Source organism: Quercus lobata, chromosome 4 (genome assembly GCF_001633185.2).
Source record: "Quercus lobata isolate SW786 chromosome 4, ValleyOak3.0 Primary Assembly, whole genome shotgun sequence".
Taxonomy (NCBI): domain Eukaryota; kingdom Viridiplantae; phylum Streptophyta; class Magnoliopsida; order Fagales; family Fagaceae; genus Quercus; species Quercus lobata.
Genome location: NC_044907.1, coordinates 78,856,805 through 78,928,893, shown reverse-complemented (window position 1 = coordinate 78,928,893; position 72,089 = coordinate 78,856,805). Strand labels below are relative to the sequence as shown.

General features: G+C 35.6%; 3 protein-coding genes across 4 annotated transcripts; all 3 read right to left on the bottom strand.

The window, feature by feature from the left end:
- Positions 1-35,646: 35,646 nt before the first annotated feature.
- Positions 35,647-36,552, bottom strand: LOC115985874. Its single transcript, XM_031108770.1, has 2 exons — positions 36,239-36,552; positions 35,647-36,157 (listed from the first exon to the last, which is right to left on the bottom strand). The coding sequence occupies exons 1-2, from the start codon at positions 36,550-36,552 to the stop codon at positions 35,647-35,649; spliced, it is 825 nt and encodes a 274-aa protein (XP_030964630.1).
- Positions 36,553-63,537: 26,985 nt separating this feature from the next.
- Positions 63,538-64,017, bottom strand: LOC115985873. The gene has a single exon (XM_031108769.1). It carries the CDS (start codon positions 64,015-64,017, stop codon positions 63,538-63,540), a length of 480 nt encoding a protein of 159 aa, XP_030964629.1.
- Positions 64,018-64,925: 908 nt separating this feature from the next.
- LOC115983738 lies at positions 64,926-66,147 on the bottom strand. 2 transcript variants are annotated; one of them, XM_031106505.1, is made up of 3 exons: positions 66,068-66,147; positions 65,155-65,461; positions 64,926-65,056 (listed from the first exon to the last, which is right to left on the bottom strand). In XM_031106505.1, exons 1-3 carry the CDS (start codon positions 66,086-66,088, stop codon positions 65,040-65,042), a joined length of 345 nt encoding a protein of 114 aa, XP_030962365.1. In that variant the 5' UTR covers positions 66,089-66,147; the 3' UTR covers positions 64,926-65,039. The 2 variants fall into 2 exon arrangements, with proteins under 2 accessions (XP_030962365.1, XP_030962364.1); XM_031106504.1 differs by having other exon boundaries at positions 64,926-65,461.
- Positions 66,148-72,089: the final 5,942 nt, after the last annotated feature.

The window sequence follows — 72,089 nt, the reverse complement described above, 5'->3', positions numbered from 1 at the left end:
TCCTCGAATGTCAGTTAGAGATGACGCAAAGATTTGTCCGGTCCGTAACAAATTATTTCAGGCATGCCAAGAATCATCCCCATGTCTCCTTGCTCTCACTCTCAACAACGGCAAAAGTGAGTGGATAAACCTCGTTGTTAACATCCGTTGCCATTGCTATGAACAACTTCCCCTTGTACTTGCCATAGAGGTGCATTGCATCGATGCTTATCATTGGCCTACAATACTTGAACCCTTCTATACACGGACCAAAAGCCCAAAAGGAACAGTTAAATGTGCAAGTTCCCAGAACACTACGGTGGTCGCACTTCAACTGTGTCACTATGGTTGGATCTGCATCTTTTAACACTGCCGAGAACTGAGGCAATTCTACGTATGACCCATCGAAATCACCATAGATGGCTGCAACGGCTTTCTGTTTTGCATCCCAAACCTTATAGTGAGATGCCCAATGGCCGTGCTTCGCATGAAGAAGACTACACAAGGTTGCTACTGTTCTTGAAATGTCTTCCCGTACGTATGACTCAAGTGTGATGGCAATGAACTTCGAATCCATCATCCTTCCATCATGATCCACTTGGAGTGACGAGCAAGTGTGGGGACCCTTACATGTTGTGATCATCCACAGCTTGTGCCTTTTACAGTAGATAGCTCGAACTGACCACAGACATGCATTGTGTACACACGTTACAACCAGTCTCTTGGGGTCTGACTTCATGTACTTAAATTTTTTATTGAACCCAACAGAGAACATGGTTAGCACGTGCTGAACCACAGCTTTATTCTTGAATAGCATCCCCTTGCTCGGTTCGTCCCCCGGTCACCAACTTAGCAGACCTATTTCCAGGGAAGGTGATGGGTCATCAATGTCATCCCATGTGTTTGACGTGAACCATTCGGGGTTAGGGTTCAGATTATTTTCTGGTTGCAGTTCATCTAACAATTCTAGATTCACTACCAGTCTATCGTTATCAATGAACTCCTCATACACATCTCGAGTGTCATCCATTTCAGTTGCCTCATCCAAGTAGGTTTGGATATCTTCATTTCAATGAGTATACCCTTCATCCTCACGGGTATGGATAGACCCTAACACTTTGGTATCTTCAGTATTGTCCACAGCAACCCCATTCCATGGTTGACAGTTGTAGGGCAAAGATGTCTCGGGTGTAACTGAAGGGTACACAATGGTTACAGGAATTGATTCTTGCTCTCCAACTCTATTGGCATATTGTGAACCCCCATCGACATTGAACCCAATAGTGTGGACAGTTACATACAAGTCAGAACCTATGAATTGCCCTGCCCGCTTTATCACTCCCCACATTATATTTGCATCATTGTCGCATTGTAACAGAATTGAATTGTAGAACACTTGGGTACCTACTAGTTGCTGCGGAGCACGAAATACAATGGAGATGTTGTGGGTATCGTTGTCTAACCCCATAGTTGACATTATCTTCCGTTTAAGTTTTCTCGTGTGTATCCCACGTTTCACTTCAATAAGCGTCTGCTTTTGGTTCGGACCTCGGTATGATAGCCCGTGCAAATCATTAATATATGCCTCCCCGTCGTAGTAAACATAGAAGTAATGTGGACTCATAACGGACCTAAACCACAAATAGTAATAATTGTATCATGCTGCGTAATATTGTGAAACTATAGGCTAACTATACATGCCCTATGTTTGGGTGTTCACACAAGTAAACAAACCTAAGCAAATTGTGCTAAACATGCTAAAAAATACTATTGAATAATTATATCGTCTACTCCATTAGACTTCATTTCGATAACGAAAATGTTTGCATAATGTGGTCGGGTTTCTTGTTGGATATTGTTCAACAAATGAGAACTCAAAAGCATTGCAAATAAGCGAGATAATTCCTACCATGCAATATGTACCACATTATTATGTTCATATACCTCCCATTGAAGACCCACAACATTCAAATAATTTATGTTCTCAAAAATTGTACCTCATTATTATGTTCAAATACCCCCTATTGAAGACCCACAACATTCATATCATTTGTGTTCTCAAAAATTGTCCACAACATTATTATGTTCAGATGCCCCCATTCAAGACCCACAACAATGAAAAAATTCATGTTGCTCTAAATTGTTATAAAGTATTATTTACCTTCAGGTGAGATGTTAGCAAAATGGAGAAGAAAAATGTTTGCACAATGTCATTAAGGGGTTTCATGTAGGATATTGTTCAACAAATGAGATTCCAAAAGCATTGCAAATAAGGGAGATAATTACTAGCATGCAACATGTACCACATTATTATGTTTAGATACTTAGCATTGAAGACCCATAACATTGAACTAATTTGTGTTCTCAAAAATTGTACCACATAATTATGTTCAGATACCCCCATTCAACAACCACAACATTGAAAAAATTCGTGTTGCTCTAAAGTGTCATCAAGTATTATTTACCTATCAACTGAGATGTTGACAGAACAGAGAAGAAGTGCACTTGAGAGAATTAGTGTGCTTCATGTAGATGGTTAATTGAACTTGAAGCTGGTACTAGTTGTGACACAACGGTTGCAATCTCAGACTAGTCCACGTCCAGAATTCAGAATGACAGTCTCAAATAGCGTTCTGGTCAGTGGTCCCAGAAAGTTGGGCGGGTGGGGGGTATGTTATTTTTGAACAGTACTCGGCTCTGAATAAATCGAGTTATATATAACTCGATTATACAGAAGTCAAGTACTATTAAAACCTCATACGTCATACATAATACTCGGCCTTGCACAAATTGAGTTATATATAACTCGATTCTTTAGACACCGAGTACTATTAAAACCTCGTACAACTGCCAGTAGAATGCACGGTGATTCTGAAATGGAGTTTAATACAACTCGGCCCTGAGGAGACCAAGTATTATTTACTTCACCTAACTAGTTGTTAGGACAGTTGTTTATACTCGCCATTGATAAAGGCGAGTTATATTGTGTTACTTGATTTTTTGATAATCGAGTATTGTAGATATTACACTTTATATTAAATGACAGCTTCCTCTCTTACTGGTTGGGGGTATTGGCAGAGGAAAACATTCAGACAGGGAGAAGAGAAGCCTCCTTTGCTTCTAGAGGTAACATGCCCACCGTTTTTTGTAGTTGTCATTAAATAATTTATTACTGTACAGACCAAATGCTGATTATGCAACTGTTTGTCAGATCTTTGAATAAGAAACGTCAACGTTGTTGCAGTCCACTAGCACCTGTTGGTAAAGCAACATGGTACATGTTTATCTAATACCTCAGTTTAGAAACTTGGTAAGTTCTAACCCCAGCACAACTAATATGGTTTTAACATACAGTGTTGTTGTACGAACTCTTTTAGGGTGGCAGATACTATGTTGTTTTCGTTGGTCGTGCTCCTGGCATATACGACAATTGGGCAGAAGCAAGTAGACAAGTTCATAGATTCGCGTACGCTGAACACAAGTCATGCAAAGATCGACGGGAAGCAGAATCTGCATACATAGAGTTCATGCAACGTAATGGTAGGAACGTGCAGTATGGTGCTAAAGAAAAATAACAGTGGGCAGCCACGGTTTTGAGGAGAAGATAAATTAGAGGGGTCACCTACGGATTTGAGGGGAAGAGTGAGTTTGAGAGACATGTTCAGGCTAGGGTTTTGATTTTATACTGTAGAATGAATCTGTAGTGTAGTGTACATCAAAGAGGGGCAGTTGGAGTTTTGAGGAGAAGAAGAAGAAGAGACACAGAGAGAGTAAATGGTTGACGATGGAAACTAAGAGACAGTCTTGAGATTGAGAATTTTTCAGAGAGGCGTGAGGCCAGGTTTTGTTCTGAGGGGAAGATGTATCTAGACAGTACTCAGTTATCCTATAACCGAGTAACAATACTTGTTATCTATATAGCCGAGTTCAATCTAATACTCGCAATCTATAAAGCCGAGTTCCATTAATGCTGATCGCTCACATACCAATCGTACACCAATCATTTTGTACAGAGAAGTTTGGATGGACTGATGGTTTTAAATTAGTACTCGCTTACAATGAGATTGAGTACTAATTAGTCGTGGTTGGGACTTTAAACACACAGTACTCGGTTAACGTATAATCGAGTAATAATACTCACTACCTAGATAGGCGAGTTCAGTAAATACTCACAATCTCTAAAACCGAGTTATATAAAAGCTTACCGATCACACACCAATCGCACACCAATCGTTTTGTACAGAGAAGTTTGGGTGGACTGATGGTTTTAAATTAGTACTTGCTTACAATGAGATCGAGTACTAATTGGTTGTGGTTGGGAGATTTTCTTTATTTATACTCTCTTACACAAAGACCGAGTACTATTGAGAAATACTCGATTATTTTATAATCGAGTAAACATACTCGCTACTTGTATTGCCGAGTTCTATATAGGACTGGTCCAACACCAATTGAATACCAATCGTTGTTTACAGAGAAGTTTTCCTGTACTCTTTTCTGATTTTCCACCAATCAATACTCGACTACTGTGGTGTCGAGTTCTATAAGGAAACAACTGAAGCAGTTTTTGGTAACTTATTCACAGCCCTTTAGAGAACATTAATGCGAGTGTTGATAGACCAAATGCAATCCACCAACTTTCTGTCGTACTTCCACAATTTTTGTTTTTTCTTATTTTCTTAATTGAATATCTTTATTCAACTAAGTTCAAGTTATTTATTAGTTATTAAAATTATCTGTTAGTCAACCATTTAATTGGATGAAATCATCTTAAATGGGAATTTTTCTATATAACAAGAGCATCTTTTTGGTAGGAGATAGCACACCATAATACTATAAGTATTACAATCCTAATTATTATTCAGATTTTGATTACTAATACATAATAATATTGAATATTGGAATTAAATGAACAAAACAATATAAAGATAGTATTTCATTAGACGGGGATAAATAGACCGAACTAGAATTTTAGGAAAAATATCTTCTCAATCTCTTTCCTTTTTTTTACTTCCCCTTTTGTTTGTTGCAATTCCCGAAGACCGCTAATATCTTTTGTTTCAGTATTACTTCTATACTTTATATAGTTTATATTTATATGATTTATCTATTTATTTTTATATATTATGCTCATTCAGCAGATTATCTCGATACGCACATATATTGCGTAAGGCTTAAACTAAAAAAATAAATCACGCAAACTAGTCAATGATGACCCTCCATGGATTCGCCTATATAAGCCACAGCTAAAGTTGCCAAAATAAGAGCTTGAATATTGCTTCTAAATAATCCAAGTAACATGACGGGTATAGGAACTACTGAAGGTACTAAAGAAACAAGAACAAGAACTACTAATTCATCAGCTAAAGTTGCGTTCATCTTGAACAAATCTTTAGCTAAATTTACACTAAAGTATTTTGCTTATAAAAGAGACCCACATAAAAGGAAAATTTCAACAAATCTAATGTATAAATTAAACTTCTTCAGTTGTGGGATCTCCATCCATCATCACTATATTGCATTCGTTTAAAGCTGCCTTTGTTCAAATATGTAGATACATAGATACAAAAATCTAGAAACGAACTTTTCCATTGCACATGAAAATATCCACCCTTTTCAATTATAATTGGTATAATTGGTACCTAACTCGAAGCTGACTCAAATATTCATATAGGACCTAAGATGCTTAAGTAGCTTCATTAGTTACAAAATATGTTTAAAAAGATTCAACATATCCAAAAAATCAGCTGTTACAAATATGCCCTCCAAAAATCTGCTGTCATATATGCTCTCCAAATTGTCATGTATGCTCTCCAAAAATCTGTCAGTCTTTTATGTCCAAAAATTGTTGTCAAAGTTTTGTCTGCTAGTTGTTACATCAACAATAAGACGTCGTCCGACTACTGTGCAAAAAACAATGAAAACAACCAATATGGTGGTTTCCTAACTTTATCAATAGTAGGAACTACTGAAGCCTGCAAAATATGCCACCAAATATGAATCAATAAATGAAAAACAAAAACCAAAAACTAAATGAAAATATAAGTTTAAATTATAGAAAAATTCTTAAAGTTTACGCACACCTGACTCATGCCATATATCCTAACATGATCTTGTCCAAGCAAAAATCCACAATCACAAGATTCCTACACTATTTCCTTGGGTATGGAGGAAATCCTTGTCCATTATAGAATTCTTGGGTATGGGGACATAGCTGATGGCCAATCATGGTATTTTTATTAATAAGTTTTCTTTACTTTATGGGTGCTTATTCGTGTGGGTTTTGGTTCAATTCATTGAGGGTTTATTATTTAGGCAGATTGTGGAAGGATTCAGTTTATGTTTCCGCTTACTCGTACGCAATCCTACATCAAGTCTTTTCCTCTTCCCTAAAGCAAGGATGTTATTTATGGTCTGACTCAAGAACAATTTCTATACACAAAATGGTTCACCTACATGCATCTCATCCTCACTCAACATGCTCGTCCCCTAAAATCATTCAAATGACGTTCCCCTCATGAATCTAAAACCACAGACAATACCATTTCGAATTGACCCAATCAACAAAAAGAAACGCCTTCTCTTTGTACCAAGTATGCTGGTCCAGCGACCTATGCATGGTCTGAAATTTAACAAGTTACTGTCTCTAACAACTGTGTCTAACATGCTATGTCCAAGCTGAAACATAACAGTTGTGTTGTGTTTGTGTCCAAATATCATAGATCTAATTTGATGTGCAGGGCATATTTTAATAATAATAATGTGATATGCAGGGCACCTTTTTTCCATCACTTTCTTGCAAATCAAACAAAGCTTAAAGCAAGGAAGGAAATTTATAAACAGATACAGAACTAAGCAAATTCAATTTCCAAGCCATGCTGGACTTATGTATATCTAGACAAAGGAGAAGCATAATTCAGTTGCTTAAAAGTAACATCTTCCTTTTATAGCCAAGATAAATCCCAACTGTCTAATAATGAGGACATTTATTTTCTCTCTCTTTTTTTTTTTTTTTTTTTTTTTTGTGAGTTGTTATTATAAAAAATGAACCTCAAAAACTAAAATAAATTAAAAAGTCCATATATTGGGCAAGGTTTTACCCCCATATGCTCCACATCATTAACGGCTCAACGATCTTTTCGTTTCCTCACAACTGCCTTTGCCGGTCTCGTCTTACCTGAAATTCAAAGGGATCACACATTACTTGAATGCACACATTCCCTATGCTTAATTTAATTATCAGAAAATGTTTGATCTGAGTATGATCATCACTTAAAGCACACAACATCATATGCAAGTCCTGTGACATTCTATTAAGGTAAATGATAAATGGTTTACATAGTATGGAGGTGTACTGCCTAAATAATAAAATCTAATGCAAACTGAGCACAGGATTATTAATCTAAACATTCTAATGAACATGTAGCAGTTAAGAAAGATGCCTTACTAGCTGTGCAAATAATTGCTTTATCATTATGAAAATAGAAGACTAGGACATATAATGACATAGTAATAATTCCTTTACGAGTTTTATATGTCTTTTATAATTATGGGTAGTCTGTGGATTTCAAAAACGTTTCCATAAATCATGTTATTTAATGTCACCGGTCCTATAACCAAGGGGATGTATGTCAATGCGGAGTGATCTTCGCAACCCATGTACCAGCACTATATTCTCACTCTATATCTGTTCGATCTGTGTAGCCGGTTCGTTAGGGTTAGGAAGTGAAGGGTCCTGCATGGGCTTAGCTTGAACTACAGGTGGGGTCGATCGGCCAAGTGTGGGTACAAATATACAGCCAACGTCGTGGGCAGAGTCGGCAAACAATGGGGGAGACATCCGAGTGGGTGGTGGGGACCGAGGGCCAGCTTGGGCACAAGATGTGTGTTCTACACTATTGTCATGGCCAGGGGGGTGGGATGGCTGGGTAGCAACGTCAGACGTGCATCGCAATGACCCGACACCATCCATGTACATGCCCTAGTCGCCCTCCAACGCCTCATCATCTGTAGAAAAACAGTTGTATTTATTAAGATCACCACAAGGGATTGAGTTAGAAAATGTCTTACTATTTGCAGCCTAGATATGATTCAATGGCATTTGACCCTTTAAACTCGCTTAATTTAGGGAATGAAACCTCTCATTTACACACTCACATGCACACAATCAATCATACAAATTGAAGCCTCATGGTTGCTTTCTTTTCCGGTCCGGTGTTCTTACTCTTTATTCTAATTAAATGCTTTTTCATTTGCAATGGAAGTATCATATTTTGCCCCAAGCTGGAGAAAATGGGCAAATGCCCCTTTCAAAAAAACAATCTAGCATTTTGCCGTCTTTCCCAAATTAATTAGGAAAATGCCTCTCTTTTGAAACTCGATTTTCTCAAAATCAAGTTAAGCCCTATAGTGACGTTTTTAAGGATTCTATAGTGACGTTTTAAGGACCTATAGTGGCATTTTATAATCTGATCTCCATGAAGTCGAGTTACATGAAATTTTTTCTCTCTTTTTTACCTTTAACTCGACTTCATAGAAATCGGATTTCAAAATGCCACTATAGGTCCTTAAAACGTCACTATAGGATCCTTAAAAACGTCACTATATGGCTTAACTTGATTTTGAGAAAATCGAGTTTCAAAAGAGGGGAATTTCCCTAATTAATTTGGGAAAGACGGCAAAATGCTAGATTGTTTTTTTGAAAGGAGAAAAAGCCAATTTTTTCCCAAGAAAATAATGTCTACTATTTTCTATCTTTTTTTTTTTTCATACAATAATTATTTCAACTTTAACAATAACATTTAAGAAAATTCTTGATGTTTTAGGATGGAGAAAATTTTCTGACTAAGACTGGAGAAATATTACTTGCACTATCAATTATTAAAAAATTTTCATAAAAATCTCTCTCTCACTGTTTTTGTTTTTTTTGTTTTTTCTTTATTTCAACACTCTGTATTCATTCAATTGAAAATGGAAGACAACAAAGTCTAAAAACAAAGGTAGAGCAGACCTGAAAACACATAGCAGTTACAAAGCTGATATAATAACAATAAAACATTGTTTTTAACAGAAGATTCAAAATGTAAAGTGTAACCAAGGGCCAAGTGAATATAGTGTAAACCCTATTGTAAAGTGTAAACCCTACATGACAAGGGCCAAATGCGTAAGCAATCGCTTGACCCGCACCTAGTGCATGTTGTCCATAGAATCCAATAACTATTGTCAAGTGTAAACCCTTCCCAATAAAACTAATACTTAGGCCACCTAGACTACCCCATATAAACCTTGTTTTGTTGGTAAAATCTAATAAAACTTTGTTTTTAATTCATTATTGGCATATTAAATTAACTACAATAATAAAATTTATAAAACAAAACCTTTGAATTACAAAATCTAGCTTTGTTTACTTGTTTATACTCTATCATTGTTATTATTACTATTTTTTAAACTCTAATTTTATGAACCTCATAGTGTGATCACAACTTTGAATTTCCTCATATAATGCTAATTTTATGTTCATGGTCGCGTAGCAATATTTTTAAAAGGAATTACATTGGCATCCATAGTGGTCTGTGCTTTATACAATGAAAAAATGAATAGACTTACTTTTGTTTTCATACATAAGCAAAATATATTAGCATTGATGTGTATATGTTAAAAGTGGATAATAGTAGTGTGATTGTAGTTTATAAGGAATGAATGAAACAAGTTTGCATGTCTTACATTTCAATACGTATATATTTCGCTTGGAAGAAAAAAGTGCTTATTCCCATTGGTTAATATTTAAAGTGCTTAGTCTTAATATTTAAAGTTTGGCAGAACATTGTAACTGACTAATTATACCATAATTATGAGAAGGAAGTGAAAATTAACCCTAAAAACTAGTTACCAAACAATATATATTTCGCTACTATAATTTGTCCTCTAAATAAATTACAACTGAAAGTAGTAAAAGTTAAAGTCAGTAAGAATTGAAGGTATTAGAGTTGGAAGTTACCCAAGACATCGTCATCCTCGTGACCACCTCCACGACCTCCACTGTATGCACGATCTCCACTGCGTCCACGCCCTCTAGACCCACGACCTCCCCCACCACGGCCTGTGGCCTGTGTGCTCGCCTTAGTCGTCGTGGCACGCGCATTCTCCAGTGCCGCTCGGCTCATCTCTCTGACAAGATCCAGCATCCTCTTCAGGTGGTTGTACACTTGGGAGTTTGGTTTGCATTGCAATAGTAATTCCACATTGGACTCAACCTGCGAAATAAAGGAGTCCCGTTAAAACTTCTTTGGTTAGTTTTGTGTTGTGCAACACTAGGCCTTTAAGGGCAAATCGAGTTCTGATTTTTGACTATATCTCATGTTGAGCTTATTCATATATATATGAACATTGAAATGGTGCACCAATACATATTGCTTGTGATAGATGCATATCTAATGGGAAGAAATGAAATGTTCTCTAAAATGAATATCAAAATATTGATCCAATGGCTCCATAAAACTTAAATTCTCATAATGCATGCAGCAACACACATATATTGTCAATCCATAAAAGAAGCATCGAATTGTTGCCTTACCAGGATTTCCCAATACGCCGAGTCACGTGTAATGTACCATCTCGTCGTCCTTCGGTACGACTCCATGTAAGCAGCAAGGTACGTCGTGTCCCCATCCAATGCCGATGCGTCGGCAATATGTTCCTCTCTATGGGCCTATCGGTCAATGTAGACAGCATGCTCTTACACCCAATCCTTATCTAGTTTACCTTGGAGGGAGATTTTGTGGAGATGAACGGACGTATCCACAATATTCGGTGGCACTTGCTTCATCCCAAACTGATGAAAGACATATTGGGGATGATGATCCTCTACTATCCAAAAATAGATCAAGGACAATAACTCTAGGACATCCCTGTAGGGCTCCCAGACAACCTGCAGAAATGGTTAACAAAAAAACAAGTCAAATACGTACTTATTTGTGTCAATCGTCAATGTGAGCACACATGTATAAGACCATTTAAGAACCACTTCACTAAAAATCCTAAGACATTCTTGACCTATTTCCCCCTCTTATTCTATTTCCCCCTCTTATTGGATTTGACATGGTAAGATGCACCCGGATACTACTAGTTGCACTAGCTAAAACCGAGGAAGAAAATTTAAGCGTACACAGCTACATATATGTGGAATCAAATTAGTGTAAAATTACTAATGAAGGTACTTTATAGTGACTGCCCACCTTTTTTTGGAATTCGTAACTAATGCCTTGTATATCTATGGTCTAATTGACCAAAGTTACATTATTAACTATACACATGCAGTAGTTGACAACCCTAGAAAGTCAAAACCAAAAAATATAAAGAATTATATTCTTGTGACATGAAGCGGTAGAATACCTGGTGTGCCCGTATACTCGACAGTGACGCATGATACACAGCTAGCACATGTGTTGCATGCTCTGTCGTGCTCTTCGACCCCTTCCATCTAGTAAACATATAATTTCAGACAATGCTCATTAGTTAATATCAAACAACAATGATGTCACGAAAATAAATGCGTACCAAAAATGAAGCCATTAATTAGCTTTCGTATTTTTGGTGATATGAAAATACTTATTAGAAGTAAGTAAGGAAATACCTAAAACCTTTGCAAGGCTTAAAATTTAAGTGGATCTGTAGTTACAATTGATGAAGTGTTGCAAACAGATATTTTCTAGTTGGCAAGTTCAATTCTCTCCTAATTTTATGCCTTTAGAACTAAAGAGATTAATTTCCATATGATAGGGGGAAAAAAGTGAATTACGATGTTGTCATAAACATGAAACTAATATTGGAGCTATCTGGCCTGGTGTACCATGGTCTATTGCACTACATGTGAGTCAATCGCACATAAAGGACATTAAGAGCATTGTAGTTTAGATGTTTTCTCCGAAGGTTATTTCATTGGTTTCATCCCACTTGTTACTATTAAAAAAAGAATTAAAAACGAAGTCTACACTGTGAATTTTTGAGCATATGAATATGCCTTCGGAAAATATATGCATATTGAATGTGTTGATGGCGACAACCCATCCTTTATCTCAAATTCTACACTTACATCGCATACATAGACAATTGATCTTCCCACCCTAATGCTCTCAGTTTCTAGCATTTTTTAGTCCCTCAAATTCCTTTCTAAACTCAGTTACCTAGGCCTTTTTTAGTCCTCTCTTATAGGCTGTTGTGCTGACTGGGGGTAGGGTAAATTGCCTCCCACATGCACTTCCATCATATTTGCATATAAAGATAAAATATTTTCCCACCTCATACAATTATTTGAACAGAATCTCCCCCCACCCCAGCTTTCTCTCTCTCTCAGATCATCAGCAGCCATAGCCACATTATAATATGACATAGCCAGCTAAGTAATACTATCTCTGTGACTAGATTCTAGAACAATGAATTTCTCTAGTTGTTGACACCTATTCCGGATAATTGGTTACCGGGTGTCCTTGAATTTTAGTATATGAATGGGCCTTGGAATCTTCTAAGCTGCATTATGTTGCAGTGGAGCTGCCAAAGTTTGGCTAGAACTACCTATAACATTCCATTTATTGTTGGCATATTTTTAGTCCTCTCTCATAACTACAACCCCATCCCTTATCTCAAATTCTACAGTCATGTAATAACACTAGTTTTTCCAATGTTATTCTTTTCTTGGCTTTGCTATTGTTTATTAATTATTTTGTTTGTCTTAAGAGTTATTTTCTTTTTGATTGCTAAATAAGTAGTCACTTGTGGATTGAGTTATTCTTCAGGATATATTGGAGAAGATTGCACCAACATGGATGAATGTTTCTTTGAAAATGAAAGATGACCCAGAGACTGATAAAGCTTTTGGATGGGTTTTAGAAATGAAAACATTGAAAATAAGTGACTGTTTTTTACTTATCAGATTCAAGAGGATAAAAGTGACTGCCATTTTGCAAGTTGATACTAGAACTTTTGATATGAAATTATGAATATTGACTTTTTCTATGCTTTTGTTTCTTTCTTTAAACCCAAGTATGCCTATGCTGTACCTTCTGCTTTGCACGCTGTGCAGCATATTCTTCGCAAAGACTTTCTGCTGCAGGTATGCCTCTTTTTTTGTGAAGGTCTTTTTATTAACTATTAACAGTAGATTTTCATTTTGAATTTGATTTTTAGTAAATACCTTAAACAACATTGCTATATGCATTTATCGAAGCTCTTCTTAGAAGCCTGGTGTTTTTTCTTTTGTTTTTTCCCCAGCCCCCATGGGGTATGGAACTTGAAAAAAAGTTTATCATTCATTACACTTATGGATGTAACTACAACTTATAGGTACTATTTCTTCCCCAACTTGTCTAGTTATGACAATCTGCTATTCCAAGTATGGCTATTTGCTATCGAATATCTTCCTTTGTGTGCTTTTTCTTTATTTTAGTTTCTAAAACTGGCCTTTTCATCATCTTCTTCTTCTCTTAATTTTGCAAGGCTACTAGGCTTGAGCTTACATTTTTATTTATTAACAGATACTCACTATCTTTAATTTATTACAAAATATTTATCTGAAGTAGCTTGATGTTCAAGATGAGCTAACATATGGGAAATTTGGGGAGTGGCGATTTGAGAAGAGATCATATTTACGTGGACCTCCACCAAAAAACCTCACCTTGCCCCCTCCAGGGGTACCCGAACATGTGGTATGTGTTTGTTAATAGTATTCTTCATCTATTGATCTTCCTAGGTTGAAAATGATCTTAAGCAAGCATCTGTTTCATATTTCCTTCTCTGCTACACTTATATGCTATTAATTTACCGTGTAATATGTGTGTCTCTCTTTAGTAATAAAATTATTTTGGGCAAATTACAAGGGAGGTTTTACAAAATGACTCTCCCCCCTTGAGGAATATTCCATGTGCAAAGATATTTTTACCCTTCACTAGTGTTTTTACTTTTTAGATCTTTTACTCATCACTAGTGCTTTTAGTTTCTAATGTCAGCATATTTTAACGGCCTCAACCCTTTGTTGAGAACTTATTCTTTGAATTTTCTCACTCCTAGATGTCTATTATAGGCCTTCCCATGTTGATTCGTTTAGGAATGTTATTTTGCCTCAAACTTAGGTCGTTTAGGATTTATGGGCCATATCAAAAGTGGTACATAAACTAAAAATTTCTAACCTGATGTTAACTAAACTAACAGAATCTCTAAACTAATAACAAAAGTGTTGTAAAATAATTTGCTTTATACATGCATTAAATGGTTGTAGTATTGTTATCTACCATATAGGATTTTTATTGGTTGATATTTTTAAAGAACTTTTGGAAACTATGCATCAATAAGGCTGGGACATCAGGTCTGGTTTGCTGGAACATTATAAATGGGGCAGCCCTGTTTGGGTTCAATTATAGAGCCTCAAAGTTGAATTATGTCTGTAATTATCTGTGTTATAGGCTATTGTGCTAATTGGGGCAGGGTAAATTGCCTCCCACATGCACTTCCATCATATTTACATATAAAGATAAAATATTTTCCCACCTCATACAATTATTTGGACAGAATCTTCCCTCACCCCAGCTCTCTCTCTCTCTCTCTCAGATCATCAGCATCCATGCCACATTATAATATGACATAGCCAGCTAAGTAATACCATCTCTGTGACTAGATTCTAGAATAATGAATTTCTCTAGTTGTTGACACCTATTCCGGATAATTGGTTACCGGGTGTCCTTGAATTTTAGTATATGAATGGGCCTTGGAATCTTCTAAGCTGCATTATGTTGCAGTGGGGCTGCCAAAGTTTGGCTAGAACTACCTATAACATTCCATTTGTTGTTGGCATATTTTTAGTCCTCTCTCATAACTACAACCCCATCCCCTATCTCAAATTCTACACTTACATCGCATACATAGAAAACTGATCTTCCCATCCTAATGCTCTCAGTTTCTACCCTTTTTTAGTCCCTCAAATTCCTTTCTAAACTCAGTTACCTAGGCCTTTGCACAGCCACAACATTAAATTCTCCAAAATATAGTTTTGTCTTAGAAAACACAAAGCTTGAAATTCAAAGGCCTAAATGTCTCAAAAGTTTTGAAAAACAAATAGGATGAAAAGGGATTCCATAAAATGGTGGCAATCATAACATAGTCCTCCTCTTGTGACAGTAAAATTGATTTCTTTCAATAAAATTCCAAATTTCTGTGTCTCAGCAACCAAACAAAGCATGAAGATTAATAAAAAAAAAAAAAAAAATTCAAACAATACAAAAGAAGCTACCTTTACTACCTGTATGGTTTTTGCATCAAATCAAAGAATCATTCAAAGAGAGAAAGATGAAAGTTCTGATAATAAAAATCAGATGAAACAGAGAGTTTTTTTTACCTTTCTAAATAATAGAGAGACCGATCATAGTCTATGTTTTCCTGGAGAGTGTGGAAAATAAAACATTCAGATCGTATTTTTTTCCTTGTTGAAAATAATTACCAGTTTACATACACTACCAAATGAAATTATTACAGAGACTTTTTCATGACTTAGCCAAAATTCAAAAACAAACATCTTCAATATCAATATTATACTTAAATACGATAAGATTATATACTATTTACCAATATTTTGTACAACCTATTTTTAGAAATTGTCACCGAGTACATATTAAGTACTAAATGACGTGTGTGACTATGATTCCCATTGCACTAATAGATGCAACTAAGTGTTATGTATTAGCATTATCTATTAAAAAAAAGTATATTGTATTTGTAATTTTCTTCTGCACTCATAACAGTGTATATTGGCATGCTATATCTTGTTAAGTAATCCATTAAATTAATGTCAATTGGACTTTTGGTTTGAAACAGGGTTTACTTCTCGACAGTAGTGTCCTTAGTGAATGTATTACAAGTGGCATAAACTATAGACACATGCACGGTGAATGACAAATGGCATGACAATTGTATCAAACTAATTAAATAACATACCGACTGGCAAGGGGACTTGCCTCCATTGGCGGTAGTGGCGACCTCATAACAGGGCATATCAGTGGGAACCTCGAATATGCCCACAGCTGCACCAACATCACTGCTCCTCCAATCTGCATCACCTTTGACTCCGATGCCTTGCATAAGTGCTTGTATAGCCAGGCTAATGCCCCACTACCCCAACTGTACCTCTTCACGTTGCTGATTGGGTTTAGGAATTGTAGAGGCATCACCGACACCCGGTCTACTGACTTGTCTATAAACAAAATTGTCCCCAACCAATCTAGTATGTGATAGCGTGCATGTTGCTGCACTACCTCATCAATAGCATCCGCATCTAGGGTACCACTAAATTGTGCATCCAGCCAGGTGAATCTGAGCCTCGCCCCAGCAAGGATAGGGCTATTCTCATAGGGATGCGGTATCGGGTCTAGTGGATGATGACCCAATAACTGAAGACACAACGTAGGCCAATCCATCTTCACAGCCCCAATAATTGGCAACCCATCACCACGAACCCCTAGCATCACCTCAATATCTTGTAAGGTGATGCCCATCTCTCCATGCGGTAGGTGGAATGTGTGCATCCCTGGATGCCAACGCTCAACTAGTGCTGTGATCAATGCATGATCCACTTCCAAGTTTGGAACCTTGAATAACCCTTCAAAACCCGCCTCAGTTATGTACCGAGCAATCCGTGGGTCAAGCCCATGCTGGGGTAACTTGCAACTTTGGCGTCTGTACTTTAGCACGCTTGGCACTACCTGCACACGAAAGAGCATTGTCTGAGGATAGTGTACACGAAATAACTATAAGAATGCTACATAATAATAATATGCAAGAAATAGTAGGCTAACTAGTTAGTTCCGAACATTTTGCAATACGTTAGTTACAATGTTAACTGCTTATTCACTCTACCTGAATAGCAGATAGGATCAATTCAAGATCAATGACATTGTTTAAAATTAGCACTAAGGTGATGGGCATCATGTTTTGAAATGAATGAACAAAGTGCCTCATTATGTCAAATGGAGTAGGGAATTAGGAATCAAAGTCGTCAGTTCTCTTATGTGTAGCCACGCATAATTGTGTGCGCATGTTTGGAAAAAAGAATAGCAGCAGATTCATTTTTTAATTGATTACTATAGCTTCCAAATGAGATCTACTGACTTTGAACATTTCTGCTCCATACAATTTTCTTGATTATTTATGCTTCATACCATTTTCTCTTTGGATTAAATACAATTCTGCCTAAACCAAAAGATTCTACCATGTCCATCATCTATTTGCAAATAATCAAAGAACCCTACCGAAATAAAATTAAATGATTTCGACATGTTCAATGTTCAGTACAACTACACACCTGACCGACTAGCGTCTCCCAAAGCAATGTGGATCGACGAACCGGCTACCACGTCAACTGTGTACCAACCGTCGGTCCAGGATCCACATTTCCCACTTGCTGCATATCTGACATGCATGTAATCATGTTAGACACGTAGCTCTATGTTTAATAGTGAAGAAAAGCTTGGCTTTTGCAAGTAAACACAGGCATGTAATTGAATGTTCTATAACAAACTCACAGAAACAAATACAGAGAGACAGAGTGAAAGAGAGATTTGACAGAAAATTGAAAACATATAATTGCTCAACTGAATTATACATCATGCATCTATATACACTGATTTTCAATCCATTTAATCATATCAAGGAAGAGTTAAAGTAAAACACTAAAATATAAACAACCTAACGTTCATGGCTGCAAGGCATAAACATAAAAGACACATAGTTGCAAATTGTATAAGCAACCTAACCAACCAACCAAGGTGAGATTCAATGTCTAAATCAAACAAAGTAAACCAACAAATGAACACAGCATAATGCAAACCAAACAATCAATTAAGCACCACAAAAAACACCATTCTAAAACACTAAAACAAAGCTCTAAAATTAAAAGGTACCCAATTACCAATTACCCCTAAACAAGCCCTGCCACCCATCAGTACTAGAATTTCCCTTCTTTAATCAAAGTGTAAAGGTTCCATTAGAGACTTTAGTGCAATGGACATCTCACTCACAAGCACAGCTTTGGAGGCAACTAATAATAGTCAAATTAATATTGAGCTTTATTAAACGGATTAAACAACTGTGAGACCTATACCATCAAATGATGGTGTGTGCATAGTTATGTGTCAAATGAACACTGAATTGGTGACCATAACAATCCAAGACCTTTGCTTTCTTCTCTTTTGGGTTTTTTTTCTTCATTTGTTTTTATGAAGTCGATTATTTTTTTTCTTAGAAGTCAATTATACTTTTATTGGTCAAGTCTTGGTCGTAAATTAGGTTATTAGTAATTCATTTCTTTTCTTCAAATCAAGCAGATTTTTTAAAATCAATAGTTGGCTTTCCTAAGTCAACTAGAAATAGGGTCAAGGTAGTTAAAGGTGAAAGGCAACCTTAAGGTGCCAAGGCCTTATATGGCCCGACGCCCTAAGGTGTGAGGTGACAAGGCCTTTGGTGTAGCCAAGGCCAGCCCATTCCAGAAGACCTAGAATTTACCAAATTGTCTTTATTCTGGGAGAAGTTAATTAAAAGCAATCCAATAGGGAAAAAAAAAAAAACAAACAATCAAATAAGTGTCAAGTCAATTCAACTTTACATTCCCATCACTGACTCGTAGGTTTTTAATTTTTTATCATTTTTCATCTTTGTTTCTTTATTGCAATTTTCCATCTGCATCAAAAGCCTAGTGGCAATTCATATTCCATTCTTTTCCATTAATTAAATTACATATCAAACCCCATTCAAAAGCCTACACTTTATAGACTCAAAAATTAATTCTGACACACAGAAATCAATACCTCCACCAATACCCCTGGGAAATAAGTATAGTAGGCCAAACCACCAAAAAAATAAATAAATAAACAAAGCCCAAGGTCCATCAGAAGCACCCTAGAAGCACCACAACCTGAAAATAGTTGGCTTTTCAAAGGATGTACTATTTCCATTCCCAAAAGCCACCACAAATCTCAATGCTCCCTAACCTAACCCAACCTATTATGAAAGGATTGGGTGACCCTAAAAGGCCACTAAGGCCACTAAGTTCCCTTTTCAACCCCAAATGTAACAGATGATAATAATAATAATTCAATGTAATTAGTCAACAAATATAACCCACAAAAGGCTGCTAATCTGACACAAGACAGGAGCTTGAACGGGCTTTAATACCAAATTTGATGTAGGCTTTTTAGGAATTTCAACACTAAACTAGATTCTTGATAACATATTGATTGTGTTGATGGCTATTTGGTATTTAAACAATAAAAAGAACATCAAATAAAGAAAGATAAAACACTGGACAATCACACCTAGGCTTTCCTAAGCACTCACATTTAGGTACAAGATAGCAATTGCGATTGAAAAAAGTTGGAATGTTCATTATATAGGCTACTTCTAAATCCTTTCTTAGAAAGACTAGGAATACTAATAACAAAAAAAAAAACTTTAAGAACTTTTAAGACAATTCTAGTCTCTTAAGACAATCAATTATGCATTTGTACACAAAATGTAAGTGACTTTCAACTGATGTGGTAAGTAAGTTTATATGTTCCCATATGATATTACAAGGATAATGACATGAAACCAACTTAAAAAAAAAAAAAAAAAAAAAAAAAAAAAAAAAACAAAACAAAACTTAGATGTTGAATAAAAACAATATGGCACAGTTAGAGCCCTAAGCAGAGTAAATGGCAGCAAAGATTTTAATATGTTCATGGTCTGTGTGTAGATATATGCATGCATATCCATTATACACACATTATATCTATTATAATAATAACTAAACAGAGTGGAAGCTTGTAAAAGCCAGTAACTTTGAAGCTTGTAAAACCAATAGCTTCTTAATTCAAGATCATTTAGCATTGAATTAAAAAGAAATTTTCCCTAATTCAAATCATGACATAACTTGTGCCATAATTTCTGGAAAAAATATAGATTGATTTGATACACTTTCAAACTATATGAATTACAAAGCAATTTCCCCTAACAATGAACACCGTTGTCATGCTAACTGTATTTTACATGAATTTCTGCCCTAGATGTGCATCAAAAGCCACTTCAAAACCAAACCCACCTCAAAACCAAACCCAACAAAGCTAAAACAGCAACAATAATTATGAATACAGATAGAGAAAAATCTAATAGCGAAAAGCTTAAGAAGCCACACTCAAATCAAATTACATGCAAAGGGAAAAAAATTAAAATTTGAACTCAGTATTTACAAATTACCTTAATACGTTTCTAATCCTTTAACTCCAAAGATAGAATGGGTTGAGCTTCGGCTGTGGTGAGATTGAAAAAGTGTGGGTATGGGTAAGGGTTTGGATTCAACTTTGGAAAGGGTCTACTAAACGGTTTGGTTTGGGTGCGGGTAGAAATAGGAGAACTTGACGATGGCTACTGAACAGACTGACGGTGGCTACTGATCGGACTGAGGAAGGGAGAGAGACTGTAGACTGTTGAGGAAGGAAGACAAACAGTTTTAGAGACGTTACATTCAAAAATGGGTTCTTATTGCATATAACTCGGTTTCCACATTGGCGAGTTATAAACAGTAATGTGGGAATAATTTATTGCCCAAAAGCCAAGCTGGAACACTAGCGTGGCAAGCACCTGCCCAGAACTCGGTTTCTTAATAGTCGAGTTATTTAAGTAACTCGATTATCCTATAATCGAGTATCAAAACAGGGGCACGCCCCTATATAGTTTCCAAACAGTGACATAATGCCAAATATTTTGCCCAAAAAGGGCAAAAGGCTAGATCCCCCCATTTATTTACAGGCGAGAGACCATTCCTACGATTATCAAGCCCATGTAGACAATTCTAATCCCTCGTCTTAGCTTTATTTTATGGGTTGGGCCAATCACTTGGAAAATTAAGGTCTTGTGGTGTGGGTCACTTTTTTGAATTTTTTTTGAACTTTTAGTGACATTATTTTAATGAACTTATGGTGAATTAGATGGAAGGAACTAGCGTAGACTGTGGACTATATATATAGAATTTAAGGGTCACTTTGTTAACTATTGTACGCTGTGGACTATATAGCATAATTCATTGATGCAAATTCACTGATTAATAACTTTTATTTGAAAAAGAAAAAAAAAAAATCTAACTTTAAAAGTCAAAAAATCAGGTAATCCGAGTGAGATTCATAAAAAGTCCTTATAAACAAGTATCATAATAATCCTTTCTACTTTACATCTATATTAGCTCATATTGATACCTGTAGTGAATATATTTTGTTATTATTTATGTTTTGTCAGTGCTTTAGGGAAATGGAGAAATGCTATGTTCATAATATTTCCACTATATTTTCACAACAAATCAGAGTGGTTAGTTGTTATTGGTTTAAATTTGAACTTATCACTAAAATTACTTTTCTACCACACCATTAACAACTCACAACAATCTGCCACATATGATTTGTTTTGAAAATGTTGTGAGCACAGCGGATGACTTTAAGTTGGACATTGCAAAATAAGAAAAAGGCATCCTTTGGGCCTTGGCATAATTGTTTAGCTAAATTATTTTAATTTAGGCACATGCCAAATGCACAAGTAAAAAAAGACCAATCAAGATCATAAAGGGTTTGGGAATTTCTAATCATTGCTCAGTTCCTAAGTTGCACGGGTATGGATATGAGTATTGGTACAGTACAGATACGGGTATGGGGATACACCATTTCTTGAAAAACTTAGAGTACAATATTTCGGGTATACATGTATTAATTACTTATTAAATATATATCTTTTATATATTGTTAAGCATTTATTTATTTTTTTTATATTTTAAGAATATATCAATTTAAAAACAATAATGGAGAACAAAGTTAATCTATGAACATTAAATGTTGTGTAGAATATAAATCAAGATCGAAAAGAGTAAATAAAATATAATTAGATAAGTATTCAACATTGAAACCAATATATAAAGCATATAAATAATGTTAGGTTCTAAGACTTTAGGTTTAAATGTATTAGAACTTCATTTTGTAATGTTGGCAAACTATGATCAAAACGTTTAGTCTTGTTTTAGACTTGCTTAAAGTATGTTTATGTATAAAGTTGGAATCAAGTGTACTGCAGGATTTACTGTGTAAATCTACCTGGCTTGATCGATCGAGAATTAGACTCAATCAATCAAAACTCGTGCAGATTGTTTTTCTGTAGAAATTTCCAATTCAGCCTAAGCCCATTTGACATGTAGAGTTTTATGTTTTGCCTTAAGTATAGAAGGAAAAACCCTAGCCACGTTTTATTGTTGATGTTTTATGCTGTGTTTATGAATTTCTTGTGATATCTAGAGGTGTTTGCCTTCACATATACTTAGGGTTATCAAGAATCAAGATTAAGTCAAGAACTTGATGATCAGTTCGGTTGCTGCATAAAAAGCTTAAAGATACACAAGTGGGAGTATTTTTGCTTGTTGTGAATCCAAGAGAGAAGTAGTTTGTGGACTCAGAGCTATCATGTGGTCGTTGTAGTAAGTTTCCTACTCGAGGTAGCAATAGGACGTTAGTAGTCTAAGTCGCTATTATGTAAACTTCAATTCTTTCATAGTGGATTTGTTTTACATTGAGGATAGCTAGATTAAATCCTCTCTAGGTTTTTTACTGGTTTGGTTTTCTTGGGTTATCATATTGTTGTGTTATTTATTTTCCGCACTGTTTCAATGATATGATTTATCTGTGTTAACCTAGATCTGCATAATTCACCTAAGTTAATCACTTGGCTAAATAACTAAGTTAATCTGGTTGTATTTTAAGGGGTCTAAAAATGTATAAATAAAAATTCTTACAAGTTTGGGCTATCTCTCACTATCAGGGTTGGTTTACAATGGTATCTAAGTTGTATCACAGATGCATCCTAGATGTTTGGGCACTTAAGAAAAAAAAAATTGATTGGCCAAGTATCTTAGAGGTATCCGGTATGATATTAGTACACTAGCAACTCCACATGCAAGCTACGGTCGTCACAGGACCACCCTAACTTGCAAAATAATCCATATATACACTTGTCAAAAAATTATTATATGTTAAACTAACCTATTGTGACCACCCTAATAAAAATATTGAACACTCGGATTTGAGAATTACAAAAAGTTGGGTTCAACAAAAATAAAAATAATGTTACATTCATAACATTTTCATAATAATTTTACAACAAATCCAATGTGGTAAGCTTTTACTAATTCCAATTTGGACCCAATAATGGTATTATTTTATTTCTCACTAATAACAGCTTTTTGTATAAGATTTATTGTAAAAATGTTGTGGACGTAGCATTACTCCAAATTAATTTTGTCCCCCAAAAATAATCCTTAATCCATTTTATAAAATTAAAAAGAAAGAGCTTAAATAAAAATAATAAATATTAGCCCAAATAACAAAAAACTTAAATCAAACAAAAAAAAAAAAAAACAAGACCAAACAACATCAAGTGATCAAATTATACAAAAAGCCTATTATAAAACAATAAGATAAAAGTCACTAAATATTCAAATTTGTAGCTCGTTCAACTTATTTAATAAAAATAACTTCTAATTTCATTTTTCCCAAAAAAATGGCACCAAGAAAAATATTGTAGTTGTCAGTTCTCCTTGATGGTGACAATAATTATATTCTTTTTAGCTTTGCAGTCGCAACAATTTTGCTCTCCTTAGTGACTTGACTCATAGTTGTAGCAAATATTCAAGTTATCGCTTTACTAGATTTTGTATAATTTAAATTTCTTAGTAACCACCCTAAAAAAAATTCCTAAAGCCATCACTATACCAGTACGATATGTATCGGATATGGGTATGTGACCAAAAATAGAGTATCCGCGCATTAGAGCTCAGTTGTCATTTATAATGATTATAGTTTTGAAATTCCTAATCATTGCTTATATATGGTGCAGCTGATGAAGGATGTTCTTGACCTCTTGGTTTCCCACATTTTTATTTTACTATGATTTAATTTGGCCCAGAAGGGGTTTCCAATCCATTGCCTGAAATAAAAGCACTTCTGTAAGCATCCTTAAGGAATATTGTATTGATCTTAATTCCTGTAAAGTACGCTCATGACCAACGTTGTGAAATTGTGTTTTGAAATTCTTATTTTACAATTTAACTAAAATCATTTTTAAAAAAAATTAGAATTTCAGTTCATGTGGTAGAATGTGTAAGGTAAGCGTGTACTACAGAGTATATGACATTGTGATATCATTACTCAAGTCTAATTTGGTGTTACAAAAATCCAATTCATGCATACAGTGGTGGAGCCAACATCATACTTGGATGACTAATTATTCACAATTTGATTCAATTAAAAATACTTTAACATAAAAGATAAATAAATAAATAAAAATATATATATAGCTAAAGCTAAGAGAAAATTTAATTAGATTTCAAATTGGAATTCAATTAGAGTCTAATTTTATGCCATGTATCTCATCTAATCTAAACTTTTAAATTTTTGTACTGAGTTAATTTAATGTAAAAATTGTCTTTCAATTCGAGTTTAATTTTACGCCTTATATTCCATCTAATCTAAAAAAAAAATATTAAATTTTTGTGCCAAATAAGTTAATATAATATAGAAAATGAGGAGTTCAATATAAATAATTCCAAGTAATATATATATATATATATATATATGAATACTGCAAATGTTTCTAGAAGTCTTCTGCCAAAGACTTGGAAAATTAGAATATTGTGAGCCTCTCTCTCCAGTATTTAGAGTGAATGATTTTTTGTTTTGTTTTGTTTTATTTTTTATTTTTTAACTTATGAGGAGTAGTGTGAATTGTTAAATTCCTTTACCTTCATAGGAAAAAAAAAATGATTTTTTTTATTTTTTATTTTTTTTCCGGAGGGAAGACCCTACCATGTCATTTAAGCGAGCAAGTTATTTATTTATATTGAAAGAACAAAATTACTTTAATTTCATAGTACAAAATTATATACTATACAGGGATCCTATATCCAGTTCTTTCTCCCTTTGGATTTGCTCATATGGATACTGTAGAGCTCTTGGGCCCAAGAGTTCATTATGTACCTGTATATTGGGCCTGTGGCCCAAACGGAGAACAAGGATTTGTCTGAGGAGAAAAATCAATACATTTCTCTTCTTCCTCTCTATATTCTCCAATATTTTACAGGGGGTTTTAACTTACCAAATACATGGCGTAAGGCCCTTCAAAAAGGCTCTCAGATTCGCCGACAAAACCTCTAACCAAATCAGAAATGGACACTTATCGGTTCGTCAGAAGAGACTATGTTGATGAATAAAAAGGTTAGTTTTGGTCATAATGGCTCAAGAGATTGGCCCGAGGATGAATACTTCCTCAGCTAGACAAAGCCGAGGTCTTAAGAGATGGTCTATCAACAAGGGTGACGATCCTAGAAATTCAGTTGGAGCGGATAAGCATTGTAGAGACATCAGATGGGGAGGAGTCCTAAAATATCTGAGAAGAAAGCTATTGCCTCTACATTAAATGCACTACAGCTAACTCTCTGGCTGCATTAATGTGGAGGTGATACATGAACAGTGGATTTCAGCCTTACAGCTACTACATAAGGACTTATGGGGAGTGTTGATGGGACAAGTATCCATACTGACCGTCTGGCATGCACGTGGAAGGTAGAGATGAAAAGGAAAGACAGTATAAAAGAGGAAGGAGTGAGTGAGAGAAAGGGGGGGGGGGAATCAAGAAAGAAACACAATAGCAATCTAGAATCAGACTTGTAACCTTACCTAAGAACATTATATAAGAACCAGTATCCTCGGACTTCACCGTTGACGTTTTTTCTTCAGTTTACACTTGTATATTTTCATTCTTTTGTCATCAAACCTACCTAACTGGTTCTTTGGTTAACTAAAACCCAGTTTTCTAACCCATTCTCTACAAATTTATTGTTTTGGACTTTTAGGGCCTAAGTCCATTCATACCTTGGGCTAGGATATCAAATCTGGTCCTTACAGATACTATGGTGAAGAGAATTTTTATACAATTACATTGTTTATGTCAGGTTCTTTTTTTTGGAGATTTTGTTTTTGACGCTAGTGTTAGGCTATTAAAGACCATTTCATAGAAAAATAGTTAACTAACACTACTAAAAACGACATTTTAGTCTGCGTTTTTGAGCTACGTTTTAGAGCATTGTCAAGGACCTAATTGTAAATTAGGAGATCTTTTAATTTTCCCTTTGAGTGGTTGAAAAGACCGTGAAAGTCTAACAACACAATAAAATCTTATAAGATTTTTATAATATTCTTAATTTTAGTTGTGGTGGTGAGTCTTTTTTTTTTTTTTTTAATTTCATTTTATTTTGACCGAGTTGACACCTCACTTATTTGTGAAAATAATGTGATATTTGTCATAGGCTTGTAGCCCTAGAAGAACTCAATTAGGCACATGCAAAGCGCAATACAAAATGGTCCAAAAGAAAGACCTGTTTTATAAAATTAAAAATTAAAAAAAGAGAAAAAGAAAAAAAGAAAGACCTGTCAAACTCAATTAGGCACAGTAAGACTCAAAGACTTGTCCACGACTTAGCCCAAAAAACGAACAATAAAAAACTTTGCCCATGTATTTGGTCATTTGAAACTCTTTTTCTAAATGTTTAGATCAGATCTCACCCTTGATGAACATCCATACCAACAAATAGTTCCATTAATTTTTACTCTAGTGGTCCCAAAGTGTGAAAAAAAGTACTCATTTAAATTATCAATTGACTTGACCTGTATTAAAATGAAGAAATATGTGTAGTGCTTATAAATTTTGAGTTTTGATATTAATCTGTAAAAACGATGTTAATCTTGTCGCTATTATAACTTATTACATTTTTTTTTTGCAAAATCACTCAAAACATACTGGTTGCAGACGTCTCTACTAGGGTCAATTATTTTTGCCAATATGATTTTTTTTGGCTTAATCCAGTGCGTGGTTGTTACTTCGTTATGTACAAGGAGACCGAACCATTGATCCAAGCGAAGTTGCTTAGATACATTAGATTTTAATAAGGAAAATAAGAAAAAAGAATCCTCTTGGCATAATATGTGAAGTAAATAGACCCTATTAAGTCTAACACGGTGGACCATTTCGCTATAATCTGTCTCAAATCTCAATAGTCAATACTAATCTAATCCCTCATTTACGCTTACTTAGATTGGACGCTTTACATTTCTTTACCATATCATCTCTAGCCTTCCACTAATATATATGTGAACATAACTTAAAAAAATGCTTCATGTTTGAAAGACTGAAAAACTATTAAACTTTCAGTTTTCCAATGACTTTAAATTATGTTAAAGTTTCACTTACTTTGGTTACAGATTTGGATCTTCCATAGACTTTGAATATTATGGTCTTCCCCTTATAATTGAAAATTACATAATTCAGAATTCTTTGTTACGCACTCAGGTATAATTGAATCAAAGCCAAAACTCTTACCCACTTACAAACTCTCTTCCTACTCCCCCACGTATAGATGATACTTCTAGAAAATTTCATTCTCATGAAATCATTTATGCAGGAAAATTCTCTTTATCATCGACCAGTGCAACAAAAATATATATAAATTTTGAGATTTTTTAGGTTGCTGAAATAATTCACAAGTGCATATTTCTATCACACAAGTCACAAATTTCCATTTACAAATTGCATATACTATCTCACAAATTGTCATTTACATAATATTTTCTTAAAAAAAAAAAAAATCAATGATAGAAATGGTCAAAAACATGATCCTATACAAGAAATACCAAAAATATATGCAAAACAATTTTCATAAGAGAATTTATCTTTAAAGAATATGAAGACAATAATAGAGATAAAATGCATTGAATAGGATCCTACAAAACAGGTTTGCTAATCATAATACATCATAATATTATTTACATAATAATAAGACATCATATTATTTACATAATTAGGATCATTTTGGTGTGCAAAATGTGCAACAAAAACAAATCTCTCTATCCCAAGGTTAGAGGCACTCACAACAACTACATACTCTCCAAATATTGATAATATATTCATCTCATTATAATTACTATTGATGATGCTGTAAAATTGCCAGTGAGTTACACGATCCACGCTCGCTCAATAGAACAACCTACAAGAAGAAAGAAGTGATCTCGCCGAGGGCACCGGTGTGGTGTCGGCCAAATACCCTCCGACGATCAAATTAGAATTGTTCTCAACTCTAGAGTGCTAGAGAGGGTAAATCATGCCTACCTTGATTTGTGAGGGTATTAGGGCTTTTATAGTAGTAGGTTGACCTCTCCTCCTTGATGTAGAAGCCTTTTCCATATAGGAATCCTCTTGAGTAATCGCAAACGTGATGGACAAGACATTTCCTTGTAGAGGGGACTAACGCGCGTATCTTTCGGAATGCTTTTTGCACTAGGTTTCTGATTTCCTTGGAGATTCTACGTGCGCAACAAGAATATGGAACTGCTCTAGGCCCCTAGGCTCTACTGTTGCTGGCCCATGGGCTTGGATCCATCAGGCCCAATGTGTTGAAAGTCCACTATGCTAAATTTTGCCCCTTCAGCTGCCCCCTTCACCTTATGGGTCCGTCACTACTTATATGGACTGACACTTAGGGTGACGGTTTGGTATTTATTTGGGGTTGACAGTCAAAAGAAAATTTAGGATGGCGGCTTTAAGAATACTAAAGTTGACGGTTCTTCAGGAGGACATGGATTGCGACTATTTGATGACAGGTTGTCAAGCATTTATGAGCATGCCACGTGTTGCTTTTCGATTGGATTTTCTATCGGATTGAAGCGTCACTTCGTCTTCTGTGCACTTCAGGTATATGTATAACACTTCTCAATCCTCATTTCTTCATTCTACAGCCAAAACACACTGTCAGAGCGCCACCGTCAACCTTGTCAAAGCAATCTGTCGTACATACATACCCGTCGACCATACAACCGTCGACCTTCAGTTACTTCAAAGAACGGTGAGTATTGCTATTCTCATTTACAAGTCTTGTATTTTGCAATTATATTTAGACAGATCAACACACCCGTCAATATTCTTAGATCCGTCAGTCTTAGGTTTTACCGTCAATTGTAGGCAATGTCTAGTGCGTCAAGTAATCAGTCAGTGGTTCGTGACAGAAATACGAGGAAGTATACTCGTCCGGTCATAAAGATCCAGAGAGTCCCAGTGAAGAGAGGAGTCCGTCCACCTCTTCCTCGTCCTCAACAAATGAGGATATGGAGATGGTTGAAGTAGAAGAGACGTCTGATGACGGTGAGGATTTACCGTTGGGACCCATCATCTTGTGCTGATGGACTTAGGGAGTTCATCATGCTACCAGAGTGGACGGTGCATAAATTCAATTTCGTCATTAAAGATAAACATTTCAGCAAATTTAGGGCTAACTTTCAAATTCCAGACTACATTCCAATTCGTCTACCCTATGTATCAGAGAAATGCTATTACGATGGGGTAGAAGGTGTCGGAGTGTATGAGCAGATGCTGAAAGCGGGACATAGGTTTCCGCTAAGTACATTACATAGAGAGCTTTTAAAATATCTGGGTCTATCCGTCAACCAGATATCCCCAAATTCCTGAAGGGTCTTCATAGCCATGGAGATTCTCTATGGTGAAATGATAGACAGTGCTCGGAGGCTGATGGTGCATGAATTCCTTCATTGCTACCGCCCAAACGAGATTGACAGGTCAAGGGGAATTTATAGTTTTGCCAGTAGGAGCCCATTGTTGAAGGTCATGTTTGAAACACCTGACTCAAATAGAGATTGAAGGGGTCGTTACTTCTTACTAGAGGGTGACGGATGGATGAGCCGTCCAGGAGAGACGGAGTTTATGCCCTTCGACACAACTTGGGGAGTTTTACATTCATCTTGTATGCATCCGTCACATTTGCTTAATATTTTACATTCGTCAGCCATAGTTCTTTTCTTTAACAGTTTATTTCCTCTGTAGGTAGACGGTGCCCACAAGTTAGTATTGAGGAGTTTAGTTTCCTTGAAAGGATTTTTCAGAAGACGAAGTCGGAAGAAAAGACTTGGGCAAAATTGGTAAATCCAAAAACGATCCATTGATATTGTGATGGTCCAGAACCTACCCATGAAGCCATCAGATACGATGAAAGAGTTCACAGATGTAAGTCCGTCATCCTTTACTTCGCATAAGTAGTTTTAATTACAAGTAACTTTATCCGTCCTGTATTACAGAGATGGACGACGCTAAGAGGAGGGCACTAATAAAATCACAGGCTGCCAAGCAAAAGGAGTCCGGCGAGGTTGTGGTTCCTAAGGGGACGGTGCCGTCGATAAAAAGGAAACAGTCGTCCAAATCTAACCATCCACAAAAGCAGCAAAAGGTCCTTTTGGAGCCCATCATAGGGTTGATGGCTGAGGGTGCGAAGACCGTCACCCCAGTAAAACACGGGTCTGGTAAGGGCTTAATGAAGGGCCTGTCCACTAGCCAAAAGAAACCTCCTCCTCTCCTCCGTGACGACTCCAAATTGGCCTTGGAGAAACTTTCATCAATTATTTCCTCGGAGGACTACGAGGACTTGGGCAATCACTCGACGGAGGCAATGGGGGAGAATGGTCTCTTTGCCATTGCACAGGTAACTTTTATCCGTCATTTTGAATCCGTCTACTCTACTTAGCTTCTTGTTTAACACCATTTAACTTATTTATTTCAGTCTTTGGTTATGATGAAGGGCCTAATGGACCGGTATCTAAACCGTGAGGCAGCTTTGGAACGTGTGCGAGCAAAGGCAGAGCAGACGGAGGATGAACTTGGTCAACTTCATAAGTGGAAGTCTACAATGGAGAAGAAGTTTGACCTTTTAGAACAGGCGAGAAAAGAGCTTGAGCAGAAGACAGAGGAAGCTGGGAAGGCCTTGGAAGCTAAAGAAAAGGAAGTCCAAGACTTGAAGGAAAAGCTCCGTCAAGCTAAGGAGGTTGCGGTCCGTGAATACCGTGATTTCGACGCCTTGTTGGGCGAGTTGGGGGGATCGTTCCTTCAAGGCTTTGATGATGCACTCTGTCAACTTAAGAAAGCCTACCCTGAACTGGACGTGTCAATGATAAATGTCAATGACCAAGATCAGACGTTTGCTTTGCCCATCGCTTCAGAGAATACAGACGACCTCTTTGGTGAAGATGCTGTTCAGGGTAACGGAGAATCAGTTTCAGTGAAGGATGTCCAAGATGCCGACCCAAAAATGTAGATTAATATTACATCTCTTTTTTTTTTTTGTATTTATTTTGAGAACGATCCGTCCTTTATTTTTGTATTAAACAATTGCCCCTTGGGGGTCCTATCCGTCATTAATGCTTTATCTTATTTTTATGCTTGCTAATAATTTTTGTTTGAAACTTTCTTAAATATCCGTCCTCTTTATGAAGGAGAGATTGAGAAAATACCCGCCTATGTAATTCTTGTGTAAAGGTGTTGACGGTCTGGTATCCATCTAGTTGTACACATAGATTCTCGTTATCCATCTAACACGAGTATTTTCAACCAATGCGCGATCCGTGCACTTTGTGGAGTTTAAATTATTTCACCCTTCAGGTGATCCGTCCATTCTATGGACTAAATTATTTTAACCTTTGATTGATCCATCCACTTAGTGGACTATAACAATCTTCACCCTTTGGGTGATCGGTCCACTTTATGGATTTATTTCACCCTTGGGGTGATCCGTCCACTTTGTGGACTTTGTAAGTTATTTCACCCTTTGGCTGATCCATCCACTTTGTGGACTTTGTTATTTCACCCTTTGGATGATCCGTCCACTTTGTGGACTACGTTATTTCACCCTTTGGGTGATTCGTCCACTTTGTGGACTAAGTTATTTCACCCTTTGGGTGATCCATAAGTTGTTTCACCCTTTGGCTAATCCGTCCATTTTGTGGACTAAGTTATTTCACCCTTTGGGTGATCCATCCACTTTGTGGACTTTGTTGCCTGTCCATCTATTTTGTGTAGCATATTCATTCATAATAAAAATCCATGTGGAAAATCAAAGATGTGTCTGAATATTCTTCTTTAAAGAAAATGCATTTGTAGAAAAAGTACATGCCCCCTTGGGCTTAAAAAGGCACAAAAAGATTGTAGCAAAAGTTAAAGAAAAACTAGTAAATTGTAGCTAAAAAATAAAATAAATTGCGAAATCACTGGTTTTTCGTATTCTCTTTACTAGTAGTTTTTCCGAAGATGCTCCGTGTTCCAAGGATGCTACAGCTTTTGTCCGTCCATTGTCTCGAGGTGGTAGGTGCCCTTCCTTTGCCATGATGTGATCCTGTAGGGTCCTTCCTAGTTGGGGCCGAGTTTTCCTTGTAAAGGATCTCTAGCGGCACCCATTACTTTCCGTAGTACAAGATCCCCGACCTAGAAGTCCCTTGGCCTCACTTTGTTGTTGTAGTGTTTCGCTATGAGATTCTGATAGCGCGCCAACCTCTGCTCTGCTGCCACTCTAACTTTGTCCACTAGATCGAGCTGGAGGCGTATAGGCTCTTTGTTCTTATCTTCGTCGTAGCTCTCCACCCGGTAGCTCATGAGGCCCACTTCAGCAGGAATGATAGCTTCGGTTCCATATGCAAGCCGGAATGGTGTTTCTCCAGTGGGTGTTCTCACTGTGGTCCGGTATGCCCATAGGACGCTAGGTAGTTCGTCTGGCTAGATACCCTTTGCCCCCTAAAGACGGGTCTTGATTATTTTGAGCAAGGACGGGTTCGTGACTTCGACTTGACCGGTCAACTGTGGGTGTGCGGGTGACGAGTAGTGATTCTTGATCCCTAGCTCCGAGCAGAAGTCTTTGAACGCGCTGTTGTTGAATTGCTTACCGTTGTCAGAGACCAATACCCTGGGTATCCCGTACCTACATATGATATTTCTCCAGACAAAAATCCAGATGTTTTTCTCTGTGATGGTGGGTAAGGCTTCCGCCTCGACCCACTTAGTGAAGTAGTCTATGCCGACGACCAAGAATTTTAGCTGTCGGATCGCCGTCGAGAATGGACCCATGATATCAGTCCCCATTGTGCAAACGGCCAGGGTGCCATCATAGGTGTCAGTTCTTCGGACAGTTGCCTGATGAGATTGCTGAACCTCTAGCATTTGTCGCAGGACTGGACATAGGCTTGCACATCCTTCATCATTGTAGGCCAGTAGTATCCTACTCAGATCAACTTGTGTACAAGTGATCGTGCGCCCAAGTGGTTCCCACAGATACCCTCGTGTACTTCTCTCATCACGTAATCTGCTTCCTCTTGGCACAAACACCTCAGGTACGGTCAAGAAAAACCCCTTTTATATAAGACGTCCTTTATCAGCACGAACCGTGATGCCTGGACTTTCATCTTTCTTGCAGCACCCTTTTCGTCTGGTAACACCCCAGCCTTTCGGTAGGAGATCAATGGCGTGGTCCAATTATATCCAGAGTTTACCACCTGCATATCTGCTCCGTCATCGATAAGTAAAGAGATCTGAACGAATGATAATACCTATTCGGGAACCAGCATGAATTCGGCTGATGCAGCTTTTGCTAGGTGGTCAGCCCATTCATTCTCTTCCCTTGGGATCTGAATGAATTCGACTTCGAGGTTGCTGATTCGGTATTTCACTTCTTCTAAATACCTCTTCATTCTATCGTTCTTGCACTCGTAATCGCCATTGATCTAACTCGTCACCACTTGTGAATCGCAGTGGACAATTATGTTTTCTGCTCCCGCGCCTTTGCAAGGTCCAGCCCTGCGACCAAGTCTTCATATTCTGCCTTGTTGTTGGTTGTTGGAAATCCAGTCGGATCATACATTGTATCTTGTCCCCCTGTGGAGTTTGGATTACTACTCAGGCTTCTTCGGCTCGTCTGTTTGAGGATCCGTCTGTATAGATACTCCACTGTTCTTTCTCTTCCACCAACTGGTCTTCCTCGAGAGTGAACTCGACGATGAAGTTAGCTACTACTTGCCCTTTCATGGCCGTTCGCGGGCGGTATTGGATGTCAAATTTGCTCAGCTCTATTGCCCATAAAGCCATTCTTCCTGCTGCTTCTAGGCTACTCATGGCTTTTCTCAGTGGCTTGTCCGTTAAGACAACGATTGTATGTGCTTGGAAGTATGGCTTAAGTCTTCGCGCGGCGATTGCCAACGTGAAAGCCAACTTCTCCATCTGAGGGTACTTCTCTTCTGCTCCATGGAATGTACGGCTCATAAAGTAGATGGGTTTTTGTGATCCGTCCTCCTCTCTCACCAAAGCTGCGCTTACTGTGGCTTGTGAGATGACCAAATGAAGGTAGAGTTCTTCGCCTTGCACGGACGGACTGAGCAGCAGTGGAGACGAGAGATATGTCTTCAAGTCATTGAAGGCCGTTTGGCATTCATCCGTCCATTCAAATGATTTTCTTAGAGTGCGAAAGAATGGTAAACACCTGTTCATTACTCTTGAGACGAACCTATTTAGAGCTACGATCTTTCCATTTAGACTTTGGACCTTCTTAACCGTCCTTGGTGGTTCCAACTCCATTATGGCCCGCACCTTCTCCGGGTTGATCTCTATTTCTCTTTGGGATACCATGAAACCCAAGAATTTTCCCGCCGTTACTCCGAATGCACATTTGTTTGGATTCAGCTTCATGTTGAACGATCGAAGTGTATCGAATGTTTCTCTGAGGCCATCTAGGTGATCTACTTCGTGCAGGCTTTTTACCAACATGTCGTCAACATAAACTTGAACGTTCCTCCCGATCTGATGTGCAAACATCTTATTCATTAGCCTTTGGTATGTTGCTCTAGCATTTCTGAGTCTAAAAGGCATCACCTTGTAGCAGAATAATCCCTGGCTCGTGACAAAGGAGGTCTTTTCTTGATCAGATTCGTCCATCCTGATCTAGTTGTAGCCAGAGAAAGCATCCATGAAGCTTAGGAACTGGTGTCTTGCAGTCGAATCCACCAAGGTATCTATCTGTGGGAGCAGGTAGCTGTCTTTAGGGCAAGCTTTGTTGAGGCCTGTGAAATCTACGCATATCCTCTAGTTTCCGTTGGCCTTTTTAACCATAACGACATTCGCCAACCAGTCAGGATAGTATACTTCCCGGATGAAACCTGCTTCCAGTAACTTTCGAACCTCTTTGGCTATGGCCTTATCCAGCTCCTGGGCGAAGACTCATTTCTTTTGCCGGATTGGAGGGAAGGAGGGCGACACATTCAACTTGTGGACCATGACCAAGGGGTCAATTCCCGGCATGTCTTCATGACTCCAAGCGAAGACGTCTTGGTTATTTCTTAGGAAAGTTATGATTGTCTGGCGCATTGGCCAACTGGCTAGTGTGCCAATTTTAGTAGTTCGTTCAGGCCACGTGTCGTCAAGTCTTACTTCTTCTAGCTCTTCTACTGGCTCTGCTAATGCTTGTTGCTTCTAGATACACATCGTTTGCTGCTGATCCTCCATCTATAACATGGCAATATAGCATTCTCACGCTGCTACTTAATTTCCTCGCAGTTCTCCCACCCCGTATTCTGCCGGGAACTTGATCATCAGGTGGTATGTTGGAGTTACCACCTTCCAGGAATTGAGAGTGCGTCGCCCAAGGATGGCGTTGTAGGCAGACGAGCAGTCGACTACGAGAAACATTACCTTCATAGTGATCTATTGAGGACAGTCACCCGCCGTAACAACTAGTGTTATTGCGCCTAAAGGGAATACCTTCATTCCCCCAAATCCCACGAGCGGGGCATTCGTGGGGGTCAACCATTCCCTGTCGATCCTTATTTGCTGGAATGCTGGATAGTACAGGATGTCTGTTGAACTGCCGTTGTCGACGAGGAACCGATGCATGTTATAATCCCCTATCTGTAAGCTGACCACAAGTGCATCGTCATGAGGATGGTGAAGTCTCCGAGCGTCATCCTCTGAAAATTTTATGACGGGTTTATTTATTTGTGGCATCTTTGGTACGGATTCTGTGATTTGGACGCTATGGACCATCCTGAGGTAGATTTTGCGGGCTTTCTTGGAAGATCCGGCTGCGGCTGTGCCCTTTACGATCATTCTTATGTCCCCTATAGGTGGTCTAGGGCGCTCGTTCTCCCGTCGTGGGGCCTGTTCCTCTGGTGTATCAGTTCTTTCCCTGCTGACGAACCTCTGTAGCTTCCCCTTCCTGATTAGGGCCTCAATCTACTGCTTCAGGTCGTAGCAGTTGGCCGTGTCGTGCCCGTGGTCTCGGTGAAAACGACAATACTTGTTTCTTGGTCTTTTGTTGGGGTCTCCCTTCAACTTTCCAGGGAAAGTCAATGCTCTTTCATCTTTGATTTGCATCAATACTTGATCAATTAGGGCGGTTAATGGGGTGAAATTGGTGAATCTTCCAGTTGGGGGTCTAGGGCGCTTTTCATCTCGTTGATCCCCGGTTCTAGCGACCTTTCTCCCTCTATCTTGTCGCGTGTCCTCCTGCCTCTCCCTCTTCTTAGGCTTTTCCTCGCGGGCTAGCAGTGCATCCTCCAGTGCATCCTCTACATTCATGTACTTGGTAGCCCTGTAGAGAACATCCGTCATGGTCTTCGGGTCATTCTTGTATAAGAAAAACAAGAACTTACCCTTCCGTAGCTTGCTAGTAAATGCAGCTACAAGTATTTTATCGTCAACTTCATCAATCGAAAGGGCTTATTTATTGAAACGAGTTATGTAGGTCTGCAGCATCTCGTCTTCTCGCTGTTTGATGCTCATTAAGCATGCGATGGACCTTTTGTACCGATGTCCACCTATGAAGTGTGATGTGAACTGGGCGCTCAACTCCTTGAAAGTATTGATGGAGTTTGGTGTCAATCTACTGAACCAAACCCTTGCAGGGCCCTTTAGCGTGGTTGGGAACGCCCTACACATGATCTTGTCTGGTACCCCCTGAAGGTGCATCAGGGTCTTGAAGGTCTCTAGATGATCGAGGGGGTCCTTGACCCCGTCATAGCTTTCGATCTGAGGCATCCGGAACTTCGATGGCAAGGGGAATGAGTTGATGGACGTGGTGAATGGTGAGTCGGTTCTATTCACTAAGTCATCGAGATCAGAAGATACTCGTCCCTTGAGGGCATCATGACCTCCATTTGCTCCTTCATCACCTGCATCTCTACGATAATAGGTGAAGGGGCAAAATCCATAAGAGACGGAAGGCTTGTGTTTTGCCGCTCCAGTCGGCTTGGGGCGTTGCTACCCTCTGGCCTCTCCTGCTCCCTTCGTTCGGCACTGTTACCTTCCTGGTGTTCCTCCTGAAGGTTAGGTCCTGCATCCCTTTGGCATAGCTGCTCCTCCAGATCATGGTTTTGCTTTGTGAGTCGCTCTACTGCTGTCTTAAGAGTCTGGACCTGTCTTTCTAATGCAGTAGATCTTGGCGGCTCGTTTTCTTAAATGTTGTTGATGGTAGCCATCGAGCGAGTAAGTACCATGCGACTCTTATGTCCAGAAGGCGATAGTTTGGCTTAAACTTCTTTGCATTCCCATAGACGGCTCCAACTGATGATGCCGTAAAATCACCAGTGAGCTACACGATCCACGCTCGCTCAATCGAACAACCTACAAGAAGAAAGAAGTGATCTCGCTGAGGGCACCGGTGTGGTGTCGGCCAAATACCCTTTGACGATCAAATTAGAATTGTTCTCAACTCTAGAGTGCTAGAGAGGGTAAATCATGCGTACCTTGGTTTGTGAGGGTATTAGGGCTTTTATAGTAGTAGGTTGACCTCTCCTCTTTGATGTAGAAGTCTTTTCTATATAGGAATCCTCTTGAGTAATCCCAAACGTGATGGACAAGACATTTCCTTGTAGAGGGGACTAACGCGCGTATCTTACGGAATGCTCTTTGCGCTAGGTTTCTGATTTCCTTGGAGACTCTACATGCGCAACAAGAATATGGAATTGCTCTAGGCCTCTGGGCTCTACTGTTGCCGGCCTATGGGCTCGAATCCATCAGGCCCAATGTGGTAAAAGTCCACTATGCTAAATTTTTCCCCTTCAACTATATATACAATTGCAAACTAATTCAAATACATGATTCAAATTGAAGTTTTTGATGCGACTAACAAAACAACTTTTGCGATATTTGATCAAGATACTGAGAAAATCCTAAATAAATGCGAAAAAATAAATTGAGGTGCAACTTATTTAAAATATTAAATTATTGTAAAATTATTGATCATAATATATATTAAATTCCTTATATCTAGATTAATATTGGAGAAGGAATCCCACATGATATGAAGAAAATTTTAGGAAAAGAAAAATGCATTTTCCTAATTCATTTGAATGAATTCAATCTGAAGGATGATTTTGAAAATTACACAGTTGCTAAGATGCTTGATGCACCTTCAAATGACAAAAAAGTATGGAAGAAAAAAAATATATACACAATCCAATATGCCATATTAACTCTTTTGCTACCCTATTCCTAAATTAAAAATATAAATTTATATATATATATAAATTTACAAAAAACTGTCATATCACTGAAATTTAATATGAATGCAAATACCTATGAAAAATCGTAACGACAACAAATCCGCAAGTCCAAACTTTGTAAGATCCAATCAAGAGTCTTCTGATCCAATTCCAATTCATTAGTGATTAATACAATTAATGTAACAAAAGGAAAAAGTGATGAAAGCTCAAAAATTGAACAAATAGCGACGGACCAAACTTCAAACGTTAGTGACTAATACAAATAATGCAACAAAATGAAAAAGTAATGAAAGGTAAAAAATTGAACAAATAGGGATGGACCAAACTTCATACGTTGAAGATGAAGAAATAGATGATGATAATATATCCCTTAATAAGCTTTACAAGCATCACCATACCACAATAACAAAGCATTGAAGAAACAAAAAAGAAACAAAAATCATAATGAAGCTCTTGATTACATCACATAATAAAGATCATTAATATGGAATAAATTAAGATGTTTTTATCAACTTTTAATACAATACAGTAAGTAGTTGTTGTTGTTGTTTTTGGTTTATGTTTTTTTTTTTTTTTTTTTTTTTTTTTTTTTTTTTTTTTTTTTTTTTTTTTTTCTGATTACCAACAAAGTTTTATAACAAATATGCTATAATATATGTATAACATTCTCAAAAAAAATAAAAAAAATTACATAAAACATTATAACATTATTCATGCATCGCATGGGCAACTTACTAGTATATATATATATATATATATATATCTAAAAGCTGAAGTGTAGAGTTTAATGTTGTCGCGCTCTTATTGAGTCACATTAGTACCACACCAACACCACATCATCAATCTATTTTCAATATTTTCTTTCTTATTTTTAATTTTTTTTCTCCTTATTAATTTGCTACTTTACAATTACACATTTTCCAACATTTACTTATTTTAACCTTTTCATCTCCCCACTACTCTACACCTTGACCTTACACTTTCTCCATCCCTTCATCTTCCTTTTATTTTGACTCTTCTTCTCCCCATTTTTTTACTATAAAATTTTTTTATTTCTCTTCCATTCAATCCATATTCTGCTCATACAAAAAGGTGAACACTCTCTCTCTCTCTATACATATATGTTCTTTATTTTGGTGGATGTTTGATTCTTTAGATTGATAAATTTTTATGTTTTACTCTACTTTAGATTGATATGATTTGGTTATATTAATTTATTATCTTTTTAATTTTAATATCTTTATTTGTTACATGTTATCCTTTGAAATTATAGAATGATTTACTATTATTCTATTACATAGCATGACTTGGATAATTTGGTGTTTAGAACTATACATTTTTCTTTCAAATATTTTCCTACTTATCTTATTTTATATAATTTTATTATTTGTCTCACATTCTCTTCCAAAAAAGGTGTTTGTTCTCTCTCTCAATTATTAATTCTTTCTTGCAATTGTAAATTTAGATTAATGAATTTTTTTGTGTCTACCTTTGGATGATACACTTTGGTGGTGTGTTTTTTGAGTTATTTATCACATGTACTCTCTATCTTATAGTTTTGGTTTGAGTTAATTTTTAGATATTTAAGAAGTGAGATGATTATGTATTTGAATGTCTCTATAAATTATTTGAGTAATATCAATTGTTAATTTGAAATGAGGTTTGGTTATCATGATAATCTTCTTAAGAGAATGAGAAATTCAAATAATTAATTTTGGAACTTAAAAATTTTAGTTGTAGAAAAAAAAACCATAACACACTATACAAAATTTTGAATAAAATAGATCACTTGAAAAAACAAATAGTATATCTATCTTTCTTCCCAAAAAATATAATAGACTAATATCAATCAAATGCACCCAAGTTTTTAAATAATAATAAAAAAATCAAAATAATAGAATGATATATTTGTAGAGATGGAGAGATGAAAATAATTTTAGAAATAATATTTTCAGTACGTTTTATAGAATAAATCATATATTATAAAATGTTACAAAATAGTTGTATATTCCCACGCATCGCGTGGGTCTGCAACTAGTATATATAAAAGTATAGACCTCATGTGAGAGTGCATGATGTCCTGTCACGTGGCACTCTAATGTTGCATTTAACATTTTTTACCTCTTTTGATTAAGTTTTTTTTACTGTTACCCAATAGATTATAATAACTTATTTTTACTATTATATAAATTCAGCAAACTCTCTTCTTCCTCCCCCACATATAGATGAAACTTCTAGAAAACCTCATTCTCATGAAATCATGTCTCAATTTTCCCCCAATTTCAATTCAATATGCTTTTGTCTATTAATAATGTTCTATGCAATTTATGCACACAAATTCTCTATCATCGACCAGTGCAACAAAAATATATATAAATCATGAGATCCCTGAAGTTGCTGAAATAATTGACAAGTGCATATTTCTAAAATTTATAATAACAAAAAGTCTAATAAATAGCATATACTATCTCAAAAAATGCCATTAACTTAATATTTTCTTTAAAAAATTCAATGATAGGAATGATAAAAAAACATGATCCTATACAAGAAATACCAAAAATACATGCAAAACAATTTTCATAGGAGGATTTATGTTTAAATAATATTAAGAAAATATTAAAGATAAAATGCATTGAATGAGATCCTACGAAATAGGTTTGTTAATCATTTCAAATTATACTCATCATTTACTTAAAAAAATAATGATACATCATATTATTTTCATTAGAAAAATAATACATATTAATTTCAAAGTTCATTGCAAGATGTGAATTGCTAGGGTATTGTAACAAATAAGTAACATTGATATAACAATGTGTTGGTATTACATTTTGTGCGTACGTTGTGAAAGGAATGTCAAACCACAAGCAGGATCATTTTGGTGTGCAAAATGTGAAACAAAAACAAATCTTTCTATCCCAAAGTTAGAGGCGCTCACATTAACTACATACCCTCCAAATATTTATAATATATTTATCTTACTATAACTACTATATATATACAATTGCAGACTACTTCAAATACAAGATTCAAATTGAAGTTTTTGATGCAACTAACAAAACAAATTTTGTGATATTTGATTGAGATGTCGAGAAAAACTTAAATAAATCTACAAGAGATCTTACTGAAAAATAAACTGAGGTACAACTTATTTAAATTATTGTAAAACTATTGATATTGGAGAAGGAATCCCACGTGATTTGAAAAAAAAATTAGGAAAATGGATTTTCCTACTTCATTTGAATGAATTCAATCTAAAGCATGGTTTTGAAAATTACATAATTGCTAAGATTTTTGATGCACCTTCAAATGACAAAAAGGTATGGAAGAAAAAAAAAATCACAATCCAATATGCTATATTAATTCTTTTTGCTGCACTATTCCATTAACAAAAATAAAAAATAAAAACATTTACAAAAAACTGTCACATCATTGAAATCTATATATTATTAAAAACTGAAGCGTAGCATTTAATGTTCCTACGCTCACATTGAGCCATATCAGCAGTCATGCCATCATTTTTTGTTTCCAGTTTTTCTTATATATATATATATATTTTTAAAACATTTTCTCATTTAAGGTGACTTGAAACTCCATTATTTAAAAATTAAAATATCTTTTAATCATTAGTTTTATTATTAATTTTCCAAAACTCTCCCTCCCTTTTACCTCTTTATCTCCCCACTACTTTCTATCTTAATATCATTTTTTTCTCCACCTTTTTATCTTCATTTATTTTGACTCTTCTTATTCTCAACATCTTACTATAAATTTGACATTTTCTTTTTCATTCTTTGCATAGTTTTCTCACACAAAAAAGGTTATTTCTCTCTCTCTGTCTCTCTCTCTCTCAATTTGTTTTCATTTTTTGTTTGATTTTTTTTTATTGCATCAATTCTTTAGGTTGATGAATTTTTGTGTTGATGAAATTTAATTTTTTGTTTTAAGTTGTTATCTTTTATATTCTCTTTGATTAAATATTATCCTACTGCATTATACATATAGTATATAACAATATAATGTTATTATAATACATAGAATGACTTGGATAATTTGATGTTTATTGCTATATATTTTATTGTTACTCTTTTTTCCTCTCATGTTACATAGAATGTTATCATGTTACATAGAATGTTATTATATTTTATTTTTCCAATCACATTCTCCATATTATTAAATTATGCAGCACAAATCAAGAAAATGGCTAGACACAAACCTGCCTTCCTTTACCATACATTGAGAGAATCAATATTTTTGTGTGATAAAGGGTCATATAATTTATAATTTAGATAGCACCCTTTGAATGTATCTAGGCTCATAGATTAAGCAATTTGTAGACTTAAAAGGCTATTGAGAATGAACTTTTTGAATCAAGTCTAAAAAAATATAAACTACTATATACCATTTATATAAAAAAATTTATCATGGATACATTAATATTTTTTTGCCAAAAATTACAATCTACTAAAAATGTTTTTTAAATATTTAAACCTTTGTATTTTTCATATCACTAATGTGTTTTACAACTATCACATATGTTAACTTAAGTCTTAATATTCTTAAGTTGTTTTTGGCAAAAAGAAAAAAAAAAAAAAAAGTTGTCACAAAAGAGGCGTTCATGTAAAGTTTTTTGCAAAATAAAATATATGTTTTGTAAGGCCACCAAACTTGATAATTTGCAAATGATGGAACCACTCGTAACAATATTTGCATAGTTATATAATTCAAGCTAAAACAATTGTGTAAAATTTTAATCTTCAAAAAACACGCATCTATAAGTGGTTAAACGTTCATTTTGGGTAGTTTTAACTTTTCATATAATTTTACCTTTACATATCATCTATTTTAATTTAGATTTTTTTTTTCAAAAAAAAAAACTTTAATTTACATATTTATAAGTAAACAATGATATAATGATTCATGAATAAAAAAAAAAAAAATCTATATATATATCTAACTTTGCATTTATAATTCATCTACTTTAATTAAATGTTTATAACTTAATAATGAAATCTATAAACAAGGTAATTAAAACAATCATATTTATACAATTCAAAAAGTCACAATTTTTTTTAAAGGCCTTTTACATTTCCTTGGAATTATTTTTAAAATTGTTTTATAAAACCTTTGACATACCACTAACCTAACCACTTTATACATTAAAAACTTTAAGGCTCATTATTGATTCCGTTAATATATTATGGATATCTTAATTGATTGAGACCAAACTAGAGAAATGACTTTCATATTTCCTTGAAAATTTAGAAGGAAAAAAAAATCATTTGACATACCACTACCGTAACTACATCTATAACTATTTAAGCCATCCATGATATCTATTTCTTATTGATAACCATAAATTTACAACTAGCTAGGGAACATACAAAGTAATAAAGAATAAATGAAGGAAGAAATTTTTTTTTTTTGAGAAACTGAAGGAAGAAAAAAATGAAATGAAATCGAACGTCAATTACTAACTGTTATTTGGAAAATAAAAAGGTGGTCAAGAGGAGTAAGAAATAAAATAGAGATGGCTATACAGAGAACATTGAAAACTTTATAGTGCAATAAAATCAACAATTAAATATAATAATATAAAATTTAAACTTAAAACTAATCAAACTCTAACTAGGGAAATTATATATATATATAATCATAATCTTCATACATTATGACTTAAAAAAATTTAACGAATAGTTCTACTTCTTATTTAATATCTATGTTATGCAAATCATCAACCAATAAATATATGATAATGGTAAAAAATGTTATAGACAAGATTATGAAAAATATGATAATACTATATTTAAAAAAAAAAAAAACTCTTTATAAAGTTTAGGGACTAAAATAGTATTTTATCTAAAAAATTATTACGCGCAGCACACGGGTCTGCAACTAGTTTAACATAAATGCAAAATACCTACAAAAAATCTTAGTGACAAAGTACACACTTTTTAAGATCCAATCAAGAATCTCCCGATGCCAATTCATTAGTGATTAACACAAATGATGCAACAAAAGGAAAAAGTTATGAAAGCTCAAAAATTGAACAAATATGGATGGACTAAACTTCAAATGTTGAAGATGGAGAAACTGATGATGATAACAAGTGTCACCATACTGCAACAACAAAGCATTGAAGAAACCAAAAAAAAGAAAGAAAGATATAATAATGAAGCTTTTTATTACATCACATAATAAAAATCAATAGTATAGAATGAATTAATATGTTTTTATCAACTTTTATTATACAATATAACTCCAAAGTAGTTTTAATTATTGCTCATTACTTAAAAAAATAATTATAATAGATATATGTGTGCATTTTATAATTGTTACTTTTTATGATGAATTCATTACTAACAAAGTTTTATAATAAATATGCTATAATATATGTATAATATTTTCCAAAAAAAAATTTACAGAAAACATTATAACATTATCCATGAATCGCACAGGCAACATACTAGTTGTTCTAAGCATGCAGCAACTTACTGAATTCTTTAAGAAATATAAGTGTATAGATCTTTGCAATAGTTTCATCATACCTTGGGATTAAAATATTTATTTATTTGGTTGAACTATGTTTTTTACTTTGTAAGCCTTTAATTTTAAGAAAGAAAGCTTCTTCGTGGAAAAGAGGAAAATGAAAGGCCTCATTTTTCTAGACAAGATAATAAGAAATCTTCAAAGTGCTCTGGTAAGTGGTAAGGAGGTCATAATCTCTTTTCTCCCTTTGATAAGTTAGTAAATGCTAATGAGTGCCCTTGAAAAGCCCCATAGTAATTTGCTTCAAAACATAAAATGGAAAGGATCTGTTCCATTTGGAAGAGCTTAAACATAATTTTTATATTAAAAAAAAAAAAAGGACAAAAAAATTGGCTTGTCTTGTTTTTCTATCTCAATTCTATTTCATTCAAGACCTTACCTGCTGGAGGACGATTGGAGTGGGTGAGATGCATCATGGTCTGTATTTGTTGCAGAGAAAGCTGAGTTCTTCTTCATCCAAGCACCCCTCATTGTCTCAGTATTTGTCTCCAATCAAATCTATTCCTATTGTCAATTCTGTTGTTGATATGTCAAAGTTGTGGCATTCTAGGTTAGGCCATCCCTCTTTTAATAAATTGTTACCCATTAAAGATGCTTTACCTTCTTTTTCACAATCTTGTGATGACATTTGTACTATTTGCCCCTTGGCTAAATAGAAAAGATTACCATTTCCTACTCATAATGAAATTTCCAAGTTTCCTTTTGATCTTATTCATATTGATGTATGGGGTCCCTATTCTATTGTTACTCATGATGGTTATAGATATTTTTTAACCATTTTTGATGATGCCACTCGTTCTACTTGGGTATTTCTTCTGAAATCTAAATCTGATGTCAGACCAATCCTTCTTTCTTCTCATGCAATGGTTAAGACTCAGTTTAATGTTTGTATTGTGGAGAGAAAGCATCAACATATACTTTCAATTGCTAGAGCTTTAAAGATTCAGTCTAATTTCCCTATATCATATTGGGGTGAATGTATTTTAACTGTAGTTTTCTTAATCAATAGGCTTCCCTCTTCTGTTTTACATAATAAAACCCCCTTTAAGCTTCTCTATCACAAACCTCCATCTTACTCTTTTCTTAGGTCTTTTGGCTGTTTGTGCTTTGCTTCAACCATTGCTGCCCATAGACCTAAGTTTGATCCTAGTGTTAGAGAATGTGATTTTATTGGTTACCCTTATAACATCAAAGGGTATAAACTTATAGATTTAAAGTCTAGATGCATTTTCATCTCTAGAGATGTCATTTTTCATGAGTTTACTTTTCCTTTCCTTTCTAAATCTTCTTCTCCTTCTATTCCATCTCAGTCTCCTCCTACCACTAATCCTTTCCTTTTTGAGCCTTGTTCTTTTCTTGGTTCTGGTCAATCTTCTTCTCCTATCATGCCTGCATTAGCTTCAACTTCTGATGTTCCTTTAACTCCTGTGTTTGTTGAGCCAACTATTGAGTCAATTCCTGAGCCTATTGTTGAGCCAGCAATTTTGCCTGCTACTATGTCTAATGCTAAGCCAGTTGTGCCAGCTCCTCCTCTTAGAAATCCTATTAGGAAATCCACTAGGACTACTTCTAAACCAACTTATTTACAAGCTTATCACTGCAATCAGGTATCTACTATAGCTCCACTTGCTTCATCTTCTTCCTATGCTAACCTTTCTTCCAACCATAGCCATTTTTGCAATGCCATTTCTTCTATAGTTGAACCAAAACATTATGATCAGGTTGTTCTTGATCCTTAATGGAGGGAGGCTATGGCTAATCAGATTAAGGCCTTAGAGGCTAATAATACTTGGTCCCTTCAGCCTTTGCCCCCTAGTAAAAGGGCCATAGGCTGTAAATGGGTGTATAAGGTGAAGTATAAAGCTGATGGTACTATGGAGAGGTTCAAAGCTAGGTTGGTTGCCAAGGGTTATACTCAAAAGGAGGGCCTTGATTATATAGAAATCATTTCTCTTGTTGCAAAGCTTGTCTTTGTGAAGTGTTTGTTGGCTGTTGCTGCTGTGAAAGGGTGGTCTCTTTCCCAACTTGATGTCAATAATGCTTTCTTGCATGGTGGCTTGCATGAGGAAGTATTTATGACTTTACCACCGGGCTTCCACAGCAAGGGGGAGGTAGTTTGCAAATTACAAAAGTCTCTCTATGGCCTTAAGCAAGCCTCACAACAATGGTTTGCAAAGTTTTCTGCTACTTTATTAAGGTTGGGATTCAGACAATCTAAGGCAGATTATTCTTTGTTCACCAAGAAAACACCAGGGTCTTTCATTGCTTTATTGGTGTATGTAGATGTCATTTTGATTGAAAGTGATAATCTTAAGTCTGTGGCAGAACTGAAGATTCTTCTAGATCAGCAGTTTAAACTAAAAGACCTTGGAGATTTGAAGTTTTTCCTTGGGCTTGAAATAGCTAGATCCATTTATGTCAAAGAAAATATACTTTGGAATTGATAAATGATGTAGGTTTGCTGGGTCTTAAACCAGCCAAAACCCCCATGGAACACAATTTGAAGTGATGTACCAAGGTGAATTGTTGACAAATCCAAGCTCTTATAGAAGATTGGTGGGCAGGCTCTTGTATCTTACAATCACAAGACCCAATATAACCTTTTCTATTCATAAATTGAGTCAATTTATGTCAAAACCTCGGAAACCACATCAAGTTGCAGCAAATAGGGTGTTGCAATACCTCAAAGGTAGTCCAAGACAAAGGTGATTATTCTCAAGTGCATCTGAATTACATCTTAAAGGCTTTGCTGATTCAAATTGGGCTACTTGCCTTGATACGAGGAGGTTAGTAACTAGTTACTGCATGTTCTTGGGAGATTCATTAGTTTCTTGGAATTCTAAGAAACAGAACACAATAAGTAGGTCATCTGCAGAAGCTGAGTATCGTTCTATGGCAGTAGCAGTGTGCGAGATTGTGTGGATTCTTAGTTTGCTAAGAGATATACAAGTTGATCACTCCAAGGCTACTTTACTATTCAGTGATAGTCAGTCTGCTCTCCACATTGTAGCCAATCTAGTGTTCCACAAGCGCACAAAACACATAGAGATTGACTGCCATGTTGTGAGAGACAAAATGGTTCAAGGAGTAATAAGGTTGCTACACATTAGGACTCAATCACAGCTTGATGATATGCTAACAAAGGCACTTAGTGCACATCAATTTCACAATCTGCTATCCAAGATGAATGTGTTGAAAGTGCATTCCGTACTTTCTCTTGAGGGGGAGTGTAAAGAAAGCAAATCAAGATCAGTTGCAGAGTGTCAAAATGCTACATAGTGAGTAGAGTTAGTTCTATACGACATGTAGCTTTGTATTATTGTATATAGTTTTAGTACTTGGCATGTAATCAACACGTGTCAGCATGACAGGTTGTTAGCTCTGTTAGTTAGTTTTGGAGGGTAATTAGTTATTTAGTTAGTTCTTTTAGTTCCTTCTTTTCCATTTACCCGTGTGTATATATAGAGCACTGTAACCATTATTTTATTCAATTCAAAATATAGAGAATTCATCAATTTCTTATTCTTCTTTGTTTTCTAATAACTTGCTTACCATTAGCTCATTGAAGACCAAAAATCTTTAAGAGTGACAAGCTGACTTTGGGGATTTAGGACCATCATCATTTAATGCTTGATTGAATTGGAATCCTTTTATTGCATGTGAGGATAAGCGTGGGGTAATGACTTTGGATAAGTAGATATACCAAAATTCCCATGCATACTTGGGCTGTGCACGCATCATTGTTTATGGGCTCTAGGGTCCTTCAAGTGTTCCAAGCCCCAAGAGAGGAACCTTAGATGAGCCCAACGTCAATACAAAATTACTCTTCTACCCACCATTCCATACCTCCTGATCACCCCCTTTGTTCAAAGGGTTTATTTTTGAACACTAATTATTGTTACACACTGTGACTCGTACACGACAATTGAAATCATATTTTGAATTTCAGTTATAATTGTAAAATGATAATTTTGACACAATTTCAAATATGTGTCCGTGTATAAGTATTACTTCTCATTTATGAATTTGGTGACCTTTACTTTATCTTTCTTCACTTGACTTAATGGTGCTCAATTAGGCCTCATCCATGGGCCCAGACCAGTACAATTTTGTTCTGGTTTGGTTGGTTATAGAAGGCCAGGGGTTGGCATCAAAATGGGCCCTCTTAAATCAAATTTGCAACGGATTAATGTGGCCATTCATTTTAATTAAAGCTTGAGGCCACAGGCCACACTCCCAATTCATTTGCTGGCTTGGCCATTTCAAATAGGCCATGGATTGGCATGAAAGTCGGCTACTTTTGGGGTTTATATTTGTGAAGAATTTTGTGGGCCTCAAGCCCATTTCGTGTTATTTGACCAAAATGCCCTTAACAAATATCAAACTCGCTCCATAAATACCAGGAAATTCACCAACCATTAATTAATAAACATGAGAAAGACAATAAATCAATCATTAATTCAATTTCATAAATAAAACTTATGTGTTAGCAAAACATCCACTAGTGAGATAATTTTTATTATAACTCAATATATTAAGAAAATAGGAGTGGGTTTCAGTTAGCTTAATTGGTAAAGTCTTTGATAGTTGAATAAGAGATCTAGGATTCAATCCCCGCCTATATCAAAAACCGATTGTTGTCTTGGTCTAATAATAAAGAGCTATCATCAAAAGCGAACGCCATAAGTTAAAATTCTTTATATTAAAATGACGGAAATTAGTTACTTGTTATCTAAATTCTCTAAACCACCCCTAATATTTAGGTAATACCATTTCAATCAAATAAATAAGTGGGGGTATAAGATTCATTTAGAAATTCTGCATACAATTAAAATACAAAACTCACCTCATTTTTCTAAAATTTAGCTTACCTCTTCAAATTTTAAATTTTAAAATAATCACAACCTCTAGGTAAATACAAACTTCCCATCACACAAACACACATTCCCCCATTTGAATTCAAATTCCCCTTTTCCCTTATTTCAATTTAAGCATTAATTGCTTTTTTAACTTCTTATCCTTATCTTCTTCTTTTTCCACTCTCTCTCTTTTTTTTTTTTTTTTGAAATAAAAATTTAAAAATTCTTAGGATTCTTTTTTATTGCTTATAAAAAAACAAATAAAAATAATTCTATCTTATTGGACCAAACTAGATTGATTCATTATTTTGCATTATCATTTTAGTATCATAGTTTACAATAAATGATAGAGGATTTGGAAAGTTTACGGTAAAGTTTAAAGACGAAAATAATATGGTGTAAATAAAAAGAAAGAGAGGAAAAAAATAGTAGTAATTTTTTAGTGAAAAAAAATTTAAAGTACAAAATTTTATTGCCAACTAGAGTCCTACTATTTCAACGAACAATGTCAAACCATTTTATATTAGCACTCCCTTTATATTTTTCTTCAGCCAACTTGTTGTGCTCCACACACTAAACTAATAAAAAAAAATTTAAAAGCTAACTTTGCTAGCTTATGGGTCCATAAATATCTATTTTTGCATAAGAATCTACATTTTCCATTTTACATACTTACTTTTCAAAACACTCACATCAAACTATCTATTTTACACTATATTTCATTAAAATATCAGTATTTCTTGATTGTTTTTTTTAAAAAAATATTTCTCTTACTTCACACACACAACAACTATCATCTACTCTCTTCCTTCATCCTTGCGATCCATAAAAAAAAATTAAAAACTAAATGCAAAATGAATAGTGCTAATATAAATTTACATCATTACTGTAGCAACAATACATATTTACACAATTTTTTCTTCTCTGATATGGTTAGTTTTTGGACAAAAATATGTAAAAATTTGGTACATTTATCTATTATACACCTTCTAATGTGAGTACTCTAACAACAAGATAATAAGGAGCTTTTCATGCTAGTGTCAAGTATGGGCTAGACAGGTTAGGTGATCCCCTCCAACCTATCAAGAGAGGAAATCTTTAACCCAATTCATCCATTAGAATCCATATTAGCTAACCCAGCACAAAGCTCAAACTTTTCTTTAGTTATAACCTTAGTCAACATGTCAGTTGAATTTTCATTTGTGTGACTTGTCTTTAATTTCATCTACTGTTTCTCAACAATTTGTCTTTGTCAATAGCACTCACATTAATGTGCTTCATGTGTGCATGGTACATAGTGTTCTTGCTCAGTAACACACTTTTATAGCTTAGACTGCCATGAGACAGATCCCCATGCAAAAGTAGATAAGTACCCTAAGATAAATATTTTGCTATCAAGGTCATCTACCATATCTACATCTAGGGTTATTTTTTATTTTGTTGAGTTCACCTCGATGAGTCAATTTTTATGTTTCATTTTACCTCTAGGGTTACATAATCAAACTAACTATACTATGCTAGTATGGTGCATCGCAGTTTGTGTAGACAAATTCCCACCCCTCCACAATTGATGTGCGGGTCAGTCAAAAGGGGAAATCGCACCTGTAGGTTAGGGGTATCTAAAGACACTTCATTTTGTACCTGGTCAATAAACTTTAGTCCCCGGTCCTAATGATGAGCTTTACATATCTACAAAAGGTAATTGAATTTATTTTGATAGTTTGAAAGTATTCACGACTCAAAAGTACTCAAATCACTTTGAAAACGATGCTGAAAAATGACCTTTATTCAGTAGTTTGCCCATAACTTTTAATTCTAAAGAATTTTTAAGTGTGGTTTATTTCATTGGAAATTACACATCCTTGGCTTTAATTTGAGAAAAGAATTTTGCCTAATTTGAACTAAGTTAAGTAAGTTATGACCGTTTGAATTTGGGTCATTAGTGCTGTTAGATTAGAGTTTTGGGGGATGCATGCGTATGCATGAATCATGCATGCATGCTCATGCTGCTTTCCAGAAGCCCAGGACTTCATTTTTTTTGGGGCCCAAAGCCTCCCTCTCTGAGAGGACCTGGCCCCTAGACCATTTGGAACGTTCAAAACCCTCTAAATGAGTCTAAAAACTCTAGTTATGCCTCCAAACTCAAACCCTAGCTAAAGAGAGTTGATTCTTCACCTACACTCTTCCAAAAACTCTTTCTTTCTTTTAATACTCTGAACACACATATATTAGCACATTTTTAAAACCTTTCTCTAGTGTTCATTCAAGCAGAAACTAAGTTGTGATCCATAAGTAAGGTAAGTCTCTCCCTAGGACTTTTCCTTAATTTGGGTTTTCATAACTTGTGTTCTTGTTGTTTTTAATTTATTTATGTGTTATACATGCTTAGAAATATGATTTGATTTTTTTTGGTTTTGATTTGTTGTGTCTCAGCATATTTTGATTGGAGAGTTAAATGATTGGATATATTTATGAACATATTTTGATGTGTTAAGAGTTGCTTTTGTTTGTTGTTAGATCCAATGCATGTTTAGGAATAGATTTTGTTTGTTTGTTTGTTTTTTTAATCTTTGATATCATTGTTGTTAGTTTAGGTTGTTCAGTTTTGTATTGGAAGCATGCTAGGTTTTGTTTGATTGTTTTTTTGTTCCTACTTTAAAACTGTGTTTCTGGGCATGTATATGTGCACATGCTCGAAGAAGAAACTAGACTGTCTCAGAATGAAAATGTGCAAAGCAGTTCGTCTAAGAAGAGTGAAAGTTAAAGGTTTAGCTCGTAAAAGGCACATGAGAGAAAGCACCATTCCTACTGATCTGTCATCTAAGCACAAAGTGTCTTTTATGATGAAGTCTACATTTAAAGTTATGGACACATCTTTGTGGTACCTTGACAGTGGTTGCTTGAGACACATGACTGGAGACCGATCTCTCTTCAAGGTTTTTGAGTCTAAGAAAGTTGGCAATGTCACTTTTGGTGATGGGAGCAAATCATAGATTAAAGGAAAGGGAATTATCTCTCTACCTGGACTGCTAGACATTGCAAATGTTCTATATGTAGAAGGTCTGAGGGTGAACCTATTGAGCATAAGTCAAATATGTGATCAAGACTTCATGGTGCTATTCTCAAAAGGAAAGTGTCTTGTCATGGATGAGTTTGGAAAGAAACTCATAAGTGGCGTTCACACTCTAGACAACTGTTATGGATTGGTTCCTGATGCTGATATTGTGTGCAATAGATTCGTTTGCCAAATGAAGATCTATGGCATCAACAGATAGGACATGCTAGTTACAAACATCTTTCTATTGTATCTAAGTATGAATCAGTCTTGGGGATACCAAAGCTTAGTAGAATAAGCAATGTGGTGTGTGGTCCATGTCAGCTTAGGAAATAGATGAAAGCTAAGCATCCGGGTACTTAGACATCAGCTACATCTAGACCATTGGAGCTTTTACATTTGGATCTTATGGGTCCAACTAGAATCGAGTCTCTTGGTTGTAACAAATACATCATGGTGGTGGTAGATGACTTCACTAGGTACACTTGGGTCATTCTCCTACGATCCAAGTCTGATGCTCCTGAGCACATTGAAGCTTTGTGCACAAGACTGCAAAATGAAAAAAGCCTGATTAATCGAATTTGAAGTGACTATGGTAAAGAATTCGAGAACTTGTATATGGAGTCCTTTTGCACAAAATTAGGTATATCTCAAGAATTCTTTACTCCTATTACTCCTCAGTAGAATGGTGTAGTAGAAAGAAAGAACAGGGTTATTCAAGAGATGGCCAGAGCCATGTTGCACAGTAAGGATATAGCTAGAAACTTGTTGGGAGAAGTCATTAACACTGCATGTCATACGGTTAATAGGGTGTACTTCAGATCCGGTACCAAAAAGACTCCATATGAGTTATGGAAAGGAAGGAAGCCGAATGTGAAGTATTTCAGAATCTTTGGAAGTACTTGTTTCATCCTCAAGGATAGAGAGAATGTGGGAAAGTTTGACTCCCAGAGTGATGAAGGAATATTTCTGGGCTACTCCTCTACAAGCAAGGCTTATCGAGTATATAACAAAAGAACTATGAAGGTAATGGAGACAGTGAATGTTGTTATTGATGAGTCTTCAGATTATGGTTCTGAGAAAGGTATTAAGGAATTCCCTAATGAAATTCTTCCTCCTGAGCCTAAGAAAGTTCAAGAAATTGTTGAACAAGAACCTGCATCTCCCAGTACTCCTAGTGTTGTGGAAGATTCTGCTGACATACCCACTTCACCAAATTTCGAATCCCATGAGGAGAAAGGACCATCCTCCAAGATTAAATTAAATCATCCACTAGAAGTTATTGTGGGAAACATGAACGAACTCACATTAAGGAAACGTATAGTCGATAAATGTGTTGCTAACTTTGTGTCTTATTCTTGTTATTTGTCATAGGTTGAACCCACTAAAGTTGAGGAAGCTTTTCAGGATGAAAGTTGGGTCAAAGCAATGCATGATGAACTACTTCAGTTTTAGAGGAATGATGTGTGGACTCTAGTACCTAGACTAGAGGGTGAGCACATCATCAGTACAAAATGGATATTCCGCAATAAGACTGATGAGGAGGTCAATGTGATCCACAATAAGGCTCGGCTTGTAGCTCAAGGATACTCACAAATGGAAGGAGTAGACTATGATGAAACATTTGCCCCAGTTGCCCGTATGGAGTCCATCAAAATTCTCCTAGCCCTTGCATGTCAATTAAAATTCAAGCTCTACCAGATGGATTTAAAAACTGCTTTCTTGAATGGACTACTCAAAGAGGATGTCTATGTGGCTCAATCAAAAGGATTCATTGATCCACACTTTCCGAATCATGTGTTGTACCTCAAAAAGGCACTTTATGGGTTGAAGCAAGCCTCTAGAGCTTGATATGATCGGCTCACACAATACTTGGTGTCACATGGGTTCATAAGAGGAAAAGCTGATCAAACCCTCTTCATCAAAAGGGAAGATGGCGAGTTGATAGTTGCTCAAGTCTATGTTGATGATATCATCTTTGGGTCAACTAAGGATGAACTTGCTTATAACTTCTCAAAACTCATGTAGGCCGAGTTTGAGATGAGCATGATAGGAGAGCTGACTCACTTCCTTGGATTGCATATTCATCTACAAGATTTAGGTATATTCCTATATCAATCTAAATATGCTAAGAATCTTGTGAAAAAGTTTGGTTTGGAATCTACTAGTTCTGTCAGAACCCTTATGAGCCCAAATGTTAAACTCACTGTTGACATGTTAGATAAAAGTGTTGACTCATCTCTATATAGAAGCATGATAGGTAGTCTTCTTTACCTTACTGCTAGTAGACTTGATATTAGTTACAGTGTACGAGCGTGTGCTAGATATCAGGCTAATCCCAAAGAGTCTCATATGACTGCTTTAAAAAGAATCATAAACAATGTCAAAACCACTGCTGATTTTGGTGTATGGTACAGCAAGGACTCAAATGATGTCTTAGTTGGGTACTCTGACGCTGATTGGGCTGGGAATGCAGATGATAGAAAGAGTACTTCGAGGGGTTGTTTTTATGTGGGTAATAATCTTGTCTCCTGGATGAGCAAAAAGCAGAATTCCATCTCATTATCCATTATAGAAGCTGAGTACATCGCTACCGGTAGCTGTTGCACCCAACTTTTATGGATGCAAAAAATCCTCCATGATTATGGTATTTGTCAAGAGCATCTCACCATCTATTGTGAAAATACCAGTGCCATTAACATCTATAAGAATCCGGTTCAACATTCTCGAACCAAACACATAGAGATTCGACATTACTTCATTAGGGAGCTTGTCGAAGATGGTACACTCACTCTTGAGTTTATTCACACCGATGATTAGAAGGCTGACTTGTTTACCAAACCTCTGGACAACAAACATTTTGAATTCCTTCGTCGAAACATTGATGTTATCTCCATGGATTGATCTCTTTCTCTCCTCCTTCTTCCTCATGCATCTGCATCTAGTTTTATGCTTTGCTTTGCTTAACATGTTTTTGTTTATTTTTTTTCAGTTTTGTTTATTTTTTTTCCATATAAAAATAAAAAAAATTAAAAAATCAGAAAAATATAAAAACAATGTGTGTTTTGTGTACATTGGTACTTGTGTACCTTAGATGGCAATTGAAATAAAGTTTTCTAAACTTTGTATCTTTTGTAGTTTAGATGAGCATCTCTATGCACAACTAAGCAAGTGAGTTTTGTGACTCGTGTTTGTGATGAGTAAGATTAAGTAATCTCTTGTACTTAACACTGGTATCACTTTTTTTGACTGGAAGGACTAGAAAATCGTAAGAGAAAGGCATAAATAACCATCTCACCACTGTTGCCCACCAATCATGAATGACATTTGTGTGCTTCGGCATAGCAAAATTGGAATGTCAAATGCTTAACATAATTGAGTATTTCTTTTCTATCTCTTATATGCCCATGTATGATTTGCCTAAAAGAAAAATATGCAAAGAAAAATAAAAGCAAAAAGAACAAAATGCTTTATATATGATTGCAAGCGTGTATACTAAGAGATGTGGGAGTTATAGGATGTACCTCGAAGGTGATAGTTCCCATCAAACAGTTATGATTGTGTGTGAGTTAAAGTGATTTTCTCATATCTCAAATTGTCATAACATGTATACACTTATGCAATCTTGCAATGTTTTCCACACACAACACGTAATATTCTTTGCTACTCTTGATACATGTGCAGGTACAATGTGATTTGGTCATCACAAGGTTTACATGTGTTAATGTATGCTCACTAACTGTCTTGACTTATTTTTTAAATATAAAATTGTTAGACTTGTTTAGTATGTATGTGTGTTTTTGGGATCTATATGCTCAAAATTGTTGTTGAGAGATGATTTTGAGGGTTTTTAATGTTGATTGAATCATTGGTTGAGTTGCATGCTTGATTGCATTCATATCTGTGTTTTTCCCCTCTTGAAAAACTGTTTTTAAGCAATCTCGACAGCTTTTCGACACCTGGCTATCTATTGAGTTTTTCAACTTCTTTTTATCACAATCTCGATAGCTTCTCGACAGCTAGGTGGATCAATCGACAAACTTTTTGGACCCTCGATAGCTTCTCGACAGCTGGTGGATCGATCGAGCCTCTTTATTATCTTTTCTATTGAATTGTTCCTCAACAAATCCTCGACAGCTGTATTTGTTGAAGCCTTTTATGCTCGACACCTGTCTCAACACCTCTACCTGTCGAGATTTACTGAACTCTTATATATATGTTCAGCATGATCCGTTTCTCACTTTTCTTGATCTTTCTCTTGACAGATCCATCTCTTCACCTCCCAGACACTCTTTTCTCTCTCCAAACCTTCAACCCACATGATTTTTGAACAATCCTTGCTTCAAAACACTAGGTATGCTCTATTTTCTTTTCATTCTTAATGCATTTCATGCATTTAGATCTAGGATTTAGGGTTTTGAAAAAATTTTGGGTTTTTCAAAATTGTTGAGTTTTTGTTGAAATTTTGGGATGGGTTTTTGCTTAAATAATCTTTAAACCTCATGCATTGCATCACATGAGCATTATAACAGTATTATCATGCATTTAGATGTGTGCAATTTATTGTGTGCTGGTAGGATTGGATTGGGCTGAGCCCATGTTCCTTTTTATATTGCATGTCATATGTTCATGCATTCCCATGCATACGCTCTTTCTTTTCAATATATTTGCTATATTTGAACTGTGTTGGGACTTTTTTGATTGTCTCTCTCTTGTATTTATATTAGTCTGTGTCTATGGCACTTAAACGCAAGTCTACTCCATCCCAGAACCCTCTTCGTTCTGGGGCATCCACTTCGTCTGATCCTACTCCTTCATCTATTTGGTTCCATGATGAGAATGCCCGAAAGGCTTTCTTGGAGAACTTTTCTCGACGAGGCATTCATTCTGAACACCAAGTCATCCTAGCGGACTTCGCCAACACTGACCTACCTGATGTCATTCACAGTCGGGGTTGGGAGTCACTATATGACGTCTCGGTCACATGTCCATCCGTGTTGATCCAGGAGTTTTACTCCAACATGCATGGATTTGATTTTTCAGTATCTCAATTTATCACTTGTGTTCGAGGTATGCGCATTGTTGTCACACCGCAGATTGTTATGGATGTGCTCCGTGTCCCTAGGGTAGAGTTTCCTGACTACCTTAGTTGTAAGCGTCTAAGGACTGTCTCCAAAGATGAGCTTAAATCTGCTTTCTATGAGTGCCTTTCTAATTGGGGTGAGCGTCAGTTCACTTACTATTTGGGCTTTGCAAAAGGCCCTTGGTTTTTGAAAATGGTTATGACATTTGTTCTTCACCCTATTTCTTACTATAACTCTATTACAGAGCCTCATGCTCGATTTTTGTTGTCCCTTCTTGAGTATCTTACTATAGATTTTCCTTTTCATTTTATTCTTTCTATCTTAGATGTCTATAGGGATATGGTGTCCCGTGATAAGCTCATCTTCCCTTCTGCTATCACGAGGATCTTACGCCATTTTTCTGTTCCCTTTCCAGCGTCCGACCATTTTTCCTATATGTGTGCCATAGACACCGCTACTTTTAAATGGAGCGAGGTGCAGTTTAGGTCGAGGTAGTTTGGGTTAGCAGCTCCTCCCTCCCGTTCGATTCCATCCCGATCTGCTCCATCCACATCCGCTCCATCATCTTTTACGGGCGATGTGACTCTCGGAGACATTATGACACAGCTTTAGCGTATAGATGCTCACCTTGATACACTCTTTACTGAGTTGTATCAGGTGAACATTTGTGTTGGCCATATTGCACGACAGCAAGCGGTCATGGATGGCTTTGGTCCTATGGCTTCTCCTCCACCTCCTCCAGTGGCATCTAAGGATGAGGATGATGATGATGATGATGATGCTACTGCTTTCGAGGATGATGATGACGGAGATGCTAGCTTTTCTGGTACAAATGAGATGTCTACTTGACACTCTTACCCTTTGTTACTCGTGACAAAAATGGGGAGTAGTTTTAGATATGAGAGTAGTCATTCTTAGGGGGAGAGTTAGTATAGGATCATTTTGTTAGGGGGAGTGTTGATATCTGAGGGATGTAGTGAGGATTATTTGTATATTTTTCTTTTCTCTACTTTAAATACATTTATATCTTGTACATGGGTCTTGTGACCATTATTGACATACATTGTACTTTTTTTTTTTTATATGTTGATGTATGTTTCTTTCACCTACGCTTACATGTGTTGTTTCTTTTCTCTCTTTATGCACATGCTTCTTATTACTTGTATGTAATCTATTATTTTTGTTTCACACAAAGATGCCTTAATGAGTTTTGTTTAAAGTGTTCCAGAAATATAGGTTGTCAAAGTCTACTTGCCATAAACTTTTTTCTTGCAAATTTTTTCAAGAGTTTGTGTTAGGATAGATTTTATTGTATTTAACAAGTGAATAGGAGTTGAGTGATTTATGACTTCTCTCATATGTTCATTTGTTTGTTGTGATTTTGTCACAGATTGCCAAAGGGGGAGATTGTAAGGATATATGTAATTCACTTGTTAGGAACATATTTCACTATTTTATGTAATTGGCTAATCCTTTGACAAAACGGACTTTACTTGTATTTGGATAAATCTAGGATGTGTTTAATACTTCAAGAAACCTTGTTTCAAGATCAAATTTAAAGTCATGCAAGTCTGTCCAAGATTCAAGCTGAAAAGTGCAAGTTCATTGAAGCTCGATAGTTAGCTCGACAACTAGCCATCTATCGAGCTTGAAGAGTTGTTCTAACTCCGTGGCTTGACAATAGCTCGACAGATAGGGTATCTATCGAGGTTTAAGAAAAATAGATTTTTCTATTCTGTTTTCTTCCAATATGTGATTATGTGTTTGGGCTTTCTTTTCTCACAACCCTAAACATATAAAAGGATTATTTTAAGGGTCGTCAAAGGTGGAACAAGTTGCACAAGTGTTAAACAAAATTTGTTCAAGCAAATTGTGATCAGAGACAAAATTTGCCCTCTTGTGAAGAAGCTGTTGTGTTTGTACATCGTAGGAGTTTGTGATCAAGCATTTTGTCAATCTTCATTGTCTGGATGAACTGAAGAACATTGCAGCCAACAACCTTCTCTAGTTGGTGATTGAAGTCGCATACTGGGATCCGCACAATTGGTTAGTCACGTATTGGGAGCCGTGCATTACAAGGAGAGATTGTCACTATAGAACAAGTCCAATTAGGTATTGGGGTAAAGGTTCAACTGTAGGTTGGAATAAGGTACTAGGATTCCTTTACTTGTAACCGCTTGTTTTGATAATAATGGATTCTCGGGAGTGGTGACCTTAAAATCACTCGGTGGGGTTTTTATCATGTTAGTTTTCCCCATTCGTAAACAAATCACCGTGTCAATTTAATTTCCACTGCAGTTAGTTTAATTGGTGATTTGTTTGTGCCACCACGCGCTTTGCATGTTAATTTGATTAATTAATAAACTTGGTTAATTAATCAATTAATTAATCACTAGGGGTCAATTTGTTTTTTGGCCTATCAAAATTTTTCATGAAACTATGTGATGGGATTTGTGTATAAATAGAACAATTTTCATGCTCTATTTTGAACAGTAGATATTTTGTCCTCTATGATGGAACGTTTCAAGATACAAAATCTCATAACTTTTTAAAATGAATTATGCTTTAACAATTGTCATGTTTATGTAATGATTGAATTTTAGACCCACATTACATTCACTTTGAAAATTATTATCTGTGCAAGGCCGAATAGGCCATTCTTGCATTTTATTTCTAAAGCTTTCTTTATTTTGGATTTTTTAGTCTTAACATGATAGTTTTTACAAAAAGCATGTGTAGAAGAAACTCAGAATTTTCATTATTCTCAGCTTCTAGCTACCTAATTCTGATTAGGCTTGGCCGAGCTTATTGGACTTTCTTCTATATCCAAATTTAGTGTTTGTAAATTTGGTAAGACAGTAAAATTTGACTTTAGCCTCTTAGGCGTCTAAACTCTAAAATTATGATATAATTTCGGTAAGACAAAAAAAAAAAAAAAAAAAAAATTGGCTTCAACTTTCTCTAATGTCGAAAATTAAGATTTATTATCTCTGGTAGGGTAGTGAAATTTCACTTCCATTTTTTTTTTTTTTTTTTTTTTTTTTGTCTTAACGAGATGCATTTGGAGAAAGTAGTGAAATAGAAAGCAATAATTAATGGCATATTGTGTGAATATCAACCAAGATGCTATCAATATACCAATTATTTAATGCTATAAAGAGACACAAATGATCTCCTCGTGTTATAATAGGAAATGTAGTAAAGGTGTAAAACCTTTTTTATGGCTATAATCAAGATATCAATTAGGCCATAATATATAATTATATTTGGCTTTAATGGCCTTAAATAGACCAGTTTGACTTCCTAGTCACTAATCTTCTTTGAAGTGTGCAGCTTATGACAATCAAGGTATTCATTACCTTTTATTTTTTAATGCATATATTTAAGATCATAATTTTGGTAAGGTAATCATGTCCTATTGAAGTCTACTTCCACCTTTCATGCAAACTACAACAATGGGGAACCGGTGAAACTAAGAATAGAAAGTTCTCTTATGGTTATTTCATCATATTTGACTTGGGGGTGGCCAAAAATTACATGACCACCTACAATCATCTCTATATTTTCAACAAAAGGATATTTAATAGAGTATACTCCTTTTTATGTTTATAAAGCATTGGACAAGGTTATTGTGTTTTTCGACTTCTAGGCCATTTAACAACATGTGATAAAACCATTTAACAGGATGAGAAATGACTCATCTTACCTCGAGACCCAAGAGTTAGGCCATGTTGTTGAGGCCTGTTATGATCTTCCAAAGTTTATGTTTGTCTCATGTTCAGCCTGAGCCTTACAACGAGCCGCCTTTGGGTAATTTGATGGAAAATTTGAGGTTTTGTCCTTCATAGATGAAATTACCAAATGGATTTGCTTTATTGGATCTTGAAATAAAGAAGGCTAAGCCTTTTGATTACTCCTTCACCGCAAATCCAATTACATAATTTGTTTCTTTTTGTCAATACGTGGTGTAGACCCTCAAGTGATTCTATGTCTCATACCTTGAAGGTAATGGATTGGATCATGAGGCTCTTACGCCATTGACTGACCCAGGCAAGTCTTGCGGCCACAAGTCACACTTAGCTTTGATTTCATTATCAATGACATCTTGGTGATCTCTCTATTAAGTTGGAGAGTAGAGGTCTTTAGACCTTGGATATGGGCCCTTGCATCATTGTCTATGAGTTTGAACTAAGTGACCCTTTGTTGTAGGAAGAGTTTAATGGCTAATCACTTCCCATAGACAGTGCCAAACTGATGAAACCAAAATTCGTCAGTTGAGTCACTTGTCCAATTTAGAGCTGCTTTTGAGATCTACAAAAGAAATAAAGCAGGTCAAAGAGACAACTAGGGTAAGCCCTGGTGGGGGCGCCTCCAATGCTTGAGTCAGTATCTGTTAGGGGTGTGCATGGGTCGGATTAGGAGGATTTTTTGACCCAACCCACCATGGTGGGTTAAAAAAAAAATTCAACCCAACCCAACCCATCGTATAAGTCCAACCCAACCCACATGGGTCGGGTTGGGTTGGGTTGAACCCACGGGTTTGACAATTTTTTTTATTACTAGTATTATTAAATTGAGCAAAAAAAAAAATTATATATATATATATATATATTCAAAAAAAACCCAAAGATTAGTATCAATGTAACTCCTTAAAGGCAAACAATACTAATGACTAAACAACAATAGTAATTTACTAGGGATTGTGAACTAATTGGCTTTTATATAGGATAGGAAGAGCTGGTTATTTAAAAAAATATATTAATTATATAATATATTTTAAATATATGGGTGGGTTGGGTCTGGTTTGGAATTTTATGACCCGAACCCAACCCAACCCACCAAGCCCTAAAAACCGACCCAACTCGACGAGTTGGGTTGGGTCGGGTCGGTTTTGGCGGGTTGGCGGGTTAGCTACACACTCCTACTACTATCCGCCCATATATTTTGTATATAAATAGCATTTTGTAGTATTTTTGACATACCTTCACAAGTGAGACAGATTGTCCCTTTTATAGGTAATTTGTATAACTGTTGTACATAATTGGAGGTGATTATTATCCATATGTAATGGTTATCGTATTGATGGGGGTTTAAGACTGATGAGTAACAGTCGCCATGAATGTGTTGAATGTGCTTGAGCGGTTACATTTTTTGATCTGCTCATGATGCAAAGTCGTCCATATTAATGGACAACCTTAATGATTTTTTTGGACTCATCAAGAGGTATAAGCTTGTATTATTATACGGTAATGGAAAGGAATCATGAGGAAAAGAGTAGCAAAAAATCTTTTGAAAAGCTAATCCAAGCTAGTACTATATTATTCTATACAGATAAATGTTAAGATATTTATTTTTTCAAAAGTTTAAGAATAATAGATTTTTGCATATCACAATGGCACAACAAAGAGCTCTACAAGACACAAATACAACAAAGGTGGCCTCCCCCATAAATTTTTATCAAAAAGAAAAAAAAAATCCAAAATTTTTTTTATAGTAATTTCTTTAGACCACTTTTATTTACTCACATACAGCTCACAAGCTCTTTTTCATTTAAGTAAAGTTGCTAGATACGCACCGACGCTAGCAATGTCCTTTAAGTGCTTAGTAGTTTTGGCAATGGGATTGATCTTGCCATAATGCTGGTAGAAATAATCGCAAGTCTCGTAGTTGAGCTGGGTGCCGTTGATGTAGGCCTTCACGGTAAGATAGTCACGGGCCTCGAGGCCAGTCAAGGCGTGTTTGACAGTATTAAGGGCACGGTTAAATTCGGTTATGCATAAATCAATTTCGAGGGACTTGCCTTGCCTTTGAGCCACCACCCTTGCATCTTTGGTCTCGTAAACCAATTTGTGACAAGCTGCAACCGTGGCATCACGAGGGACAGTCCGATTATAGACAATTGAATAACAGACTTGCTTATTAGGAGAATTGTCGCATAGGCCAGCGCCATGAATGTGGCCAGTAAAGAGTATGACGGCTACCGCTAAAAAGACATAAAGAGAAAAAGTGTAGTCCTTGAAAACCATGGTTTTTGTTAGATTTAATAACTACAAGGCTTTCTGAACTTATGATACGGTTGAGAAGTGATTTATACAATTTTCAGAAGGCTATTTATAGAAGAGAAGTGCTATGTCAACATTTTCTACAGCGAAGCGTTTGGCTAAAAACCACCTTAAATTTATTATTTTTTATGAATTGAAAGGACAAGAGGGGTTGGTTTGTGAGGTTTACCTTGATTAGAGCAAAATTTTTGGGTGTGTTTTTTGCTTTTTTAAGGAACAAATTGAAGTGGCAAGTTTCCCCTAAATAAAAAATAAAAAATAAAAAATAAAAAATAAATTGAAGTGACAAGTTGGACATATTTTAGTTCAAATAATTACTCAACATCAATGTGATTATCAACACAAGTTAGCTATTTGTAGTGGACTTTAAAATTGGAGGGGAAAAGGATTTTGATGGGCCTTTTTAAGACTTTACCATCGAAGATCAATTTTTTATTTATTTTTTATGGAACATCAACAATTTCTGAACAAGATGGGTGCAGGAGGCAAAATTTTAAGCCAATTATAAAATGCCACATCAGAATTTAATGGCAAATTCTGAATTAATGTCATTAAATTAATTAAATCAAATGATGACATGTGTCATCCAAATTGGCATCACATTGGCATATCAAAATTTTCCATGTGTCATTTGGCCCACAAGATAAAGATAAATTTCCTATTCAAAATTTATGGGTAATTATCTTCATTAAAGTAAATAATAAATAAAATAAAGATAAATTTTCTATACAAAATTGGTAGATAATTATCTTTATTAAATAAATTAAATAGAGATAATTATTTATCTTTGTTGATTATTATCTTTATCAAAATATAATATTTATCAAAATAGATAAATAAAGATAATTAGCTCTAAGAAGAATTTGGGCCAATCAAAAGTCTACTACATACTTTCAAGTATATCAATTTGAAGTGGAGCTTATCCTCTAAAATCACTATAAATAGAGGACATCCCTTCTCATTTTCAACACCAAGTTTTCAAGACGTCAAAGCTCTGGAGAAACTGTCTCAAGAACACACGAAGAACATTCAAATAAGTTCTTTGAAGTTCTATTGGAATTAAGCTGAAAAAGCCTCCATTCACGTTGAAGGAATACTCACAGTTTGTTCGACCCGCAACTATTTCTCGCCCCAGAGATGAGTATGGTTTCGTACTCGCAATGTTTATGTGGTGGGAAGTGAGTAGAAGTGTGGCACTTGCATCAACATTTTGGGGAGCAGCTTGTGACCATTGTGGCAAGTTAGGTGGACATATATCCCAATCCCATTTTGGTGAAAACTCTCCAATAATGGGAGGACGGGTGATTAGAGTTGAAGGCTTCGCTTCCTTGTTGTCTTTCTCCGAATAAACGAATAGGGCCGGTTCGTTGCCAATATACGAATCTTCAAAGGAAAAGGCTTGAACACGCTAAAAAGAGAGGAAAAGAAGCAAAAATCAGTTTTCACAATTATTTCTATATAAAATAAATAAATAAAAATTACACACTTGAGAGAGATGGATAAACCAAGTCCCGCATCTCAAGTACTTCGAAAAAGATTACACACTTGAGAGAGATGGATAACCCAAGTCCCGCATCTCAAGTGAGTACTTTCAAATCTTAGTACTTGAGAGAGATAGATAAACCAAGTCCCGCATCTCAAGTACCTTCAAAAGAATTACACACTTGAGAGAGATGGATAACCCAAGTCCCGCATCTCAAGTGAGTACTTTCAAATCTCTTGAGAGAGATGGATAAACCAAGTCCCGCATCTCAAGTACTTTAAAAAAAAAATTACACACTTGAGAGAGATGGATAACCCAAGTCCCGCATCTCAAGTGAGTACTTTCAAATCTTAATACTTGAGAGAGATGGATAACCCAAGTCCCGCATCTCAAGTTCTTTCAAAAAAAATTACGCACTTGAGAGAGATGGATAACCCAAGTCCTGCATCTCAAGTATATATGTCAAGAGAAAGTCACAACATGCAAAAAAAAATATTGCATATATAAAAAAAACTGAGTACGAGAATGCACCTCTTGAAGAGAAAGTTCCATAATCGAGCTTGTGCAAAATTTGACACAATTGCGATGGTCTTTAAAAACAATGAAAATTGTTAGGCTGCAAGAAGAAAAAGAGTCATGAGTACGGTTTACAAAAAAAATAATAATATACACGAGGCTATAAAAGGAAGAGAAGAGATCATGCCTTGTTATCTGACTAAGGAAGAAGAAAAGAATATATTCTTTGCAATCCGTCTTCTATAGAGGAAAAAGCTTATGATTTCCGAACTTACGCACTATGAAAAAAATTGTGAATTATGTGCAGCTACGGCTATCCTTTTATAGTGCAGGTTAGAGAGAGTTTAATTGCAACTAAAACTCATCTAGTCAAGACTAGATTAACCAGGAAAAGAAGTCAAAATAAAGAAGAATTCTTGTATGAAGGAAGAGTTTAAATGGAAGAAGAAATCTTGAGTTGCGATAAGAAAGAAGTTTTCTGCTTACTGTTATCTACTGAAGTTCAAATTTAAGTAGGACTCTTTGAAATATAAGAGTTCAAATCCTTATTCAAATTGGACTTTGGCCGCTGATGTTAGACGGTTTAAGGTTGTCCCCTTAATCCTATTAGAAGTCCTCTAGTCATAATTCGACTGTGAAAAGAAGTCCACCTTGGGTAGGATATGATCCAATGTCCCTGTTCACGTAGAGCTATATCGGTAATTAATGTTCACATGGAGCTATTGGGAAGAAGATCTTGATGACTAGAAGTTTCCTACGTACATAAGTCAAAGCATTATGTATATCAAAACAAGTTTCCTATGCTTTGTGAAACATGCCTGTTATGTCGGTGGGTCTTTCCAGAAGAGCCCAAGGCTACGAGTTGGGGCATTTTAAAAAAAAAAAAAAAAATTGTGATGGTCTAGATCTAATAGAGAAGTACGGGTCCTGCGATGATATATACAAAAATTTAACACCATGCAAGTCGAGACTCGCCCACTTTCCACACTCAAAATTGTGGACATGTCCAAGTCTCGAGGGGGCATTTGTAGGAGGCAAAATTTTAAACCAATTATAAAATGCCACATCAGAATTTAATGGCAAATTCTGAATTAATATCATTAAATTAATTAAATCAAATGATGATATGTGTCATCCAAATTGGCATCACATTGGCATATCAAAATTTGCCATGTGACATTTGGCCCACAAGATAAAGATAAATTTCCTATTCAAAATTTATGGGTAATTATCTTTATTAAAATAAATAATAAATAAAATAAAGATATATTTTCTATTCAAAATTGGTAGATAATTATCTTTATTAAATAAATTAAATAGAGATAATTATTTATCTTTGTTGATTATTATCTTTATCAAAATATGATATTTATCAAAATAGATAAATAAAGATAATTAGCTCTAAGAAGAATTTGGGCCAATCAAAAGTCTACTACATACTTTCAAGTATATCAATTCGTGTGGTGCTTATCCTCTAAAATCACTATAAATAGAGGACATCCCTTCTCATTTTCAACACCAAGCTTTCAAGACGTCAAAGCTCTGGAGAAACTGTCTCAAGAACACATGAAGAACATTCAAATAAGTTCTTTGAAGTTCTATTGGAATTAAGCTGAAAAAGCCTCCATAAACTTCAACAAACCTCAAATCCTTGAAGCTCAACAGATCAAGCCTCTAAAACCCCTAAGAACTTCAACCTAAAAGCCTTCATATTCAAAGACTTGAAGAACAATAAATCTCTAATAAGCTCAAAACTAGAGATTTGTTGTGGAGACCTTCAATCCATCTTTCAACTAAAGTCAAGAAGATTCCCCGTTCAAGTCAAGTTCAATGAAGATAGAATCAGAGGGTATTCTTTTGTAAAAGAATTGAAATAGAGATTGTACTCATTATTCATCAATACAAATTTATTATTTGCAAATCATATTTCTTTTCAATTGTTTAATTTTCTACAATTGGAAAATTTGTGTTTACAATGGGCAATTCAAATTTTTAGTCCACTTTTATTGTTTCATTTTATACTTCATTAATCACTATTTGTTATGTATTCATTTAACTTTCCTTATGAAATAACCAAAGTTAAAAATGAATTAGAGGAAAAAAAAAAAAAAAACCACATGGCAAGTTTTGATTAGTGGAACACAAAAATTTCCATAGAGAATTTTTGTTCCACTTATCTAACATGCACCCAACTAGATTACATGAAGAAAATAACAAAAATTGAAAATATATAGGACTCTACAAAAATATTAAATTGTAACATCTACATCTTCTTGGTTTAGGAATTTAAACCACTTAGAGGAAGCATAAACTCCCCTATCCCTGCACGAGCTCATTTCCTTCTTTTATCAAAAAGATTATGATAATTGCTTAAGTTTTTTGATGTTATCTTAGTTTTGATAGGTGATATCACATCAATTTTATATTTAATTACACATAAAAATATGTGAGTTTAAAAGATTTCTCTGAAATAATCTCATTACCTGAATTTTTCTCTTGTAGGATATTAAAACTAGTCAACTAATCATGTAGCCATGTAGCCAAAAGAATCCAAGGGTCAAGATCAATAGAGGCTTGGTTTTGGAAGCATTAAATAAGTAACAAACTTGTAAGAATAAAAAATGATATAATTGTAGACACCTCATTTTGTACCCGGTTAATAAACTTTAGTCCCCAATCCTAATGTTGAGCTTAACATGTCTACAAAAAGTAATTGAAGTTATTTTGATTGTTTGGAAGTAATCACAACTCAAAAGTGCCCAAATCACTTTGAAAAAAATGTTGACAAATGACCTTTACTCATTGTTTTAACATATTAGAGGACCCTTTGTTAGGATTTGGATTTGGAACACAATGAGTAGAGGCCAACCTATAGGTTAGGTGGGCTTGGGTGCCTAACACCTTCCCATCCCCGTACCTAAACTCCAGACACATGCTCTGATAAAGATCAGTCATTCCACAAAGGCGCTACATTTATGGTTCCTAGACCTAATCCAGGTGGCAACTCCATTTACACTCTCTGCCATAGTCCACCCTAGACCAAGGCATACTTCCCATGAGGAGAACCAAAACTCTTGATAGGCGCTTGCACCCACAATGGCGACTCCGTTGGGTTGGGAGAAGTTTGACTCCAATGTGTTCCATTTCCTAATCCTAACAAAGGCTTTTTTAATATGATTTTGACTACACTTTCACTTGGTTCTTTGTCCCATTCCCATGGTTGGTGATGAGTGGGAAAGTGGAGGCTCCATCTAGGGCTAAGACTTTTTGAAGTTCATCCGACCAACTTACAATATGTGCCATTGCCTATGATGGGCTTTGAGTACATTAATGGTTTTCCACCAATCCATTACAATCCATGTAGGCCCAAGGTTGAAATAATGGCCCACCTAGTTGTGAGTAACCTATTGATCTATCCCTTTAGCTTTAAGAAGCTTACCCACACATAGTGCAACCCAAGATCCAATTCATAGGGAAGCCCAAGTGCATGTGTTTGATCTTTGTTTGCTTTAACTGAAAAGAAAATTTTCAAAAAGAAAAAAATTCAAGAAAAGATATAAATCTTCTGCAAAAAAGAAAAGTTTTCCCGGAAAAAAAAAAAATCTTTGGTAAATAGTTATTTTTTTAGAAGAGGAATTTCCAAAAAAAAAAAAAAGATCTTTTGCAAAGGAAAAGAATTCATGAAAATAAATTTTTGCAAGGAAAATTTTTCGAGAAGAATTTTTAACAAAAAATTTTATGTAAATTTTTTTTTCAATAAAGGAATTTTTTTTAAAAAGAGGAAAAAAGTTTTCAAGATAAGTGTAGATACCGTATTTTGTTCATCCTCGATTTGTGTGTCGGACCTTGAAAATTACAAAAATATTAACTTCTCACCAGGGGACCACAGGAACATCTAGATTGACGTGGCATGACCCGTTCAAGCATCGAAGCACTCAAAGTGCCTATTTAGGTCAGATTGACCAAAACGTCCTAGATAAACCTGAGTTGACCAAAAGTCAAAGTTAATCAAAATCACGCTAAAGCTACATTTTTCATGTTCTAACATTAAACTCGAGCTATTTGAAGATTTTTGTCAACTTTGACCAAGTTTGACCTAAGGTTTACTGTTGGGCACTAAAAAACCTAATTTTGATATGATCATAGGAGCAAATTGGAACTAACGCCATTGCGAAGATTATTGAATTCCCTTTCCAACAGCTTTTCATGGGTCAAAATCGGAGTTAAAACAGTTGAGATATCTTGAAAACTATGTCGAGCACGTTTGTGAAGACCTTTCCAAGGACACCATGATCAGCTCAACCGAAGTCTGTGAAGACCTTCAAATATGTAGGCGGAAATAGGACAGGATTGCTGATATCAGCAATCAACCCTGGTGCACCTTTAAGGGCCGCTAGAAGCTAAATAGTTGCATTTTCAACCCAGGCCCCTAGATGGCAAAAAAAAAAAAAACAAAAAACAAAAATTTTGCATTTTGGAGCACTTTCTAGGCATATTCTTTTGTTCTTTCTCTCTAAATTCTCTCCAAAACACACAAATAAAACCTTTGATTTCTCACTTTTCCCAACAATCAAGAGATAGTGTTCTTGCTCTCATCTTTCTCTCCTTGGTCTTGGTACCTTGGACTTAAGGTTTAGGGGTGTAGATGTAGCTTTTTAGCTACTATCTACACCCATTTAATTTCATAGCCTTTTTATTGCTTTACCTTGTTTTCTAACATGTTTATAGCTTTTCCTAGTATATCTCTTATTTTATCTTCCTTTCAAGCATATTTTAAAACTTCCTTTAGCATGTCCCCCGCATTATTTTTCTTTCTAACATGTTTATAGATTCCCTAGCATGTCTATTTGCTTTCTCACATGTTTTATTACTTTGATGTTGTTGGCCTAGCCTTCTTGGGCTAGAATATGTCTAAATTTCGGGTTTGTGCTCTTTGCCATGTTTATGTGCTTTAAAATTGTTTGGATGCTATGCTATGCTTAGTGCTTTTATAGCTTTATATCTCTTGATTTTGCCTCTTTCTTGGGCTTTGGCTTGCTTGCCTATCTCTCTTTTGCTTAGCTTTGCATGTTAGTCTTTCTATGTGCCTTATAACATGTCTAACTCTCCCCTTTGTGTGATAAAATGCTTTGCTTCCTTCGTGCTTGCTATGCTTATTTTGTGCCATCTTGTTTGGCTCTCTTTTTTTGTTTGCATCTTTGCATCCATGTTTACTTGTTTATGCATGTGTCTTTATATGCTTGTTTGTGTCATCAAGCTTAGTTCCTACCTATAATCTCGTGCAGGTTCACACCTGTCTTTTGTGCATGAGATCTTGAATCCTTTTTTGAAACTTTGCTTGATGGTTCATGTGTCACCCATATTCCAATATAATGGAACTAAGGACACCAAATCCAAAACTACATTTGTCCTTTTAGAACACATTTTCTTGTTTCCTTGTTTGATAACATGTTTGTCTGCCCCTTTTGTGTGCTCCCTTTCCTTGTTTACCCTTTTGTGTGCTTTCTTTGCTTCTTTGTTATCTCTTTTGCTTGTCTGCTGGTTTTGTGGTTTTTTTCTTGTTTCATGTACATGCTTGGAGCAAGGGTGCAACTTCCAAAATGTAAGCTAAAAAGGGCAAGAATGCAAGCAAGAAGAAGCAAGCCCAAAAAGGGCAATGATCAGTAGATAGGAGGTTTAGCCTCCCCAAGTGGTTTTCTTATTCTCTTTGAGGCTTTTCTTTAGAACCCTGTATCTAGATTAGGGCTTCTTTCTTTGTATCTTGCTTGGGCCACATTCCTAGGGTTTGTCATTGTTTGTTTTACATTTCCTGTACCTTGTTGGGCTATACCTTTGGGATGTAAGTGATGCTTGTTTTTATCTCTCCTTTACCTTGCTTAGGCTATGTTCCTTGGGTATGGTTATGTTTGGTTTACTTTTCCTTTACCTTGCTGGGCCATACCCCTAGAACATTGGCAATGTCTGGTTTACTTTCTTACTTTGTGTGTTTGCATTGTGTTTGAGATTAGAAGCAATGGTGCATGCATAAACTTACACA

Excerpts from the sequence above, each read along its gene's own strand:
- LOC115985874 (XM_031108770.1), bottom strand. The coding sequence starts at position 36,552 with ATGACGGATGTTCTCTACAGGGCTACCAAGTACATGAATGTAGAGGAT. Across the intron at positions 36,158-36,238 it reads AACAAAAGACCAAGAAACAA|GAAGGGGAAGCTACAGAGGT; the intron begins GTATTGTCGTTT and ends GGCCCTAATCAG.
- LOC115985873 (XM_031108769.1), bottom strand. The coding sequence starts at position 64,017 with ATGGTTTTCAAGGACTACACTTTTTCTCTTTATGTCTTTTTAGCGGTA.
- LOC115983738 (XM_031106504.1), bottom strand. The coding sequence starts at position 66,088 with ATGGAACTTTCTCTTCAAGAG. Across the intron at positions 65,462-66,067 it reads TGGAACTTTCTCTTCAAGAG|CGTGTTCAAGCCTTTTCCTT; the intron begins GTGCATTCTCGT and ends CTCTCTTTTTAG.